Raw genomic sequence first — 72,089 nt, forward strand, 5'->3', positions numbered from 1 at the left:
CCTACATTTCATCGACATAACCTGACCTAGCCTGACCTGTCTCAACCTACCCTAACCTACCCTAACCTGGACTGACCTACCTCAACCTGACCCGATTTGGTTAATCAGAACCTAAAATGAAAAATTCAAAATGTGTAAGATTTAATGAAGATGTTACTCTTCATGTTCTGAATGATGCTGATGAAGATAGGAAAGGTTATTGGATAAGCGATAGAATGTGGTTTCAGAAACGAATTCGTGATGTAGAAATGATTCTTAAACCATTTCTTGAATTGAAAATTAACAACATGGAGAGAAAACAACAGAAGGGAATAAAAGAGGAAGGTGGTATAAGTATAAATACTCCTACTTCAAACGGTTGAGTTAGTAGTAGTTAAATTTTCTCCAATCTCTCAACATTGTTGTAGGTTAATAGAAATATTACGCATTCGTGGAAAGCAAAAAAAGTATAAATGTTTGAAAAAGAATCAAAACTTATCAGTCGTAATAGAGCTTTGAAAAGAAAGAAACGGTATCAAAGTGTGGCTGTTGGTTCAGGAATTGTAAATTCTATTATTAATAAATTACCATTTGAATTGCACATTCCTGGATATCGGTTTTGTGGTCCAGGAACCACTTACTTACTTTAAAAACGACTAGAGCGAGGAGATCGTGGTATTAACAAATTAGACGAAGCTTGCAGAGAACACGATATTGCTTATAACGAGCATCAAGATTTAGAAAACAGACATAAAGCTGACCGCATTCTACTCGAGCGAGCAAAAGAAAGAAGACTTGCTGCTGACGCTTCTTTTGGCGAGAAAGCTGCTGCTTTAGGTGTTTCAACAGCAATGAGTGCCAAATTAAAACTTGGAATAGAATGTTCTAATAATACTAAAATGAATGAAATACAAAAACGCCGACGACGAAGATCACGAATTGGTAAAGTGAAAAAATCAGGAAAAGGACTAATTAAATTTAGTGATTTAATAGGCAAAGCGAAAAACACTTTAAATTGTGGAAAATTTGATAATATGAACAGTGCTATAGGTGCAGCAATAAAAGCTGTAAAACAACTTCGAGGCAAAAAAAGTACATCCAAAGAGAGTGATCCCGGTACCGAGGACTGGTGGTGCACTGCCTCTTTTACCAATTTTTGCTGTTTTGGGGGTTCTAGGTTCTTTGGGTGGTGGTGCCGCAGCCGTTGCCAGAGCCGTCAACCAAGCGAAGGTTGCTAATGAGCAACTTAAAGAAAGTAAACGTCACAATCAGGCAATGGAAGCTGTTGCCATAGGAAAGAACAAAGATGGAAATGGACTTTATTTGAAACCATATAAAACAGGTCTCGGTCTTTTTTAGATCATTCAAAATTTCCAAAAAAATACCGATAAAGCTTCCCAAACGTCCTCTTACCGATATAGATCTATGTAAGTATTGTAAAATGTTAAAAATTCGGAATTTTAGAGGTATTTTTATGAGAGATTTGTTACCTAAAGGTGTACGAATCAATGAATGTGGAATACTAAATTTAGATGATGATAGTGGTAGTGGTACAAACGTGGACGTGGAGCTATCTATTTTGATAGTTATGGTAATCTTCAACCACCTAAAGAATTGGTTAAATATTTAGAAAGCAATGGATCATGTAAAATCTTATACAATCATGAGCAAATTCAAAAATATGGTACGGTTAATTGTGGACATTTATGTCTTCAATTCTTGTACAATAACAACAACTACAAATGCAAGTAAAAGAAGAGAGATTCTCGTATTACATTCGTTCTCATATTGCTCTGCAAGGTGAAACGTTATATAGCAACTTGCTATATAATCTAAAACCTTGCAACGCTCACAACGACCTTTCAAAAAATGTGCATATCAATGTAACAAACAGTCGTTGTAAAAGGAGTATTTAAAGACGTAAAATTATCAGAGGCACTCAGTGATAGTATTCATTTCCTTGTGGTAAGCAAGGTTGTTTAATACGTGTTACCTCTACTAACCTATATACCAATGAGATAAAATGTCAATGACATTTACTTTAACTGGAAACAGTTCAGTTTTAATGTCTGAGTATAGTCCATCAATAACGTTAGAAAATGATAGCAGTTATGTGATTGGATTAACTAACCTAGAAACTTATAATTCATTTCCGAATATTGATTACACAAATAATAAGTTCTTTTATATAAGTGAAGATAATGAAGAGGTATGTATAGAAATACCTGAAGGATCTTATGAAATTACTGATATTAATACATATCTTAATAAAGAAATTGTTAAAAAATATTATCATATCCAACAACAAGATGAAGAAAAAAAGAGTAAGAATGATGTTAATCCTATAATACTTGTTAGTAAAGATACTACAGAACTAGTTGATGATGCAAATAATAACAACATTCATGAAGGGAGGACACCTATTTTATCAATAAAATCAAACCCAAATACGTTAAAAGTAGAAATTAAATCAACCATAACAATTGATTTCACTAAAGAAAATACCATAGCTAGTAWATTAGGCTTTACATCAATTATGTTAAAACCTAATATAAAACATATTTCTCCTTTACCTGCTAAAATTCATAAAGTAAACGCTTTATGCGTACATTGCAATCTAGTATCATCTTCATATAGAAATGGAAAAGCAGTACATGTTTTACATGAGTTTTTCCCAACTGTAGCTCCCGGATATCGAATTGTAGAAGCGCCAACTAATGTTATCTATTTACCAATTAATCGAAATGAAATTCCTTTATTGGTTTTTAAAATAACGGATCAAGATGGAAATGTAGTCAATTTTCGTGGTGAAGCCATCACGGTAAGGTTGCATCTTAAAAAGCTCCTCTCATCATAAAACAAAAAATTATGGGATTAGTTTTTGATTCCTACCGTAAACGGTTTAATATCAATCAAAATTATATAAATACGTCAACAAACATTAAATTAGTCGACATCGTAGACTAAAACGATTAACATCGAAAAACAGGAACTTTCTTAAATCTCTCGGTTTAAGTGTATTAGTGTAAACTTCTCGTACGTGTGTGTGCGTGTATTTAAATAAGTATCCATAATGAACTTTGAAATATTAAATGTAAATGAAAAAGCTGTTTTTGATACATCAATAAGTTATGCTGAAAAACGTACGCATCAACCATAAATATTACATCAGGATCTAAAAATAATGGTGATGTCATGAACTAAAAATAGCGATGAAATCAGGGGATTCCCAATATTTGTCGTAGGGGATTTACCCTGTTGTAATATGAAACGAAAAAAAATATTCACATTTTTGGTATCGGATTACATTTTTTGCAAGATCAGCATTTTTTTTGTATCGAATTACATTTTTTGCTTGATCAGCAAAATTTTTGCATAATCAGCATTTTTGGGTATCGGATTACATTTTTTGCAAGATCAGCAAAATTTTTGCATAATCAGCATTTGTGGGTATCGGATTACATTTTTTGCTGCCATCAGCAAAAAATCTGCAAAATCAGCATTATTTTTTTTTTGGTGCGAAATCAGCAAAATTTTTGCAAGATCAGCACATTTTCCCACAAATTTCCCCACTCTGATTTACCCCCAAGATGGTGGATATGTTTTCTTTAAGATCTTATAAAAGCTTTAACGGCACTCAAAGTTATCATTTTATGAAGAAAGTCAGTTGGGTGAAGTGAACAATATAGTGAATAAAAATGGAAAAACTACGTACCTCAGCAAATAAAGTAAGTTTTATATTGATTTTAATTATTTTAAAAAAAATATCTATCAGAAAATATAATATATTTATCATTTTTTACTTGAGTTTAATATTTTTTTATATTTCTTACAGATAAAGAGACACTTTCGTTCTCATCTTTCGCTGAAGAAYCCTCCACAACCACAAGAAAATGTAAGTTTTTAAATTAGTTTTGGTTAATTTTGAAAAATATAATATAATATGAACATTTTATTTTTGTAATATAATTTTTCTTTTAACTTTAATGAATATTTTTTTTAATTTTTTTTTTTTTTTGCAGATCGTTATTGATCTCTTAACACCTGCCCCCGAAAAGACRCCAGCGGGTCAAAAAGAATTTGAAGAGATGCTATTGGGGGTAGGTGAAGATTTCACCATTTTGGGTGAGTGGGAAGAAATATTGGCAAATGTTGAGGAACAACCGAAAATTATAGTGCATCAGGATAAGGTTATCAAACCAGCTCCTGCTCCTGCTCTTGCTCCTGCGCCTGCTCCTGCTCCTGCTCCTGGGCAATCGACTAAGGGCCTAGGAGCAGGAAGAAAAAACCTCAACCTCATTAGGGTTGAGGTGGATGAGGAGGAGGAGACTGAAGAAGAACAACCCACTCAACCCGAAATGGAGTTTATGCAATTGGTTGAGGAGGAAGACTTTCGGGTGGAGCTTCGGGGAATTAAAAGAAAGTTAGAAGAAAAAGTCGAACGACTTAAACATCACCGAAGCTTCGCCCAAAAAATTCTGCAAAATTTGAATACAGAGGAAGAGGAGGTGATGGCTCGGATGAACCGAGAATTGTCTCAAATTAAAAAGAGGCGTCAAGCCATCAACTCTATCATCGAGAAACAGGTGGAAGAGGAACGAATCGGTGAAACCTTGATAAATAACATTAATTTTTAATTTTTTTATTGTAGGTAGTTAGTGTTTAGTGATAGTTAGTGTTTAATTTTTATTTTAGTGTTTATTTTTTATTTTTTATATTGTTAATTTTTTCTTTTATTTTATTTTAGTGTTAATTTATTCTTTTATAAATTTTAAGTTTTATAATAAATAGTGTTTACTAGTATATCTACCTTTTATTTTCCCATCAGAGGTTCATTGACTGAAAAGTGATATAGTTGAGAGGTAATCGAAACTCAGATCGTTGCATTCAGAAGCGTTTACAAACAGAGCCATTGTAGACATTTAAAAATAAAAAACCTCTACGTTACGCTTTAGTTGCTAGTTGTTCGTCATCATGCGAGTAATAAAACAAAAAATTAAACTTCCAATAAATATCAGTGATTTTGATATTTCTATGAACCAAAATCGAAGACATGGTGATTTATTACCTTCATCCATTCGATGTTTAATTGTAGGTCCAAGCAATTGTGGTAAAACTAACCTAATTATTAATCTTATTGAACAGATGAATAGTCTCAGATTTGAAAATTTATACATTTATTCAAAATCTTTATATCAACCCAAGTATCAGTATTTGGAAAAGCTTGTAAAACCCATAAAAGGTTTGAGCTATTTTGCATTCAGTGGTTTAGAAAACAATCTTCCGCAGCCGCATGAAGCAAAACCAAATTCTATATTTATATTTGATGATGTAGCCTGTGATAAACATTATGAAAGCATATTTTACTATGGGGCGACATAAAGATATTGATTCGTTTTACTTATGTCAAACTTATTCACATGTACCGAAGCATCTAATTCGTGATAATGCTAATTTAATCGTTCTTTTCAAGCAAGATAACCTAAACTTACGACATGTATATGATGATCATGTAAATACTGATGTATCATTCCATAGATTCAAAGAAATGTGTTCAATGTGTTGGAAGAATAATTATGGATTTTTAGGGATAGATAAAGATAGCGATATTAATAATGGAAGATACAGAATAGGATTTGATTTGTTTATTGATCCTCAAAACAAATAAAAGCTCAATACACGGTTTTACTACATTTTAGTTATAATTTGACGTTCTTATTGTAAAGTCATCATCTACACAATATCTTTTAGTGTGTGCATTTAGTAGGTAATTTATAAATAATATGAATACAGAGGCATTGCAAAATACAATCGAATTAAAAAAAAATACAAAAACGAAAACAGCTTCAACATAAATTAACCTTAGTTAAAACGAATGAGCTGAATCAACAACGTAATTTTTTACCGATTACAACCGAACTTAAAACAATTGCAAAGAAATTACATGTAGATGGAGTAAAAGAAAATTATAATTTAAAAACAGAAAGTTATTCTAAAGCGAAATTCTACCCTTTCATTGATATAAATGATTCTTTGCCATTTGCAATTGCAGAAGGTAAAGTTTCGAACCAGCAACATCAGCAAACATCAACACTCGAAAACAGTGATTTTGAAAATGTTTTTAATATGAATAATAAATCTGAAATTAGTAATCAGAAACAAGATACTGAATTGCAAGAACATTACATTGAAGATGTAAAGAAAATGCTCAATTCGACAATAGGTGCGGTGTAAGATATGATAAGCGTCAGGATAAGCTTTTTGTTGGATCAGAGCAAGTGAATTTTAAAGATGCAAATATTACTATAAAGAATAAAGTGTATGAAGCTACACCTGGATTATATGAATTGTTATTTAGAAAATATCCCAATAAGATATATACTGATAAGGACTTAAATAACTATAGTGATATATTACATAGAACTCACGCATATAAGAGAAACTTTAATCCGCAAGATCGAAATGTTGCTTCAAGATCTAAAAAATATAAACAAATTATTGCTCCATTATTACGTAAAAGCTATCATCATTCTCAACTTCAACGCTGAAAACGGGTCGAGGTATGTTTAAAGAAGTAAATAGAAATAAAATAGATTATGTGCATTGGGATGATCCTAATGAACTTGTTGAACGACTTCGTTTGTTAATAGCATCTCAAGCAGCTGGTCATACAAATCACTCAAATGAAATTGTTTCTATAATTGAGGAATTACGTGAATTCAATATTATAGCTTAATAAAACTTGTGATTCAAATTATAACATGTTTAGTTGTTAATGTACAATACGTGCAGCTGGTGCATATTGATTGATAAGCTTGGTAGTGTTTAAGAAATGAAACGTATGCAACGAGTATCTTATCAGCTTAAAGAATCTACAATTAAAAGTGATGTTGTCAATGAATTACACAAGCCTGCAAGACGTAATTTTAATAGACGTAGAGTCATAATAAAAGGTATTAATGACCTTTATCAAGCTGATCTTGTGGAAGTGATTCCTTTTGCTAATGAAAATCAAGGTTTCAAATACATACTTGTTGTTATTAATTGTTTTTCAAAATATGTATTCTGTGAAAAGGTAAAATCTAAAAATGCAACTGATGTTACTCGAGCAATGAAAAACATTTTGGAAAAATTATCAACACCACCAAAAAATTTAGAAACTGATCATGGAAAAGAATTTTATAATGCAGATTTTCAAAATTTAATGAAACAGTATGGAATTCATCACTACAGTGTTTTTAGTTCTAAAAAAGCCTCTATTGTTGAAAGAGTTAACCGTACTTTAAAAAATATAATGTGGAAACGATTCAGTCTTCAAGGTCATTACAAGTGGGTGCATCTATTAGATGATGTTGTAAAATTGTACAATAACACATTCCATCGCACCATTCAAATGAAACCTTCAGAAGTAAACGAGAACAATGAAAAAAAAGTTTTAAATCAAGCATTCATTCATATAAAATTAGCTCACAAAAAAATAAATTTAAAATTGGTGAACACGTAAGAATTAGTAAGTTTAGGAATGCTTTTGATAAAGGATATACTCCCAATTGGTCAAATGAAATTTTCATAATTAAGGAAATTAAATTAACCAATCCAACAACACATTTGTTGTGTGATGAGAAGGGGGAAGATATATCAGGAGGATTTTATGAAATGGAGCTTCAGAAAGTAAAACATCCCAATGTCTACTTGATTGAAAAAGTTATTAAGAAACGTGGTAATAAGTTTTATGTGAAGTGGTTAGGTTTTAGCGATAAACACAATAGTTGGATTGAAAAGAATAGTATTGCTTAAAACAACATGCATTTGTATGTGTGTGATATTCAAGGGTTTTGTATACCAGAATTTGTTGTTAAAGAATTAACTATAATGGATGCTCAATCAATTCAACATCATCTCTTTAAACCTTCGAAACCATATGAAGACATAGATTTATTTTATAGAAAACAGGTGAAATATCTGGAAAGATATCATCATTTACTAGGTTACAACGAAGGACTCGAAGAACAGAAGAATGTTGCGACAATTATTAGAAAATTTCTTCATTTAAATGAATTTAAAAACAGTGAAACTGATATCATCATCTACGTGAAGGGTCACGTAAAAGAAGATTTCCTACGAGAAATTTTACCCGACTCATGTGTACGAATAGTCAACTTAGAAAAAATCAACGAATCGCCCAAATTGTGTAAAACAAGAAGAAGATGTGGATTTCATATTGTAGATAATTATGATTTTATGTGTTCATTAAATAATGCTAAGTGTATTTATGAATGGTTATGTAAAAAACTTATTCCTCAATAATAAATTCTTTTAAAACATTTAATGACTTTTATTTYTTTAATCAGATTTCTCTCTTCTCTTTAAAACGTTCAGACATAACGTCAGCATTCTTGTTAATGCAGGTGTATCCAACACGTTGAGATTTGCGTGATAAGTCTGATTGCAAACTCCTACACAGTGCGGATATGAGTAAATACATAGTAGACACGTATAGTTTTGTTTATGGTTAGGGATTGAGATAGGTTAAGGAAAACGCATACATAAAAGTAAAAATTTATTTGAAATACATTGTTACATACGTGAGACAATGTTATACATTTATTAACAATTATTATAAATACATACAATAGTGCAAAACTATTCACATAAATTTATATGAAAAAAATTATTCTTCAATAAATTCAATTTTTGTTGTATTTCCAATTGCTCCTCTACTAATCATGAATAACTTTGCACCATTTTTAATTTTCGCATTTAAATCAGCAATTTCTGCATCAGCGAGACGTTCAATGAACCGATGCGGTAATATAGTAGTAGAAAACTCATCACAATCCACCATAACTTTCAGTCCATAAATTGTTGAAATTTTTCTAAATGAATTCACACTAAACTTTTCATCAACTTTAATACTTTTTATGCTAACAAATGATCCCATTTATAAATCTTTGTTCAAATTTTTAAATGCTGCACTGTTCATCTTGAATATTTACGTTTTTCTTGCACAATCACAAAATAGTAAATTTATATTATAACATTTAATTCGTACTGATGTGAATAGTACCGTAAATGAAGTAAAACTGAATTAAATATTAAGCGTGTTTCCTCGTTTATATAGAATAAATGTAGGGAAGCTAAGAGGTGAGGGGTACGGGGTTATTTTACTTAGAAATGTCATGATCTCAAAATAACTACAACGTCATCAGTCTAAAAATAGCTGTGATTCATCGAGTGGTGACTCATTGATCTAAAAATAGCATTCACAGTAGGGGAATCACATAATTTTCAATGTGGGATTCCCCAAAGTGACGCATGCGCAGACAAATTCAATGGGGATTCACATAATTTTCAATGTGGGATTCCCCAAAGTGACGCATGCGCAGACAAATTCAATGCATGACATCATGATCCAAAAATAGCACACAATTCTCAGAATTTGGAGTGGGGGATTCCCGGAATCCAGGAGTGGGATCCGGATTCCCGGAACCAGGATCCAGGAGTGGGGGTCTAAATTCCCGGAAATGGCGCATGCGCAGATGAAGTGATTTAGAATCGGCACAGCTTAACTACTATTGTTGCCAAATGCTCGTATGAAAACTTGGCAGCCAACAAACATCGAAGAAATAAAAAAAAATCTTAGGAATTATATTGTGGATAGGACTATGTAAATATCTAAAAATTCGAGATTATTGGTCCAAAAATGCTTTGTGTGATAACATAATAAAATATATTTTGTCTCGTAACCGATTTGAATTGTTGATGAGGATGTGGCATTTTTGCAATAACCAAGATCAGAGACCTGTTGACAACAGATTATATAAAATTTCCCGCTTGTAAATCATCTTGTAAATAAATATCAATATGCAATTATACCAGGGAGTAAAATACGCATTGACGAGACATTAGTACCTTTTCGTGGAAGGTTGCTATTCAAGCAGTTTACACAAAATAAAAGACACAAGTTTGGCATTAAATTGTACAAACTGTGTGAAGGGAGGTTACACCTACAATTTGAAAGTCTACTGTGGAAAAGATAAGTCATTAACGGCTTCAACCAAAACTGTGTTAGAACTTTACAGTTCTCTCCTGAATTCTGGTAGAATAATCTATACAGATAATTACTATACCAGCATTGAGCTTGCACACGAATTATTGAAGCGTAAAACATATTTAGTTGGAACGTTGAGATCAAATCGTAAAGGCAATCCCCCCGAAGTAATAAAAAAACATCTAAAAAAGGCAGGGGAAGTTAGCATGCAATGTAATACAGGAAGCGAGACGTTTTAGTCATCAGTACTAAACATGACGATAGTAGAGAAAAAGTCACAAGAAGAGGCGAAGAAGGTTTTGAAAAACCACAGATAATTGTCGAGTATAATAAATCAAAATCGTTAATCGACATTTCGGATCAACTAAAATCTTATTCAGCCTACTTACGCAAGGGTGTCAAGCGGTACCGTAAACTAGCCATCGAATTGCTGACTGGTACAACCCTGATAAATGCTTACAGAATTCATCAATATGTCACTAAACAACATATGTCTGTTATAAATTTCAAAGAAGAGATAGGGTTCAAATTATTGCAAGTAAACAATAAAAACGCAGAAGAATTTGACAGGAATCATGAAATAGTACAAGGTGACAAGAGGAGGCGTTGTAAATGGTGTTACGATAAACTATCGAACGAATACGAATCGAAACTTGCAAGAAGTAAAGCTACACAAACGACTTACATGTGTTCAGAGTGCAATAAAAATTACTGTATACCATGCTTTTTCAAAGTTCACAAGTATAACAAAAAATAATTTTAATTTTTTTTTTCAGTAAACCACAGTTGTACCAAAAAATTTAATTTAATTTCTTTTTTCTAATTATTTATTCACTTTACAATGTTTTAACAATATTTGTTTAGTTTTATATCACGTTATTGAAAGAATAAAGACTAAATTTTGAATAATATCTCATTTTGTATTTAAGCTACTTATTACCACCTACAGGTTCGAAAAAAACGTAATTCTTCTTGACCATCAACATTTTCTGGCGTGCTGGGCCACCAAGCATCAAGTAGTGGTGCACTTACACGCTAAGTATGCATTAGGTAGGTTACACACAGCCGAAAGTAAAATATGAGTTGTGCATCATATCTGATTCACTGGCCCATTTGACAACTACCATCGTGCATCATTTTCAATGCACATGGCGCTTAACGTGTTATTCCTATTAAAACAGCTGTAATAAGCAATTGCGTTTAGTCTGTGCAACTAGTAAATATACACGCTTTTACGAAAAGATGGCAACACCCTGGACCAAGAGTACTTCAATATAAAGAGTGTGCACTCATGTCGGCACATTTGATCTTTTTGTTCCAGTTCTTGTGACTTTGAGCGTTCTGTCCCTTTAAATCGGGCGAGACTTCTGGCGCCAAACTCAAATGTCCGTGTGATTTTGCTTAAATATTCACCCTTCAAACTAATTTTTCAATTCGTAATTCCCTTTAATATTAGTACTAATATCTTTATAGTCTGCGCGTTACATGAAATAGTTATTTATTCTAGGAGTTTGAGTGTAAACTGGACGTATTATTTAACCGAGTGGATTTGTAAACCATGAGTGCAACGAGTAGTTTATCATCCACGAGTAATCAATGAATTTTTCTTCACTGGTACATTTCCTGAATCATTAAAAACATCAAAGATTATACCAACCTACAAGAACAAAGGTTCGAAAAATGATGTTAAATGTTATAGATCAATAACCGTTCAGAATCAATTTCACAAAATTTTTGAATCAGCATTTTCAAAACGTCTAACTAAATTTTTAGAGTATTCCAATTTGATTTCCTCGAGCCAGAATGGTTTTAGGAAAGGACGTTCTACTATGACGACAATAAATGAAGTAGTAAGATCAATATATCAATCTCTAAATAACTAAGAGCAACCTGTGGGCCTTTTCTATGATCTTTCTCGGGCTTTTGATTCAGTAAATCATAGCATACTTTTACAAAAACTGAATGATAATGGAGTATGTGGTATTCCAAATAATTGGATAAAAACATTTTTATGTAATAGAAAACAGGTAGTAACAATAAATAACCATATTTCTAGTCCTACCCTCAAGGGTCTGTTTTAGGACCAATTGTTTTTATAATATTTATTAATAGTTTACCTTCATCCGTAACAACATTATCATCAGAAAAAATTCTCATTTATGCCGACGATACTAATGCTTTAATCACCAATAAAGTTTTTGAAAAAACTATCAAAAGTGCAAAAAATATCTCTGCAAATATAAATAACTGGTGCGTCACAAATTGTCTCATAGTCAACGTAAATAAAACATACATGGTTACATTTTTGCCAACTAACTTGTTAAGTTATGTCAAATATCTATTCAACATGTAGCAGAAATAATTTTTTTTGTTTATCCACAATCACTCTATAAAGAAACTTTATTCCACACTTTAGATGCGTATAAAGTACCACTTTATCCACTAGTGGAATAAAGTAACTTTAATTCACTGTTAGTAACCAGCGCACCGCGTAACAGCTTACTACGTGTAACCGAAAGCACATATGGCGTGACGTTTAAATGTCAGTTTAATTTTTAATTAAGTTTGGAATAATTTGGGCCTGTGATTGTGGATAAAACGTTATATTGCAGTCGTGTGTTAGTCGCGTTTTATCCACTTAAGAAAATTAACCATTCTTGCGTGGATAAAACGCTATCTAACACACTCTTACAAAAAAAAACTATTATTCGATAACTATTATTCATTACTAAAACCTCTATTATAGACATCTTATGGAGAGAGACAAGAGAAGAAGAAGAAGAATGAATACGATAAGGAGGGTGAAGGTGTCAACCGGGATCATGACAAAGAAAAGAATCGAATCCTTTGTGACAGACTTAAGAAAAATTGCTCAAAACTGCAAAACTGGGCCTAGCACGTGCAGTGGAAATTTGCAAAGCAGCCAAAGAATGCAATAACATTCTGGAGACTTATAATGAATTTAAAAATATTGACACTGTTGTGGGAGCAGTTGCAGTGCGGAAAATCCCATGGTAATACAACGAGTTTCAATGGAAGACAACGACAACAATCCTGGCGAGAAAGAGGCAGCGCTTTGCGGGAACAGCAAGTGGCCAACCCTAAGCTTTTCAAAAGAAATTACTACAGCAGCTAGTCGATTTCCAAAGAGAGTTTAAGCACTCAAGAATCTTATAAGATACGAATTATCTGATGATAGCGAAGATAATGAAGCCGTAGAGGAGCATGAAACTGCAATTGATCACAAGAAGTTGTCGATGAATTGCAGCAAATTGGAATTCCAGATGATGTAGAAGTTGTAACACCCGCACCCGACCGTCAAACAGTCCGTTTTCGTACAAAAAAAATATGTTTAAAAAATAATACTCTGCAATATTTACAAGAAAGAAAGAAACAAGAACATCAATTAAAACAACGCGAGTAGCAATAGAAGAAAGAAAGCTTTCATTAGAAGAAAGGAAAATGATTTTGGAGGAAGGCGATTTGAATGTAAGAAAGAACAACGGGCAGAAAGATTGAAAGTTGAAATTTTTTTATGTTCTTTCAATATCCTAAAGCATCAATTTTTGATTTTTTTTAATCCAGAAAAGCAACTTCACTTATCACTTTCCCGAAGCCCCATTCTACAGACCGCCTTACACGTTTCATTGATTGAATTATTGAAATTTTCTTGTTCTGGGGTTAGAATTCTTCGTGTGTATGGACGAAGAATTAAATCCTTCCGAGGATATACGCTGTCCCCATAGATTTTAAATCGTTGTCCGTTTGTAAAAATGGCTAATTTGGCATTACAATCCTGATTCTCTAAATATGCCTGCATCATTTTCCGGTACATATCCATGCAAATTTAATATAATTCTATCCGGACACAACAAAGATTGATATTTGACGCAGTGTTGCCTTTGTGACCTGAGTAATATTCTTCCTGATTTCAGTTGGTTTGCATATAGGTCTAGCGGTACCATCTAGAAGTACCCAACAATTCGCTAAAGCCGCGCCTTTTTTAAATACAGAGTGATTCACATAAGTTTACGACCCTGACGAACTTTAAATGCAACACATTATACATTATTCATCTATAACTTGATACCCTTAGTTATGTTTAATTAGCATGAAATCCGGACACCCCTAACATCAATGACAATTGACAACTCCTTTTTGTAACATTTCAAAAAATTTTGTTGATTAAGAATGTATTCTAATGACGAAAGGGTCGACATGATATTGATTTATGTATAGTGAGTGAGTGTGAAGAATGCAGTAGCAGCCGAAAATTTATACCGGCGCGGCGGCGGCGGCGTTATCCGACAGATAAAATTTTTAGACAACTGGAAGTTGAACTACGCCTAAATTGGCCAAAACAAAAACGCCATAGACGTCGGACCGCAACGAATCCTGATAACGAAATAACAGTTATCAAAACTGTGGACAATAACCCACATGTTAGCCAGAGGCAAATTTCCAGAGAAATTTGGATTAGCCAGTCGTCGGTAGTGAAACACATGGCCACTACGTAGTATCGATTGTTGTCCCTCAGACTACTTTTTATGGGGAGCCCTCAAGAACAAAGTTTACGAAACTCCGTTTGCAGATATGAAAACTCTGAAAAATATAATTCGTACAGCATGCCGAGAAGTTACACCAGACATTTTAGTGAGAGTTCGATAGTCTTTTGTGACGCGCATTCAAGCATGTTTACAAAATAATGAACATCAGTTTGAAAATTTGTTGCATTAATTTCTCTAGTTCTTGTTTAGTTTTTTGAGTTATTTTACTGTTTTTTACTATTTCACACATTTCACTGATTCTTTACTAAAATAAAAGTGTGTTGTTACACCATTGTAGTCATTTATTTATTGATTGGCGTTATTAGAATTTTATGAGAGATGTCCAAATCTCAAAAAAGTTTATAATTATTAGTCTTTTTGTATCAAGTTATAATTGTTTTTTGTTATGATAATTTTTACTCTTTGCATTATTTCTATTTTTGTAAAGTATTACTGGTTGCATTTAAAGTTCGTCAGGGTCGTAAAGTTATGTGAATCACCCTGTATAGCGTTAGCGTAATACCTGTATAGCTTACCTTGTTTTCAGTTAACCAAAGTATCAAGCGTAAATCATTTATCAAAAAAGATTTGTTTTCAAATGTTAAATTCATTTCTTTGGAACATATTGCAGATATATACGGCCCCGATAAGCCAAATATTCTTTCTAGGTCTATCAGCCTGTTAGGATAAGCAAGTCGCCTTAAAAGAATACACAGACCTTCTGTTCCAGAGGTTTTATACCTTGTTTAAGTTTCAATATTAAATGGTATACTTAATACATTGCGAAGCCGATCTTGCAGTCTAAATCTTTAAAAAAATATTGAATACAAAATGTACTAAATTAAAATATTTATTAATACCTAAAGTGACCTTCTGTTCCAGAGGTTTTATACCTTGTTTAAGTTTCAATATTAAATGGTATACTTAATACATTGCGAAGCCGATCTTGTAGTCTAAATCTTTAAAAAAATATTGAATACAAAATGTACTAAATTAAAATATTAATATCTTTCAACATAGCCAGCCATGACATTAAACAGAAATCGTTTGTTACTGTCACTGTTATTTATCGAAAATAATGGAAGAAGACATTTAGTGCACGCCGCCTGAAATTCAGAAGAAGTCGTTAGAGACGTCTTTCGAAATTCTACCACAAAAATCATTCAAAAAATACAATCGCCGGTATGACATATTCATAGAGTGGTGCCCATGCTATGGTTTCTTAGATTGGTGAATTCAGTCTATCTATTTAATGTAGCGTCCAAACACCAGAGGCGTTCGCATCAAAATTTTAAAATTTTAGCGGTTGMCTGTGACACCTCTGATAGAAAAAATTAAATTTTGACGGTGACATCGTTCAAAGTGCTTATGTGTAGTTACGATTTTTAGATTTTTATTCAGTTATTGTGTACAGATGTGTGGCTGTGTGTACAAGTAAAGGAAGTTTTACTAACAATTTGTGAATTTTGTTGATGAAAATGTGGACATTGATGGGAAAAATATGAAGATTTGTTCCGGCCGACACCCTTTTGTGACAAGAACTCAACAACTCAGACTGTTTATGCTTCCTTCTCGAACATAATTGTTCTAATATAATCCATATAAGTATGAAACCACCTATGTTAACTAATTTGATTCAATATCTTTAATAAATCACTTTAAAAGAATAAACTTATATTTTCTTTGTTTAATCTTTAATAAGATATCAGTAGCACTTATCTCCCTGTACTAAATACTCAATTAACATTATTTTTACCATTTAAAAAAGGCACATTTTGTTGTATAGTTCAGCGTCCAAACTACAGAGGCGCTGCTGAATACGAGTTCAAAAGGTTGTACATGAGTACGCCATCTATAGACCCTATATAAGTATTCATCTATGCTGGTGCCAAAAACATGGAATTAAAAATTATAGCGAAAACGTTTTACTGGCATATTTTTCCGATTTATCGAAAAAGTATTCCCCTTCTTCGATGTGGTCGTATTATTCTATGGTGAAAGCAACCCTTTTAGCAAAAAATGACATTGACATTGGTAAATATAAAAACTTACGGCCTTTTTAAAGCAAAAAGGAAGAAATCATGTTCCAAAAAAGTCCAAAACGCTTTCACAAGAAGAAATGCTCAAATTTTTACTAAATGCACCGGATGAAATCTACTTGATTATATATATATATAATACATAATAATAAAATGTGATAAATTATAATATCTCAATTTTTTTTAATCATAAAATTTTGTGGTTGGCGATAAAATTTTGTATGCACCACGTCAGTAAAGTGTCTTTATCGAACTCGTCTGTTACTCACCTCGCTCGCTTCGCTGCTCACTCGGCTCATAATCTCAGACTCGTTCGATAAAGAATCACTTTACTGACTTGGTACATAAATAACTATATTAATACCTAAAGTGGGCAGTAAATTCTTCTGGTGATATTTAGTCTTGAATAAGTGTTTGACCTTCTGCTAACACTCTGACGCTCACTGAGAATATTTTGTAGAATTCCGTTTTCAATTTCATCATCGTTAAAGTCTCCTAAAGAAAGTAAACTCAGTAGATCATCCATTTAAATTTAACTTTTAAATTGGACACTATGATTTGACAGTATAGTAGGTTCGGTAACCTATAATAACAATAATAAATAAATTAACGTTAACGCTTTATTAATGCAAACGGTTTGCAAAAAGACTTCATAAAGAAGTTCCGACATTTGTTCTACGATAATTATATGACGTTGTCGTTAAGGGTAACGGATAAAACTAAACGATTTGCTAAAACTCTCTAATAATTTTGCTAACAATCTCCTCGTTAGTGACAAGGCAAAGTTTAGCAATAACGAAGGAGTAAATAGACATAATTGTCATTATCACGCCACAGAAAATACACAATGAATCAGGAAATCACATTTTCAGAATGTTCTGTAAATGTGCGTTGTGGATTATTGGATAACAGAGTTATTGGGCTCTATTTTTGAGCACAAACTTTAAAGAATTACATTTTTTTTTGAAAACATAGTCACGTTTGTCTTTGGAACCAGAGAAGTCAGAGACGATTTTTACGGATTTATAACTATAATCAGGTACAGTTAAATCGTTTTGCTAAGACCTACTAAAAATTTTATTACTTTTAAGTTAAATGCGGTATTGTTGAGAGTAAACCAGAGGGTAAACATTTTGTTGTTATTTGATGTAATTGTTATTGAAGTCAAGTAATTTTTTTAAGAAATTTGAAAAGGCCAGGGTTAATGACAAGTTCGTATTAAAATGGGGCAAGTAATCTGGGAATTTTAGGAAAAACAAACACTTTTAAGCAGGTAATTTTGCAAAACTTTAAAACTTTCTTTTCATTTTGTTTTGAACTTTCGTGAGTGACTATTCATTTTCTTCTGAGCCTCCGTAAGTGATTGTCGCTTTGCAAAATTTTTTGAAATATTTGAAATGGCTATGTGGGGTCTCGTCGATTTTGACAACATCAAGTCATTAGAATTGGTGAAAAAAAAATGAGGACATTGTAATAATAGTTCCGTATCAGATGAAGAAGGCCTCTCTAATCGAAAAGGTTATACTTATGTGGCCATATATTTATTTCAATTGTTTTTTCTATATTTGTAATAAAATTAACAGTAATTTATTGTTATTATTATTATATCTTATGACAATGTGGTAAGGTAACTGATAAGAAAGGGCGCCGTAATAGTATATTATGATACGAGTTTTATAAGAAGCATTTTGTCGCACGCACTTGTTTAGGACACGACGAGCGTAGCGAGGAGTGTCATAAAGCAGTAAGTGCGACAAAATGCCTTATAAACGAGATATCAAACAGTATTTTTTCTACTTTGCACTTTTTTAAACAAAAAAAATTAAAATTTTGGAATGTAGGGGATTTTGCGACATTGCGCGGTGGCTAGGTGGCTATAGGTGGCTATGAAATAAATTAATTTGAAACGTAAAAATGAATTCCGATGGTTTCGAAGACGTTTAGCAATGTACGGCTCTAGAAATACGGATCTTGGCGGCAAATACGATGAACAATTTACTCCCTGTGAGATCACGCCAAAATTGTTCAGTTGTGACGACAAAACCCCAAGTAGCAGTAAGCACCTTTTATTTTACTTTGTCCCATGACCTAAAGGTATGCGTAAGCACTACTATAATCATAATGTTAATTCTGAATATTTTTTGTGATGATTAATTAAACCAAACAGTAAAAATTTCGTATTTGAATAATTTCATTCGCGTTAGGCCGATTGACACTGACATGACAGTTCGATAGAGAAACGGTAAGGTCGCCAACATTATAGGACTAAATTTCCCTCTTTTTAGTATAATTTTTATAGTACTGTTTTTGCTCATTACGAAACCCAAAACAGTTTCGTAATGGACCTTAGTACGAACGCAAAGTAGAAAAAATTAATTACAAAACTGATCTATCATTTTATTACATAGAAGAGGAGCTAATAAGGCAAGTTCATGCATATTTTGCCGATCAACAACATTTCACCATTGACGACCTTCATCGGTTTGTTAAAAACAATTGCGACTACACTGCCAGTAAGTCTAAATTACATAAAATTATTAAATCTATGGACTATAAATAAAATAAAAATAACAAAAAAAATTTAATCCAAACAACCACACAAAATTGCTAAAAGAATTAAATTTTTGCGGAAGTATTTACAATATCTCCAATCCGGTAATTATATATTTGTATTCTTGGACGAGATCTGGATTTACGAAAACGAAAGTCCAGTAAAAAACCTGGGTTAATAAATCGGATCCATTACGCGTTCCGCAACAACTCAGAAAACAATTTAAATTTTTTATTTTTATAGCAAATTTTGCAACGTAAGCAGACTTTACTTGTCAAGGTATTCATGCAAAAAGCAATATGCTTGGATACCGTTTAATTGTTACTATGACAAAGCCTAATTTGTTAATAAATCTTATTGAGATCTTTAATAATGGATGATATTAATTACGACGAATTGGTAAATCAGCTTGAAATGTTTTTTAAGTGCAATAAAAATAGAGCGGAAGCTGAAAGACAGTATAGAGAAAAATACTCAAATAGAGTTCACCCGAATCGTTGAAAATTTAGTCGATTTGAAAAACCACTGAGACGAATAGATTCGCTTCTTAAAAATAAAAAAACCTGTGGTTCTTTGTGAAAAACAAGAAAATAGAAACCTGAATGTTCTGTTATCAGTCGAAGAAAATCCAAGAAAACTCGCTCATCAACTGGCAAATTATATTTGTCAAACCAACAATTTAACTGTATACAATAAGCATTTTTTTTTATTCACACCTTTCCTTTAAAATGAAAAATCGGGCTACGCGACCAATTTCCTTATAAAATTCTAGATTTAAGATGTTACTTGATAGCATTGTGTTACGCAAAATATAATAAATAATGGTTTACAGTATTTTTCATGTCAATTATTATTGTTTGGAGGAAAAAAACATAGGTGTTCCATATGAAAAACTAAATTTGGTAGCATTTCCGGCAACACCGGATGTGCTAAAAAAAATTGATACATTTATTAAGAAAGCCAAGAATTTACGTTTAACGTGGTAATTTCCATTAAAAGATAAAACAGACTTTGCTTTATTTAGTATTTTTTGTCTCTCAAAATATTTTCCTATTTTGTATCCCAAAACTTGCCTTCGTTACTTTTCTTTTTTGCTTTCACTCCTATTTTACAAACTGATCCAAATCAAATCAGTCACGACCTTTTGCAATAGCCCAATACATTTTTAACAATAATTTATTTTATTTCGTTCCTTAACACGTTAAGCGCCGCCGTACTAAAAAAAAGGTTCTTTTGGGCCCTGCCATTATTTACTCTGAAGTCACTTTAAATTGCATTAAATTATCGTAACAAATAAACAAAACATATCTAGATTTTATTTGGAGGATGTAATTTAACTGTATCCGTTAGGATACAGATGGCCGATAAGACAAAAGTAAATCTGTTCAAAGTCAAAACGTGCATTTATTTATTTATACTCAAGTATTGGCTGACCTCAGGTGATGCAGCATCGTTTTGTACATTATGTCTTATGAAGATGTTTTTTCCGACGAAGACGCATCGGATTCATTTAGTAGTTCAGAATATAAAGAAGAGTCTGAATCAGAGACTGAAGAATCAGATTTCTCCCCTCCGAGAAAAGTCAGAAAAACTTTTATTCTTGACAATTCAAAAAAACCTTCGACTTCACGTCAAGATAAAGAAATTTTTTCTCCAATTTCAAATCAACATAATACCCAAACTTTACCTGCTACCAATATTGACAATACGATAGAAGAAGTAATTTCTAACTTTAAAGATAGTGATAGTGAAAGCGATGATGAAGTTGACAATGAAAATCTTGTGTGGGGTCCAGTGGATATCAATAAACTAAAACAATTCGATTTTACTGAAGAAAATTCGGGTATTAATCCAGAAATTTTAGAAAATTACGCAACTAAGAACAACCTTTTGCCTAATGCACGTATAAAAAAATGGCATGATACAAATAGCAACGAAATGAAACAATTTATCGGTATTACCTTATGGATGGATCTTGTACGACTTCCACAGTTACGAGATTATTGGTCACAAAGGAACATATACACCAACAAAGTAAAAACAACTAACTATGTCTCGAAATCGATTTGAATTACTTGTTAGAACTTGGCATTTTTGCGACAATGCATCCGCACCTACTAATGACAGACTGTACAAAATTACGCTTTTGATAAAATCCTTAGTGAAAACATTTCAATATGCCGTTACGCCTACCGCAGAAATTTGTATAGACGAAACGTTGGTGCCATTTAGAGGAAAACTAAGCTACAGGCAGTATATACCTAGCAAACGGCACAAATTTGGAATAAAGCTTTATAAACTTTGTTTGTCAGGAGGTTACACATACAGGGTTATTCACGGGAGGGTTATTTCTGAAAAAAAAAAATTGCCGCAACCAACAATACCAATATCACTAACTGCTAAATTAAATATGTTATTTTTTTTAAATTACAAATCAAAGTAAGTTGGATAGATTTGCCAGAAATGTCAGATTGGCAGGTAACCTATATTTAATCAAAATTCAACAAATAAATTAACAAGTTAAGTTAATGTAAAAGATGTTTGAGGTGTCTACCATCGACTTCAAAACATGCGCCTAGTCGGTTGCTAAACGATAGCAAAACATGTCGCCTTGTTTGAGAGATGATTTTCTTGCTTTAATGTCAAAGAGATAAGACTAATAACAGCTATTGTGGATTCAGTTATAATTATTTTCAAAATTTGAAATCAAAAAATTCTTGCAATATGTATAACGGGTCGCGGCAAAAACAAATTCAGAAATAACCCTCTCGTGACTAACCCTGTACAATGTTGAAGTTTACTGTGGAAAAGACAAATCCGATAACCGAAATATTTCCGGAGCCACTAAAACTGTGTTGTCACTAATGCACAACTTATGTCATAAAGGTAGAATTCTTTACACAGATAATTTCTACACCAGTGTATCATTAGCACATGAACTTTTAAAGCGGCGTACACATCTGGTGGGAACGTTGCGTTCAAACCGAAAATATAAAACGAAAAATGTAACGCAAAAGAAGTTGAAAAAAGGAGAAGTATTTAGTGCGCAAAGCGATACAGATTGCATTCATTTGTATGGCAGATTCTTTTCTTTGTATTGAAGGAATTTTTGAATTAATAGCCCAACCCAATGAAATAGCAGGAGAATGCAAGTTAACAAATAATGCAGGTGTATATTTATTTGAATCAATATGTTATGAGTTTAATGGGAAAGAAATTGAGAAAGTGCGAGATCCTGGGACTTTATCATCAATTCGAGGATATATTTGTTATAACGAAGATGAATGTAAAGGTTTGGTGTTGGCAGGATGGAACCCATCTGGAAATTCTATACTAACAATGGATAATAATAATAAAAACTTTTGGTTTAGAATACCATTAAGTTTTTGTTTGGAATTTTTCGTGATTATAAACACGTCATGATTGGACGTCATAAGATAAGACTCGTTCGTAGTCGTAGTGATAACAACTGTTATGTGGTTACGAATGGAGATAAGAAAGCAGCTGTAAAAATTAAAAACATTAATTTAAAAGTAAAACATATTTTTCCAAATGATAAACTGAAACTTCAATTACTTCAACAGATGAAATCAGATAAATCCATAAGTATTGGTTTTCGTAAATGGGAATTGTTTGAATTACCTGCATTAAGTACAGGTACTAACAAAGAAGTTTGGAGTATTAAAACATCGACAAATATCGAAAGCCCTAGATATGTTATTTTGGCTTTCCAAACAGACATTAAAGATAATGAAAAAAAGGATAACTCAAAATTTAACCATATTAACTTGAGAAATTATCGTGTTTGGTTGGGTTCACAGATGTACCCACATGAAGCATATAATCTTAATTTTGAGCAAAATCAATATCTTGATGCATATCAAGCATATGTTGACCTTTCTAAAATCTTAAGCCAACATAATCTTTCTAATGTTATAAATAGTTATACAGTATTTGCAAGTAGAGCATTATTTATTACCGATTGTTCAAAACATGATGAGTTACTTAAATCATCAACAATCGACGTTAAAATTGAATTTGAAAGTAATGAAAATTTTCCCGAAAAAACTCGTGCTATTTGTATAATTGTTCAAGATAAAGTTATTGATTATACACCTTTAAGTGGACTTGTTAGAGAGATAATTTAAAAAAATAAACGTTTTATCTTTCTAACGACCATCGACATCCGTTTAAATAGGTTATCTCCAAAACAAACTCTGCATTATTATTATTATTTTTTTTATTACATATCTATTTTTACTTTATATTAGTTGTTCACTTGATTAATAAGTTATTTAGTTATGTGGATTACTCAAAAAAAAATCTTATTGTTAATGTAGGTAAATTATTATTTAGATATTAAACTATTATATAAAAGTTTCAAATTAGTGTAGTGAATAGTAGGAATATTTTTTTTATTAAATACAGTTACTAGTCTTCAATTCAAATTAGTCTGTATACATCCTCATACGCAAGAGGTTGTGTATTAATTAGGTGATTCTATAATTTTAACTATTAATTATGTTGTTTTTTAGATTATTCACATTTATTGTTTTATCGTTGAAGTGAATAGTCATACATTCATYTTTAAGTGCGATCAGTGTTGCAAAGAATTCACGCGAAAATACAGCTTAAATAGACATTTGCTTCATTCATGTAGTGGATTGTCTACAACTGAATTACACCCTGAAGTAGAAGCTATTAYTATAAAAAAAAGTACTCATAGTAAGGAATCACACACTGATCTTACTCTTTTAACAATTRCAAACGAAACGGAAGTTAAATTTGTTATCAGTATTGTTAGAAAAGTGTAAGGATCCGGATGATGGATGACAGATTACCAACGCCGTTTAATTTAAAATCTGCTGTACAAAGATTGCAACAATTATTAGAAGATGTTATTTTTGATATTAGTCACTCCTATGTATATACTGCTGATGATATCGGATTTGGAGAAGATTTACAGCAACGGTATCAGAAAGGAATCACCGCTTGTAAACGTTTTCTAACAAACAATATTGATATTAACACGTTATGCCAATTATTAGAAGAATGTGGAATSGATGGATTTATAGAAGAGTTGATACCATATCTACCACAAGAGTTGAAAGAGAAATTTGGTGTTAATAATACACAATATGATTTAAATGTAGTTTAAATTAAATAAATTATTAAATAAAAATATATGTATTATTTCTCAAATTGCGTTTTTATTGCAAGCGGAAATTACATCATCCTTTATAGATATACAAATTCCTTATCTATCACCAAAAAAAAATCCTCTGATTAGTTAAACCGCAAACTTTAGTATTACATTAGTCATTAGTTAGTCAGTCTGCTATCTAACGTCGTGCTAACAAGTCGTGTGTGCTTCGCGGTCTTTTATTTCAAAGATTTCAAAAAACTATGGAGCTTTCTCTGGATACCCTAAATAAAATTGCTGCTTGCGAGTATCCCCCTGAATATCAGTTTATACATCCTACTGATTTGGAAGTTGGTAAACCTTACAAAATCATCAATATTTCTCAATCGCATACGAAGAATGGATTATTGTCTGTCGCACATTTAGAAGGGATGGGTAAATTATTTTTACCACAACGTTTGACACCTATCCTTACTCAAGACATCATTAGTTCATTATTAGATGGGGAAGGAACTACATTAATTTATAAAGGTCTAAAAAACCTTTCTCCTAATGATTTTACCGCACATATTTATGATTTTAAACGTATTACTCCTAATGAAAGGAATAATAAGTAGGTATGTGTTTTTTCTTTATTGTAATATTTTTCTCAAAATTTTCTTTTTTTCAGATTAACTCAGATCTAACTTGAAGGACTTTCCATTTCTTTCAATTTTCTTTTAATTATAGTTCTACTATAATGTATTATTGAATATAATAATTGATTTTTTGAATGTAATACTAATACTACAATACCTAAGTTTTAAAAATAAATGTTTTATGTATATAAAATGTATTATTTTTTTTCCTGCATTCATACATGATTCATTCATAAGAAAAAAGAAATTCCCGCTATTTGAATTTATCGCTCATTGACCCATTTTATGAAATTTTTACCGCTATTTTTTGAAATTTTGTATTTTTCGAATTTTTCTCGCTACTTTTGAAATTTTTGAATTTGCCGCCATCTAGAAATTTTGCCGCCATTTTGTAAATTTGAATTTTCCGCCATTTTGATTTTTTTGCCGCCATTTTGAAAATTTGAATTTCCCACCATTTTTGAAAGTTTGTCACCATATTGAAAATTTGAATTTCCCGCCATTATACTTCTAATATTACTAGGCAACCAACATTACACACCTCATAGTCACGTGACATTGGTAGTGGGGGAAACGAATGACCTTGAACGCTAATTTGAACCTTCATAAGAAAATACATGGGATTTTGGGCTAGCACGCCCATAGCTTATCTACTTACAGCTCTAAAATGGAAGGAGAAACGGGTCGTTCTTGTACTTTCCACAAAACATGACACTTCCATGAAAACTGTGACAAGACGAGGAGAAAACATTGAAAAACCAGCAATTATTGTAGATTACAATAATTCAAAATCTTTTATCGACTTGTCCGACCAACTGAAGGCGTATGCAACTTGCTTGCGGAAAGGAGACAAGTGGTACCGAAAGTTGGCAGTAGAGCTTCTTACCGGAAGAAAATGTCTGTTATAAAGTTCAAGGAACTAGTAGTGGCAAAATTTTTAGGTGTGAGTGCTTCAAAGTCATTGAATCAAGTAGCAAATATTGACGACGTTCACGTATTAGAAGTTGTTTCGAAAAAACCCGGTGTTCACAGTGCTACGATAAACTTAGTAAGGAAAAAGACTGGCGTTACGCTCAATCGAAAGCTTCACAAACACACCATAAATTCTTCTTCTTGGATCTTCTTGGTATGGAAACGATGAACAAAAACACGAAACACGAATCGTGTTTTTGTACACCATAAATGTCAAATATGTGAAAAATCTTACTGCCTGAAATGTTTCTTTGAATTGCTTTAATCTGTTTTGAAATAAGTTTTTTACCACATATTTTTAGTTGCGTTTCATTTCAAATATTATGTGTTTACGTTAAATAAACAATGGAACAAAACTTTTTAATTTTTATCCACGTACAAGAAAAAAAAATTGCGGGCCACCAACACTTTTCGTATCACTGGGCCACCCGTAAACAGTTTTCCATGCAACATATACGTGTGCGTGTAGCTGGACGAATCCAGTCGGCTTCGAACGAATGTGTATGTTGTTGTATCCGCTCGGATACAGGTGGCGAAATGTTGCAACACTGCTTGTACAGTGCGATCAAAAAGTATTTTTGTCAAGTAGGCGTCCTAGTTGAGGACGTATGTTGCATGGCAGTTCGTATGTTATCTAGATGTCAAAAAATTATTTTATTAAAATAAAAACATTGAGCTAATTAAATTGAATTATTCTATAAAACGTCTCAAAACAAACTAAAATAAGATTTTGTTGATGTTTATTCATAAAAATCGTTCACCACGGTTTCCTGTCATAATTTAGATAAAAATTATTTTGACATTTCTCATTTGTCTTTGTAACATTTTATCTTCCACAAACATACATTTTAAATTTCTACGCTTGCTTGATAGACAGACTTTTTGATCGCACTGTATCTTCGCGGATACTTAATAAATAATTAATAAATAATTTCTGATACCATCTTTTCTCTTTCCTGGCAAGATAGCTCTAAACCTCCTCGTACTTCTTGCTGGGTAAATTAATTTTTTGTAATACATATAACACAATAACGATAAACATAATATGTGTCTCACCACAAATACCTAGAATCGTTTTTAACATAAAATTAATTTGGCTAATTAGAGCTGTCCGTAAAGACCAACCTATATTTATATAATAATTCATAAGCACAAACCGTCCTCAGTGAAATTAATATAAACATTATGTTTTATTTTTTTTATTTTTTAGGTTTACGTAGTGGGCTTAGTGCCTTTATACAAGGTGATTCACGAGGAATAATGAGCCTGACCAAATTCTCGATGCAACCACCATTACTCTTCGCAAGTTATTTTGCGACAACTATAATGTTGGTTGCATCGAAAATTTGGTCAGGCTCATTATTCCTCGTGAATCACACTGTATAAAACCTATCTATTTTTTTAATTTATTTAATGAACGAACAATTCTCTTCTTGAGGGGTGCAGATCCATATCTTTGCATTGAACAAACGCAATAAAACGATCATGTTGTGGGTTACACCCTGCGGTGCAGCTCGGCTGGCTGTAAATCTTATTCTAGGTTGTACCTCGGATCTTGAAAATAGATGTGTTAAAAGTTGCCTACTTTCAATTTAATTTTGTCTTTATATCAAAGAATCATGAACAGTTATTAAATTCGAATTATAACAGGGAACTGTATTTTTAAATTACCTATAAAATATTTTTTTTTATTCAATACGGTAAACCGTTATCAAAAAAAATTAATAATTAAGATTTTCACATTTTATTCAATAGAAAAATATCTATTAATTTATTTAAAGCGGGAATATTATCCTGGTCTCTATTTACCTTTAAAGAAACATTACAAACATCAAGAAACTCTTCAAGTCTAAATTTGCGGCTAAAAACCTGTGAAATAAATGTACATTTATTATAATAGGTATACGCCAGCTTTCATGGGGTCTGGAGCCTTAACGCAGGGGTATCTGAGAATGTATTTTGGATTGTGTCTAAAAATTGGTTAGGGTCTTTATTACACAGGGTTATTCACGAGAGGATTATTTCAGAATTTTTTTGCCGCGACCCGTTAGACATATTGCAAGAATTTCTTGATTTCAAATTTTAAAATAATTATAACTGAATCCACAATAGCTGTTATTAGTCTTATCTCTTTGACATTAAAGCAAGAAAATCATCTCTCAAACAAGGCGACATGTTTTGTTATCGTTTACCAACCGACTAGGTGAATGTTTAGAAGCCGCTGGTAGACACTTCAAACACCTTTTACATTAACTTAACTTGTTAATTTATTTGTTGAATTTTAATTAAATATAGGTTATCGTCAATCTGACGTTTCTGGCAAATCTATCCAACTGATTTTGATTTCTAATATAAAAGAAATAACATATTTAATTTAGCAGTTAGTGATATTGTTATTGTTGGTAGCGGCAAAAAAAATTCAGAAATAACCCTCTCGTGAATAACTCTGTAGATGACTCACCCTGTACTCCGTAACATATACAAAAAAATTACATTAATATAATATCCTCAACTAATGTTTTTGAAGTAAAATGAAAAGTATTTTCAATATTTCAAATATTTATAATTATATAAATATTACTATTAAAATTCATCGCTGATATAATAAAGCGTAGTACAAAGTGTCCGTAAATGTGACATGTGACAGTGACAAATTTCAGATTTACTGCATTTTTTAATTGACTGCTTTTATTGCAGCTCTAGATTGAGAACAAAAACTACACCGTGACAAGAAGAACAAATAAGCACCTCGCAAAATTCTATTTTATTAAAATCCTAACAATTTTAGTGTCTACTTAGCCTATTATTAACACTGATTATCACAAAAAGGTTAACACGAGTAATCAGGTTCAAATCATATTGGATTCGCCACTTTTCTTTTATTCACAAAATGTTCTCTTCCACACTATTCAAATGTAATTACGAAGTGATGGTCAAATGGGTGCTCATTAAGAAACGGTGCGTTATCAGTAGTTAACCTGTTTAACTTCTTACATCCTCTCCAAATGTAAATGAAAATCATTTGGGCCCTAAACAACACTTTGTGATTGATTACATACCAAATTTGATTCATTAAATATCTTTTTTAAACAGCGGGTTCCCGCTCCACGCACACCATCCACCTAATTCCAAAAACTAAAAATTTTTGCTTTCTTTTACAACACGCTTTCACTTAAGTATCCCTTTTCACCTGGGACCGTTTATTATAGTTTTTCCACCGTTTTATTTTCTAAGAGATACAATTTTGAAACCTATAATTGTCACATGACAAATATATTTTGTGTTATCAGTATTCAGCATCATATAAAACGGCACATTCAGAGGTTGACATAATTTCAAAGCCAACTTGATCATTCAATCATTTACGGACACTTTGTATTTTATATATTTCATGTTACGTTCTTGTTTACGGATACGATACATACCAGATACCTCCAAAATCGCGGTCATAGGAAAGTACGTGGATATATAAAAATAACATACAAATAATATATCCGTCAATGTCTATATTTTTCTACTTACTAAAACCTGATAGCTTCAACTCTCTCAACCCGTGTTCGATTTTAATTTAATTTAACCATCTTTCTCGAACAAGGGGGTAAAGGGAGATCTCGGAGCAATATATAGAACTAATGCATAATTTGGTCACTTGGGCGTTGTTATGGACAACACTTCATATCATTCCGTAACAATTTATAAACCAGTCAATTCTAACTCGTCAAAAGCCGACATACAAAGCTGGCTAGAAGCGCGCAATATCTGCTTTAATGCTGGAAAAATGACTGGAAAACCCAAATTGAAACCTTGGAAAAATATTCTATTAAATTTCATAAATACACTTTTAGAGATTATAAAAATATTGTAAAAATAACCACCAATTATTTGGAAATTAAAACTAAGGGAGAAATTCCAAATGATCTACTAAAAGCTTTCTCGCGAAACTGTATATTCATACGCATAAAATTTTTAAATTTTAAGAGAAGTAAAGTTTTCTTATAAACAGAGAAAGCGAAAACCACCTATTATTGATGTTTGATTAACAACAAAATTGAAAAAGATTGTAAATTAAAATATTGTTTTAGCAAAATAAATTTATATTTGTTATCTATGTATATGTTTTATTTATTTTACCCTTAATAATAGTTATTTAGTCGACGAGTTTGGACGCTTTCACGAGTGGTTTATCATCCAAGAGATGGAATAAAGCGTCCGATTTACACTCAAACGAGTTGAATACAACATTTTATTCTTCGAATTAAACTCAACAAGGCTTACACTTGCTTTAAATCTGTTAAAAATAATCTAACGTTTCGTATTGAGAAATGCCAAACAGGTGTCAAAACTGCCTTACACGGGAGAAAAACCGTAACCGTAACCGTTGACAGTATCGAAGAATAAAAAATATTTTATCAGTATTTATTTTATGGAATTCTAATTTTTGAAGTTGTATTTAATATGGTTGCATATCCTATTTTTGAACAAAACCTCCAGTGACGTCAATTCGCGCGAATAATGCGCACACGTGATTGGTGCAAGGTTACGAGGCAATCTTCTGACTTTATAAATCTTGATTTTTTCAAGCGGCTATTTACTCCATTCCGCGAATGGAAGAGAATTATATAAAAAAGTGGACGGAGTTAGCAAGCCGCTTAAATTGTTTGGGATTTGGAGAAAGATCTTTGGACAAGTGGCAAAAGGTAAGTGCTGATTATTAATTAAAATGATCAAACATTAAAAGATATGTCTGTACAACGATTATTTACTCATCATTGTACACATTTTTAAAGTGATATGTTTTTTTTCAGACTTGGGCAGATTATAAGTCAAACCTAAAAAAAAAAAGTTGTCTAAATAAACCAAGCCAGGTCCCAAACTGGAGGAGGGCCTCCTTTAGAAGCAAGATTGACAGCCAATGAAATGCGAGTACTAAATATAATGAGCCATACATCATATGAAGGATCTGGTGTTAAAAAGATTGTGGTAATTTTTTTAAACAAATTGAATTTACAGTCATTAATTTTTCATATGATTTATAGCTTGAACCAATCAATAGCAATCAGAAATCCAGTAATGTTGAAAAAAGAAAAGCTGATGACCACGGCTATTTGTCTCTGACACCAACAAATGGAGAAAAAAGATAAGCTGATAATCACGATTATTTGTATCAGACACCAAAAAAAAAAAAAAAAAATGGATGATATACAGGTGCGTTAGAACTCGCGCCCCAGAGAAAATTTTCAAGTCAGGTAAGATACCAGAAACATAAAAAAAATGTTTAAAAAATTCTATCTGTCAAAAATTTTTGACATTTGACATTTTTTTACATCTATTTAATGATACCGATAATCTTGTATACGTTTTTTTACAATTATTAGGTAAAGGGACAAAAATTTTGCCAATAAAAGCCACAAATAACATTGAACGGAGTTACAATTTAGGATATAGCTTCCTTGTTTCCTCTTTTAATAGCCTATAGCAAAAAAACTTGGAAAATTATTTTTACAACAGAAATAAATAGAGTCCAAGTGCAAATTTTAAACCTTTGTATTTTTGTATTTTTAGAGAGATCGTACAAAAGAAAATTGTAATACGAAATAATGCAAATATTAGTATATTTAAAGTAATACCAATAAATTTAAATACGTAGTGCATAATCGTCACTATATGCCTCGTAGATGGTATGCTGTATAATGTTAATTAATTAATTAAATTACTTCGTTCGTCCGTCATGACTAACACACATGTTTCGTGCGCTCTCTGTAATTCTGATATCCAAGACACAAAAGTGATAGTTACGTGCACTGTTTGTGATCATAGCTTTCATGCGAAATGTGTGAATGTTGATCTGCGTGGTTTCCACATGAAAAGAAATATGTACATGGAAGTGCAATACGGAACTTTGTGAAGAAAGCAGTCCTGACAAGGACGTTGCTGATAATTTTATACAAGAAATTGACACCTTCTGGGACGCAGAAGATAAGAAAAGCGACGTAAAGTACCTTCACTACATCTTAAAACAAAACGATGTGTTAATTGGTGAGCTACGAAGCAAAAATAATTTATCACACGACTTCGTAAATCTCCTGCAGCAGAAAAAAGGTGATAACCAATACTTTTTTTTACTGCATTTCATTTTCATTTAAGCAAAGCAGTGAGCGTCAAATGTAGAATGGGACGGGGTTAATTATACATTAGCGAATTTCAAATTTTTATCATTGCCCAAAGTTTACATTACTTCTTCAAATATCATACAAAAAATTACGAAAAGTATATATCAAAATTACCCTGAGTAACGTGTCAGTGACTCAAAATTTGGAAAGTAAAAAAAATACGAATAAAAAGTGCTTTGAGGTTAAATTCAGCAAGATATGGATAAGTTGCTTTTTCAAAGAATTCTTCATTTCACTAACTAAGCGTTGCAATTAGAATGAGATATACCCAAGTTTTTACGAAAAGGAACATATTATAGACGAAAGCCGGGAGACCCAAGACTGCTGAAATCATCAAAGAGGTCTTAGGGCATACTCTGCGTTACCCAGGCCAAACAAAGTGGAATTCATATTTCGACTCGGTTCCTCAGATTATAAGCGAAAAACAAAACTGCCATCTCTTTTTCAGCGGCTCAATATGAAGAACTTAACCCTCCATTGGTCGCGCTATGAGCGATTCCCTCACGTTGTGTTTTCCACATCAGTTTTTCGCAAAATTGGTCTATCAAATACGCTGAACTAATTAGTAGCTGACTTTTATTCATTTTTGATTAAGATTTTGTCAATAGTTTACATCTACATTGAAAAGTTTTTTTTACGATTTATTTTGTTTAGTATTTTCGATGTGAGCGTCACTCAAAGCAACACAACTGTTTTGCAAACTATTGTTTCGCATTTTAAAAGATCCTCCCTCCATAGCAACGGCACAATTAATAAATTTTCAAAAAAAATCCGGGTGTGAAACACCTAAAAAACTTTTGCAAGACGTTGTAACTCGATGGAACACTACTTATTTTATGATCGACAGATTTATTGAGTTAGAAAATACCATGCGATCTACCGTCGCTGTGTTAAATGTAAGCCTACCTCAACTATCAATTGAAGAGTGGCAAGACTTAAAAGACTTGAAGAAAATTTTAGAACCTTTTGAAGGAGCTACTCGGACAATTAGCGGACAAAAGTATATGACAGGTTCAGTGGTAATACCGATAACCAGATTATTATATGTTTGTGATAAATTATCGGAAATAAATTTACAAAAAAACTGCAAACGTGTGTTGCAAAAATTTTTAAGTAATTTTAAGGACAGATTTTCTGATATAGAAAATAATAGTGTCTTAAGCATGTGCACAATGTTGGTTACTCGCTTTAAAATATATGCATTTACAGACAACGACGCAATTGACAAAGCAAGAAAAAATTTAATTTCAGAACTCGTCAAAAGTATGACTACCGAAATTGAAGCAAAAATAAGTGACGAACAAACAGAATTTAAAAACGATAATTGTCCTTTTAATATATGAACATCATTTGACAACACTGTTTTTGAAAAAAGTAAAAAATTCTCCGAAGATACCTCTTCTTCAAAGGCAGTTTTGGAGGTTCACAGATACCTTGAAGATGATATACTAGACTGGAAAAAAGATCCATTGAGGTGGTGGGATGAACATAAATATGTTTATCCCAACTTAAGTAAATTTGCAAAAGTAATATCTTGCGCGTTAGCAACGTCGGTGCCTTGTGAAAGTTTATTTTCCAAAGCTGGAAATATTTTAAATTAGCGGTGAACGCGCTTAAGTGCAAAAAATGTGCAACAATTGTTGTTTTTAAATATGAATCATAAATATGCAAATATGTAATGTACTCGTAGTACTTAGTACAAATTAAGTAACTATTTATGTTACACTCTTGTTTTTCTATTATTTAATACATATATTTTAAACAAATATGTTATCGATTTTTCTATGTTTATGTTATAGTTTTACCAAGCTTTACTGAATAATTGTAACTTTAAATTTTATTTAGATTTATCAACATTACGTAATCAATATTTAATTAAAATACCAATAGACGTTGCGATTGTAAACGTGGCCCGTGAAACACCTTTTACAACCGCCCCATGGATCCGGGAAAACAGTGGCGTAAATGTAAGCTTCACTACAATTAGGAGACGACTTAAAGAAGCGGATTTCTGATGTCGCGTTCCTGCTCAAAATCTAGTTATCACACCGGCAATAGCGAAGGCTCGGCTACAATTTTGCCAAGAAAATCTCAATCAGAATTGGCATAATGTCATTCAGTGACGAAAAAACATTTCAAACGTCACAAGATATAATAAAAACAAAATTGTGGCGTGTTGACGGGACACGCTTTGAATTAAGTAACATTTTGCCTAACCGAAGAAGCGGCAGAGTCAGGGGTTTGGGGATGGATGAGCGATGCTGGTCCTGGAGAAATTGTGCAGGTGACACCAGCAAATTTCACAGCTCGGCAGTATGTCCAAGTTTTGGACAAAGTGTTGCTGCCTTCTGTAAACAACCTGTATCCTGTATTGGTTTCAAGAACATCCCAAAATAACTTTATTACGTTGGCCCGCTCGCTCTCCTGACTTAAATCCGATCGAAAACTTGTGGGGTTGTATGGTCAGGGAGTGGAATACGGTTGTTGCCGACATTCCCCACAATGTTGAGGCATTAATGCATAATGTGGACCAAGTGTGGAATAATTTAAGAGGTTTCAATTTGTGCCACCAATTGGTTGACAGCATGCCACGGAGATTGCAGGAAGCCATCATTAATACCAAATACTGATATTTAATTGTATTCTTCTAAATAAATATTTTCTGTAAATATTCTTTCTTTATTATAGTTTTTTGGTATAGATTTTCAATAACTCGTTTATTTATTTTTCGATAATAATTTTTGTGATATTTTTGTTTTAATAATAACAGATACCTAACAAAATATTTTTTATTAAACAATTTCTAAATAAAATGAATTTTAATAATTGCAATAAAATTTTTATTTCACATTTTACAATACGAAGTAAATAAAAGAAGTGAAGTAAATCTAAATAAAAGTCTTAAATAACAGTGTGGTATCCCATATCTATCTGCATAATTGACAGAAATTCGTCATTCTAATCCTTTTATTTTTCACTCATTCGAGGGTGCACGAACCACCCGATATTCGGTTGAAACAATTTTACTGATAGTTATTATAATAATAAAACAGGATGAAGAAAAGTGCAAGCACCGAGGGCGTTTAGCTTTTGAAAATAATCCGATGTCGATGACGTTACTATTTTTTTAATTATAAAATAAAACCCTTATAGAACTCGTTTACACAACATTTATAATTGCAATCAAATATTAATTTGTTACTAATTTCAACAACTATTCAAATTATTAAATTTTAATTCGCCTTCTGTAAATCAACTCACACAATAATTACTTTGTTGCGTTGGAAATCTATAGAAAGTGTGTATATTAATTAGAAAATTAAAATTTTACTTTACCTAAAAAGTTGACACATCAAATAATTCCTAGTCTAATTTACGTAATACAGTTTTAAACATTTTGAGTAAATAGTGAATTAACACATTTTACTGGATTGCAAAGATAATAGCACGAAATCATGCTTCCCAGCCGATGAAACTTTCGAACGAATGTTTGTTGATGTTTATGACCGAAAAGATTTATTGCTGTGGTTTTAAAGCTTCACAAAAAGTAGAAAGTAATGAGGAAACATTAGTTTTGGAATCAGATAGGACTGTAGTCGATGATGATGAAATCCTCGATTTTATACGAGAAAAAGAAAACTTTATGTTACTCGAAAAAGATCAGTATTGGTGTCCAAAGGAAACGTTAAATTTGTCTTTGTCGCTTCCATGTACAGAGACTCTGACATCATCATCATTTGCTAGTAAATTAAATAACACTCCCACTAACGATGAGTCTGATCCCGCAGTCATACATAATGACATAGAGCTGGACGAAACTATTCTCCAGTTTCTAGAAGAAGACGCCATTAGAAAACCCACGAAACGTGGCCACCTTCAAACCGAAGTAAGCAAAATTGGTCCTCCATTTTATTAGAAGGTCTGGCCCCACACGAGCGTGAAAATCTTTTTAACACAGATCCAACTGCGGAAAATTGTAAAGCGCTTAGAGCCCCTCCGATTAACTTGTCCGCACGTGTCCAAGATGGCATTGGAAAAAAACTGGAACTCGGCTCAAACCAAAACCTAAGGACTGGAAGGCTCAAACACCCAGGAAAGACTTTAAAGGAAGCAGGCAACTGTTCCTCCCGAACAGTTCAATGAACACCAGAGGAACACAAACAGCAGGCAGTGCTCTAGGAAATAGAGGTAGGTCCAGTTAGTCATGCAGGCCACTTAAAAGCCTTCTACGACAATTGGCAGGATATTACTCAGAACCGGCTACTTTTGAGCTGGATAAAACGGTACAAGATACCTTTCGTAAAAATCCCAAACGAACATACTTGCCCAAACCCTGTGAAAAATGGCCGCTGCGCTACTCAAATTCGCAACGAATTGCAAACCTTACTTAAACAAAACGCAATCAGTGAATACAAACATCAAATAGGTGAATTTATGTCGTCATATTTTTTGGCGCAAAAACGCAACGGTAAGTACAGGCTTATCTTAAACCTAAAAAACCTAAATAAATTTACATTTTAAATTAGATGATACTAGAACCACCACAAAATTGATATCAAAAAACTGCTCTATGGCAACTGTTGACCTGAAAGATGCATATTTTGTAATACCTATAGCCGATCGGTATAAAAAATTTCTTAGATTTCAATTTAACAATACACTATACCAGTTTAAATGTCTATCTTTCGGTTTTCTGTCGCACCATATATCTTCACAAAAATTACTCCATTATCTTAGATCACAGCACGCCGTGAACTGTGTCATATACTTAGACGATTTTCTTATCATGGGGCATTCTCGCCAAGAATGTGCCAAAAATGTACACATTACCAATGACCCTTTTACAACATCTGGGGTTTGTAATAAATTCTGAAAAACGACAAACATAATTACGATTGAACTTCACAGGTAAGTTCGTTTAATCGTTCAATTCATGTTACTGGAATCATGATATTAATCCAAACAATGTCGACAACGAAGAAGTTAAATTGACTGATATTTCAAATTTAGAAGAAGAAGAATTTTTCGAAACTCTAAAAGATACTATCCTCTGCAGCAAAAACTTTTAAATAATGTAGAATCACCAGCTTCTGTAGAAAAAATAAAAGAAAAATTGTTTATTATATTTAATAAAAAGGCAATTGTTTGGCATTTCAACAAATTAACAGACTCTAATTTTAATATTTTGCAAGAAATGATTAATCGAAAAGTTAAAAATAGTGGACTTTGGAATGCATAAAAAATTAATTAATAACAGAAAGGATGATAAATTATCAATCACTGGATGTGTTGGCACTTTATTTTAAAGCAAAACTCACCGACCTTTACTTCAACTTTGATGTAAGTAACAAAAATAGTGTGAAGACGACGAACTGGTGAACCTAAAAGAAGCGTTAAAAACAACAGCACCATGCATCGTTCAAATAGGTAATCCTAATCTTATGTTATCGTTAAGGCTCGGATTATACAGGGTGATTCTTAAATAAACCGACAAAATTTTATTACAGCTTCCCAAGGATAAATGAAGACAAACTGTACCCTTTTTACGTTTATATCTTTTAGGGGCATAACCCCCTTGATCCGTGCCGCTTACGGCGTTTATGAATTGTTGCAATGTTCAAGTACATTATCAGCAAATTAATACCATGGTTTCCACTACCTGTGCTAATACTATTTACGAAAACATCAGTGGCGTACGTTTTACCTCAAAAATAACTTTAATATAATTTATTTGGAGAACGGTTAAACAAAGAATTTTTTTAATATTTCTTCCAGCATGTACTCATTTAATACTACTAAGGATAAAATTTTGTCGGTCTATTTAAGAATCACCCTGTATGCACTAAAAATTCGTAAAATATGCGCATATGTATACAGGTGTCCTAGAAAAAGTGTAGGAACCGAGGATTGCAGATTCTTCTGCGAAGTATAATGGCGGATTTGAAAGAAAATAATTTCGATCTCAAATAGAATTTAAATGATTAACATTTTAAATTGGCTAATCGTGAGGGATTTTCTAATTATTCTTAGGTATGTTACGTTGCCAAGTTAAATGCAAAAATTGAAAGTTTGGGTTTCTTTGAAAAAATATCTGGTCAACTAGTCAAGGGTCAGTGTCACATAAATTGTCACGAGAAACGTCACTTGTATTTGTCCGTTATTTTTTTCATTCTCGTGGTCTAAATAGTGTTGGTGAAAATGTTTGCTCCTAATGAATACCTTGAAATGGTAATTATGTACGGCGAATGCAATAGAAAGGCCAATGAGGCAACGAGGCAGTGTGCCATACGATTTCCCCAACGGAATCACCCTTCGTCAAATGCATTTCTGCGTTTGATCGCACGTGCTGGAACAACTGGGTCCCTAAGTCCGCAAAAAAAGGTCTTGTTGGCGTGCCACGTACAGCAAGAACACCTGAAGTGAAAGAAATGGTGCTAGATGCTTTTTTACAAGAACCCACAACCAGTATTCGCACGATTTCGAGACTTTATGGCGAATCCAAAAGTTTAGTTCAAAGGGTACTGAAGGAAAACCATCAACACCCATATCATTATACACAGGTACAATACTTGCAACCACAAGATTATCCTGCAAGAGTGGAATTTTGCCAGTGGTTATTGCGTCAACATGCTGACAACCCAAACTTTTTAGACAGAGTAATTTTTACTGTCGAATCATGTTTTACGCGCGATGGAGTTTTCAGCAGTCGTAACTATCATGTGTGGGCTGGGGAAAACCCTAATGCTACGAGGCCAAGGGCTTTTCAACATAGGTTTAGCATAAATTTATGGGCTGGCATCTTAGGAGATCGTATAGTAAGGATAAGTTGTAAGAATGTCATTTACATTATGGAAAAATAAATTGATTTCTAGATAGGACCTGTGGAACTGCCACGTATACTTAATGCGGAAAATTATGCTAAATTACTATTACATAATTTGGAAGATCTGCTAGATAATGTCCCCCTTCAGCATTTGCCACAGTGGTTCCAACACGATAGTGCTCCGGCACATTTTCCAAGAAATGTGAGAGATATTTTACATCACATGTACCCCAATCAATGGAAGGACGAGGAGGTCCTATTCATTGGCTCATTGGCCAGCGAGATCTCCGGACTTAAAGCCTCTTGATTTCTTTTTATGGGGTCATATGCAAAATAACACTTATTCCGAGCCAATCGCAACTTTAGAAGAACTTGACGGGAAGATAATAGAGGCTATAGCCACGATTACACCAGAAATGTTACAAAATACAAGAAGGAGTTTAATTAGAAGAGCCAATCTTTGTATAGAAATGTATGGTGGTCATTTTGAACAACTTCTTTAACGTTTATTTATTGTTCAGTTGGTTTTATTTTATTTGTTTTCAGTTCTCTTTTTTTTATTTATTCGAGCTATTAATAAAAAGTTCTTAGTTGCTTATGTTAAAAAATATTGTTAGTTTATTTGCCCAAAAGACACTAAATTCGTCCTCATTGCTTTAAAATTTTCCACATAACATTGTTACAATTAGAGTTATTGTGATGTAACTTCGGAAGTAATCTTCTCATTGTTATTTTTATTGGGGGCCATAACCTTACCAATCTGGGAAAACTATACCATCGTGTCATTAAGACATAATAACTACACTATAGGTACTACATACATTGAAAGGGCCATTAGGTCTAATAAAGAACTCAAATAGTTTCATAAGATTCTTCTCCAAGATGCAAACCTACTTCTTCACCCTCTTTCGTTTCAATTTTCAATAGTTATTAAAGCCATTTTCCACAAGTTGTGTCCAAACTTTCCAACATTTTGCATTACTTTTAAATGTGTTCCAAGAGATTAAACGAGATTAAAATTTCCAAGAGATCAACGAAGACAGCAGCTTTGGAGAACAATTTGTAACATCGAGCCTGGCGTTCGATGTGAAAATTTTCGTATATGCGAAGATCACTTTCAAGTTTCAGATTTTTTAGGTAGTCGTTCACTTTGTCCTTTTGCCGTTCCAAAAGCTGGTGTCTTCAATGACCGGGTTAATAAAGAACATTCTTATTGTAGAGCTGATGAAGGAATTTCAGAAGTAGAAAATGAAATCTTAGAACATTCCTCTTGTGATGCTACAAAAAGTTCAAACGTTCTTGAATGTCATGTGAGTGAAGAACGTCCTTCATTAGCGAAGCCAGATATAGCCGTGAATGAACAATGTCAAAATTTTGATTTAGTTAAAGGAAATTTGTCAACTACTATTGAGCATAATCAGTCAAATAGTTCATTCGCAGTTACTGATGGTGATACTATTTGTACATCAGTTCAGAAGGGGTCGTATTCTTTTCTCTCAGAGACATTTCAAAATTCTTTAGATATATGTAAACAAAAAGGATCTCTTTCAAAAATTGGCTTAAAAGAGAAGGAACTAACGCCCACTAAACGACTGATGTACAAAATTCATCGTGGCACCTTGGCGAGGATTTCGAAACTGAAAACTGTTTTGTCGAAAGAACGCGATCATTTAAAGAAATTGAAATTTTTATATGAAAACGATAAATTTGAGGTAATTTGTGATTCGTTAAATTTGATAAACAAGGAATTTATTAATTGTCAGTTTCGAAATCATAAACTGAAACCATCAGCAAAACGTCACACAAATGAAATGAAATGGTTTGCGTTATCAATGTACAAAACAAGTCCAAAATTGTACAGATATCTTTAAGTACATTTTGAACTTCCCTCGCCTCGTGTTATGAAACGTTTGCTCAATTCGGTTCATTTTGATCCTGGCTTTAATAACAATTTGTTGAACAGTCTACAGTCTCAAGTAAAGAGCATGGATCCTTTAGATCGTCATTGCACATTGTTGTTTGACGAGATGAAGTTGAGCACTGCTCTTTACTATGACAAAAGTAGACAAGTCATTTTCTGATTTGAAGATTTGGGTCATTTGGGTTGCTCCCTGAACTTTGCGGAACATGCTCTTGTTTTAATGGCAAGAAGTATCCGCAAAAGATGGAAGCAGCCCACCGCGTATTATTTTATCGCGTCCACAATTTCAGCAGTTGCATTGAAAGAAATTATTATTAAAGCCATAGAAAAATTAAAATCATTAGGATTGATTGTTGTTGGTACAGTCTGTGACCAAGGTGCCACCAATAGATCATCGGTGTGCCAGTTGTGTTCTTGGATAAGTGACACCCCTTCAGGTTATCATTTTGAAGTAGACGGCTTCAAAATTAATGTATTTTCGACCCGGTTCATTTATTCAAGAACACTAGAAATGCGCTTATTGAAAATTTTATTGAATTTGCGCCAGGCAAGCGAGCTTATTTTGACCACATTTTAATGGTTTTCGAATCAGATCAGAAAAATAAATTTAAATCTTTACACAAATTAACCCGCCAAGATTTCAATTTTAAAAATTCTTATACGAAAATGAAAGTTTCTTCTGTTGCCACGCGCCAGTTGAGTTATAGTGTTGCCTGTGAGTTAGAAACGTATGTGTCACATAATCAATTACCAGCAAATGCAGTTCACACCGCGGAATTTGTTAATTTAATTGATCAGCTTTTTGATTCTTGTAATGGCAACACAAAATATTTCAAACGCAAGAGCAAACCATTACGATGTGCGATTACATATTGAGTTTTGGTCGGATCTTTTGGCAAAAATAAATAGTTGGAAAATCATAAATAAAGCAACTGGTAAGAATGTTACTAACCAATTTCATTTTATTAATGGATGGAAAGTATAACAATTCGCTCCATAATTGCAATTTGGCAAAATCTTCAAAATTTGGGATTGGAGTATTTGTGTGGTCGTGTTTTGAACCAAGACACGGTAGAAAATTTATTCTGCTGTGTTCGACAACACGGTATCGCAAATACCAATCCCACGTGTTTTCAATTTATGTCTGCTTTGAAAACGTGTGTTCTTAACAACCTAGTTATGCCACACAACTCTTAAAGCAACTGTAAAGATGATGGGGATTCTTTACTTGATAACCTGACTGATCTTTTAAAGGAAGATGTTGAAGATGACTCTGTTTCAGCTACGGATGTAGTGTTTGAAGATAATTCGCTTGAACACCAAGACTTTTTACTAATGTAAACGTGGAAGACATTCAAGGATTGGCCTATGTGTCAGGTTACATTGTCAAAAAAAAAGGCTGTCCCTGATTGTGCTCCATGTAAGAACGCTGTCCATTCCCCAGACGTGACTCCTTCACATATGACTGTAATGTTCTGTGACGATGGTAAACGTCTTGTTTATGCATCTGAGAGTTTTATTAATTTTGTTAACGACACTAATGAACTTTTGTGTTTATTTTTGAAAACATGTGCGAACAAGAATTCTTTGGAAGATCAATTTAAAGGTTTTTGTTTGTCGAAAGACACTTTTCAAAAAAAATTTACGTGTCCAGTTCACAGCACTCACATGTTGAATGAGTTTTTTAAAATTACAATTCCGTTTTTAATTTTTAAATATGTTAATAAAATTAACAAAGGATCGCAACATGCTGCGACTCGCGCTTTGAAAAAACATGTTTCAAAGATCCAGAAGTTCAATAGTTAATTTTGCTTTCGATATTTTATTTTATTTTGTTTTATTGTTATTTGTATATTTTATTAGAATATTTTTTTTATCAGAATTTATGTTTTGTTGAGAAAATGTTTTGTTAAATTTGTTTTTATTTTGTTGTTTTTAGGATCGTTTTTGTGTTTTATTTTTTTCAGAATCTACTTTTATTTTACTTTTTTTTGGGTGTACGGGAAATGTAGGAGAAGTACCAAAATTTCTATTGGACGATCACGTTTTATATTATAAAAGAGCTTCAACAGATAGGGCTTTTCTACGTATTTCCAACTCTCACCTATGACTCCAAGAAGTTATCTTTTAAGATGGCGGTCACACTCCGGTAAACTGTGTTGATCCACAGGCTGAACTAGGTGAGGGGATTTCTACTTATTGTGAAAAAAGCAAAGGTACGTTTTCTTTTTTTTTTCTTCTAATTGTTAACGTTATATTATTTTCGGTTTCTGAATGGCGAGAACAATTTATGGAAAATTCATCAGCTTTTCACAACTATCTTCTACTTATCATTAAAATTTCGATTAGATGAAGAAAATCACGTTTGTGCCTTCGTAAACTATCCTATGAAACTGGAAAGTATTTTTTTAAACGGAAAATGTGTTTAAACGACTATTGAAATTAAGTTGTACATGTAAGAATTACGTATTACGTAAGTATTTTATGTATTAGTAATAAAATTGGAATTTTATAAAATAGTGTGTCACTTCCTTAATCCCAATATAAATATATTGATTTTAGTTTTTTATACAAACTTTGATTATACTTACTCAATTTTTGTATAAAATTAATAATGCAAACTATAATAAGTACAGAAAATACCCAGATATTCAAATTACGCGGGGCATTCCAATATGGCGCTTAGTTACACACCCGACCACAAGAGGCGCAATCAGCATAATTTGTTTCCTTAAATTAACACGGCGCTGTCGCTTCTTTATCTATCTGTTCTGTGATCTAAATTAAAAACATTGCCACTTTCGCTTGCCGTTCGAGTTGTTCTCCGTCTCCTTCCGTATAGTTTCGTTCAATCTTTAAAAAATCTGTCTTTTTCAAGACAACTTGGTTTATTTTTGTGTTTTATAAGGTGAGGAACTTTATTTAATTTTTTCATTATTGTCTTTTTACTTTGACCTACTTAGCGTAACAAATTCTCGGCATACTTCTTATGGAAATGTTAATGTTAGGACCACTCAAATTGGATAATTTTTATATGATTACGCCAAACGTGTGCTTTGTCCGCTGTTGGAGTAAAATTTGTAAAACATTTTTTTTTGCAGAATTGCATTATGAGTAAACTCTCGAATAAAATTATTCATAGTCAGGCTCGTGAAATAATTTACAATGTCTTTCGACTTATAAAAAGAGAGAAAGAAGCAAAGGACTTTCTAATAAGCCCAAATTGCTTATTTGAGCGGTTATCACAAGCAACCGGTACTTAAGTTAGTTCTGCGAAACGAATTGTAAAAGAAGGCGATTCAAAACCTGAAGGAGCGATGTTTCCCTCTCCCGGGAAAAATTAACAAAAACCACATCCGAAAACTACCGTCGATCATTTTGACGAAGAGATGATTCGTAACGTAATTTATAATTTAACTACAATTCACAAACGAAGACCATCTATGGAAACGGTTTTTGCAGCTGTTAAAAAAGAGGGTGATAATTTGTCCGGAAAATTATCCTCATTCAACTATTGTGAAAAAACTTAGATTTGTTTGAAAAAAAATCAAATCACAATAGGAAAGTTTTAATGGAAAAGCGCGAAATTAGAGCCAAACGAACCAGGTATTTGCGTCAAATAAAAAAATACCGCGAAGAAGGAAGAAACATTGTATATAATGATGAATCATATTTACATAGTAATCACACCAGTCAGTATAGATGGTATGACAGAAGTGACACCGGTTTAAAGCCTCCAATTGGAAAAGGACAACGTTTTGCCTAGAATCCAAGCTTATAATGTCATCGCTCTGGTAGATTTAACTTGGACAGCACTCGAACAGTACTACAAAAATAGACTAAGAGAATTTTCTAATAGAAGGAATAATTCTGGACGTCTTTTTCTACAAAAGTTGATGAAGAGAACAGTATATTTGGAAAAAGACCAGATAATTCAAAAAATGTTTTGCGAATATCTAGTACCAAGTGAAAACAATAATTCTGAATTATATTTTGTTCATGCACTTGCGGACGGCTTGGAAAATTTTGCAAGCACCAATGCGCCATTTTCAAATTCTTTGATATACACACACAAAACTTTCCACTGGTGACTATTGATGATAAGTACGAAATAGCAATCTCTCGACTTTAATGCAACCGAAAAGTTTTTAGAAATTCGGGGTTTACCATATTTTCTAAAAATATTTGGGGACAAAAGAAGCGTTAAGATCCAGCTCTATCAAGAAATCGCCACAGGGATGGAGAAGGCAGGTTTCAAAATAGGAAATTCAGCGGCCGAGGAATTGAGACTAAAATTCCAAAATTTGCAAAAAACTTACATAAAGTTTGTAAGGTTGTCGAATTCCACAGGTGTTTTTTTGTTCATTTACTTTTTTAATTCATTTATTTATTTTTATTAATTTTTTTATGGTTTATTAACTTCCACAGGGGAAAAAGACGTTTTCTGCCGGCGCATTATGATAAACTCCATGCGAGTTTAAGGAGAGAAAACAAAATTACGCTTCCCCATATCAGGGATAGTCTCACAGCCCCCTTGACCGCATTTGCGCCGGTACAGAGGGGTGCCTCCATGACAGCAGTTTCACCAGCATCTGAAAATTCACAACAGACCACCATGACAGTATTTGCACCAGTACCTGATGATTCACAAGAGTTCACAATGGCAGCATTTTCACCTGATAATTCACAAGACACCCCCATGACCTCATTTTCAGCGATAGCTGGTACTTCACGAGATACCCACCCTATGACCTCATTTTCAGCGATACCTGGTACTTCTCCTTCTCGAGATATCCGCCCCATGACAGCATTTTTAACGTCACCACGTTTGACATAGATGAGCACCCCAACAGCAGCACCCCGACGTACACCAGAATCGACACGCCACAATCATGTCAGAGCGCGAGTACGGCCTACTCAACAATCTATGATAGCCGCGATGTTGGAAAGGTTGTTTAAGCAGCAAAGGCGAGATTTGGATAACCATTTTGCAACGATGAGGACGTTGTTGAACCGGCAAAATGAGTTGTTGGATCGGCAAAACCAACAACGGGATGAACTCATTGGCGTGCGGCGGGAATTGGCTGCACCAGCGTAACTGCACATTCAGCCTCTGTAGGCCATGTTATATACCGGGGTAAACAGCGTGTTAATTAATTTAGCATTAGGGTGCAGCTACCCCACACACATGAGAGCGACACATTAAAACGGTCGCTCATTGAAATAAATGTGTCCCTTTTTGCCAAATACCACAAACAGATTAATAGCTGGTTCCCCATTAAAATAAAACTGACGCTTAAGCTCATTACTTTCTGGGTCTTGATAAGAACCTAAACTTTGCATTTCGAAATTGAGATGACTTATCTCTCATGACGTCTAATCATAATCACGACTAAACAAATTTTGTTCTACCTCAGCGGATGTGTGATATGAAAATAAAAGCTGAACGTATTAAATACTATTAATTTATTAATAAAAAAACTAAATAGAAATATTAACAGTTAAAAATTAAAGATATAAAAAATAAACTAAAATATATACAAAAATAATACAAATAATACAATCACTAAACTAATATAACACTAATACTAATCTAACATAAAATCTAAAAATCTACACCCTAATACTTAAAAAAAATTGTTTACATCTATTTCCTCCTCTAGTTGCGCCTGTAGGATAGAGGTGGTATCTTTACGTTTTTTTTTTTAATTTTTTGAGCCTGGATTTAATCAGTAAACTTCCTCTCCAACTCATCTTATTGTTTGAAGAGTTTGTTTATTGTTTTCCGCTAAAATTCGGGTTTTCTTTAAAACGTCACCTCTTTCTTCCAGGCGTCGTTTTAATCCTCTCACCTCTTCATCCACAGAAGAGGATAGGTGGTATTCGTTTCTTCAAGCTGCTCCCTGAACCTTTTTTCAGATTGAGGGAACTGATTAGCGTCTTCATTAGTTTCTTCATCTCCAGCAGAAGATGAAGAAGAAATTGCCTCATAAATCTCTTCTCTTATTTATTGTTACATAAGGGCGAGGTCCTTGACTCCTCGCCCTTTTGCTGACTTCACCCACACATTTGATAAAACATTCATTTTTGGTTCTCTCGGTCGTGTCCAACAGCCTCCTGAGAAGCGAAAGAAAATTCTCGATTTCCGAAGCCATCACCTCTGACTTCGAAGACAACCTCTCATCAGGGACCATCACCAACTTTTCGGTGCATTCCTTCGCACACATTTTGTCTCACTCCGCACCCCCCATCGGACAGCGACATGGAGACGGAGCGCTTCAGCCCAGCCAAAACTGGYAAGAAGCGTCCAGCTCCATCCCCCAGCCCCCTTGAGAACGAGATCTCCATCAAACACAGGTTTTCGAGCCTGCCTGAGGAAGAAATCGAATCCCCGCCTGTTTCGGACGATGAAAACATCGCCGAAAAGAAGAAGAGAAGGAGGAGGAAGAAGAAGAGGTCTTCGCCCGCTCCCCCTCCCTCAAGTCGCCCCCACGACAGCCACCACATGGTCGGCAGTTGTGGCGGGCTCAGCCCCGAAAGTCCCCCAGACCTCCGCCCCGATGGCCCCCTCGGGCCCTGCCCCAGTCCCGGCAGCCCCCCAGCCAAAGACCCTCAGAATCCCGCCCATATTTCTGCGGGGCGCGACAAAATGGCTGCGGGTCTCCAAGGTCGCCAACTTCACAAAGGCGAGGAGCGTAAGCGACCAAATCCGAATTCAACCAACTACCGTGTCTGATTTCAGGTCGTTCACACGTTTTATGGAATCTGAAAAGATTCCATACCACACTTACACCCTCCCAGAGGAAAGAACCTTGAGGATTGTCCTGCGGGGAATCCCACCCGTGGTTTCCGTCACGGAAGTCGCCGAGGACTTGAAGAGACAGGGCTTCAACCCTCTTTAAGTGCACCGGATGCACGCCGGAAAGCGCCAACTCCCGTTGGTGCTCGTTGAGTCACCACTCAACCAGGCGAAGGACATCTAGAAGGTGAAGACCGTCTGCGGCTTGGTAATCAAGGCTGAAAAGCTGAGAAAATCAAGCAAAGCAGCCCACCAGACCAAGGTGTGCACAAAGGAGCGCGAGCTCGAAGAACTCGTTGACAAGATGCAACTGGACATCGTACTTGTGTGCGAAACAAAGTTGCAGCCCCCCGTCGCGGATTCAAAAATTCGGGGATTCACCCTTCACAGGGCGGACAGAGGAACCGGTCCAGGAGGAGGAACGGCAATCTTTGTAAGTAACAGAATTAATTAAACTCTGTTCTGCTGCTGTATTTCCTGACGTTGCTAAAGCATTCTATGCGGTCTGGCATGACGGACTTGTTTACAAGCTCTGTCAAACAGTCATACCGCTTGCAATGGTGCAAATGATCAGATCGTTTCTCAGTAGACGACGTTTCCAGGTGAGAATTTCTAACTCTCTTTCAGATTCCCAGGACTTGGAGTCCGGGGTCCCCCAGGGCTCCGTTCTTTCTTTCACCCCATCCCCCCACCCCCCTTAACCAACGACATCCCAAAAATTGATCGTACGACACTGGCAATATACGCCGACGACACCGCAATTCTCACCGGATCGAAGCAACCGCACATGGCCACCCGCTACCTGCAGGAGGCCGCGGGGCTCATCGAAAACTGGTGCAGAGACTGGTTGATCAACGTCAATCCCGAGAAAAGCAAAGCGGTTTTAGTAGCACGACGTAGAATCAGCCCCGTTGGATCTGTTCAAATGTTCAACGAGAATATTCCTTGGTGCGACCAAGTAAAATATCTCGGAGTCATTTTGGACAAAAAGTTAACCTTTGGCCCCCATCTTGACTACGCTATTGCGCAGGGTAAGATGTCCTCTGGTTTACTTCGATCACTCGTATGTCGGCGAAGCAAGTTGTCAATCGACAACAAGCTTCTGTTGTACAGGGTGCTGCATTTTGGATGCCCGAATAGGGAATCTCCGAAACTAATATGTTTAGCCAAAAACGAGTGATACATTCTGGGGCTCATTTTTTGAGAAAATAATATTGGTTAAAACCGCAAAAAGTGCCTGTATAATGTCTTTATTTCAAATCCGTATCTTCTATAATAACGAAGATATGAATTTTTTTTAGATTTCGCCAAAATGTCAACTGTTGTCGAAAACAAAAGACGATAGCGGGATGAGGTTTTAACCCATATTATTTTCTCAAAAAATGAGCCTCAGAATGTATTACTCGTTTTTGGCTAAACCTCTTAATTTCGGAGATTCCCTATTCGGACATCCAAAATGCAGCACCCTGTACAGATCAGTTATCCGTCCAACCGTAACCTATGAGTCTGCAGCTTGGGCGTTCGCGCCTTCTAAGACTCGGATGCAAAAGTTACAAACTTTCCAAAACAAATTTCTCCGCATGGCATTCGACGCACCGTGGTTTGTTCGAAACAACCAATAGCACCGGGAGGCCAAGATGCCATCCAAGGAGGAATTTCTTCATATCGCTCAGCGCACCTTCGCAAAGGCGGAAACACATCTGCAACCGTTGGTCCGGGAAGCCGTGGACTAGGACGAAAATGCTCCATCCAGATGCAAAAGACCAAGAATGGCCTCTATTGTAGGCAAAGATGTCATCTCTATTCAGACTTCTCCATCCTGTAAGTCTCAAATGTCAGCGCTACATTTACCAGGCGCAGCCCTGTTTCAGATCCCATCAAATGGTCATCACTTCGAGGGAAATCCCACCGAAGCGTCTTCTTTTTCCTGGCGACACGCTACCTTGCGTGACCGCCCATCATCCGTTCAGGGAATAAAGGTCAACAACTTCTAATCCCTTAGGTTAGCGCGAGGGGTTTTAGTGGGTATGGCCTTATGGCGAGTCCCACATAATCAGTCTGGTTTGACCAGATTTCCCCTCTCAAAAAAAAAGATGAGTCCTTGTGGTCAACGCGGAGGCTTTGCCATCCAGCCTTGCACAATTTCATAACTGTATTTTTGAAGTTGTGAATAAACGATCAATCCATAAATCTGTTTAAAATTCCACGAAGCAACCCCCCTCGCGTTTTTCAACGCGGACGCAGCAAAAAAGGTTTTCGCACTTTGAGTTTTGCTAACCAAAAAACCCTCGCGTTTGTCGACGCGCTGTGAAGAAGGGTTTCGCACTTTGGGAACAAGAAAACAACCCCATACAACACTTGGCGCCCAACGTATTGGCTTTCCTGACATGGCTGTCAGGCGAACTTGAATCAATGGAAACTCGTCTTCAGAAGGAACTAAGACTGAGAAGAGAAATGGCAGATATCGGAAACACTTTGACACCACCCCAGGCCAACGCACCGACCTCGGTCGACACGCCGCCCCCGGTCAACACGCCGCCTCCATCTCGTACACCCCTCAACCAACCACCGTGGCTTCAGGGACTCTGAAGTAGCTGAATTAGTGAAGGTAATAACCTCATTATTAGACAGAGTCCCCAGCGTCGGGTACCCACCCACAACAGCCGTACCCGCGCCTGTGTTCCGGACGAAAGAGTACCTCCGCACATTTTCCGGGGAACCAGAAGAAGACCTGGAAACCTTCATTGCGAAAGTGGAGCGTTATTTCAGTGCGCTGGACCCGGACCAGCTTACCGAGCGCCACCAAGTGCACGTGGAGTACCGTCAACTTCGAGGGGCTGCTGCGAGACAAAACAAGTTCTACGCCGGCAGCGTAGGGGTTTGGTGCTGAAGAAAATTTCACAGAACTACTGTCTACGTTTACTCGACGACGTTACGACAGGAAGGAGCCGCTGGATGTGTATATTGATAAACAGGCTCGTTTATACCAGCGGCTGTTTCCAAATTTCCCGAAAAATCGCCTCATCAAAGAGTTGATACGGCAAAGGCCCCCATCGGTCCGGTCGACGCTTGCTGTCGGTAAGTACTCCGACATAAAAGACTTTCAGCAGGTGGCTCAAGAGGTCGCACGAAGGATGAACAAGCCGTAAAGAAATCGTCGGAAAACTAGCGTCGGGCTGAGGGAACGTCTCCACCTCAGCCCGATGCTTCGGCCTAAACCATGAGGATGCTCTGTTGCCACAAATCCCTGTTGAATTCCTCAGTGACACCATCCAGAGAGCTCTCGACACTCGGGCTTCCGCCAACTTCATCCGAGGAAACCGGGCGCCACCACCACAAAACAAACGGGTCGACAGCTACAGCCACTGGGACCGTGGATATCACCCGGCCGTACCTTGAGGATCGCGAGTTTACTCTGCGCACGGACAATAAAGCGTTACTGTGGCTCAACACAGGACTCCAACGCCAAATTAACACGATGGGCTCTGCGGCTCCAGGACGCCAAATTAACACGATGGGCCCTGCGGCTCCAGGAGTTTAAATTCCGTGTAGAACACTGCCCTGGAAAATCTAATCAGGTACCCGATTTATTGTCTCGGAATCATAACTGTATTTTTGACGTTGTGAATAAACGATCAATCCATAAATCTGTTTAAAATTCCACGAAGCAACCCTCCTCGCGTTTTTCAACGCGGACCAAGCACTTTGAGTTTTGCTAACCAACAAACCCTCGCGTTTGTCAGCGCGCTGTGAAGAAGGGTTTCGCACTTTGGGAACAAGAAAACAATCCCATATATTGTTTTGACCTTGGGAAATTTTCCGTTTATTTCGCCCTTCAGGCTTATAATTTTTGATTAATTATTACTAAATATTAGTAGTTCCTGTAAACCGAACACAGCTGTGTGACGGTACCGTCAGTTACGTGTTAATTTTATTTTTTTTTGATAGTAATATTTACCGTAGCATTTGTTTTTCGTTCAATTTTACTTCGGTTATAATAAATTATTTATTTTTATTAAAATTTTGCGTTGGCAGTACCTCTCTCCCAGGCAAGAGGTACCAGTGCTTTATTTTTGACTGAGGTGGCGCCCTAAACCTTACCGATCCAGAACCACTCCTACGACAGGGAGCAGCCAGAGATAACAAGTGTTACAATAGAAGTAATATAAAAAAATTAAATAAACAATTTTACAAAAAATATTCAACCCGAACCGCAACCAGGGCCGTCAGGACTAGGCCGTCAGCAAGCAGGTTCTCGCCCTGAAATTGAAGCTGGGTCTTCTCAGTTTTCGAGTAAGTTTGATACAATTGCAGTGCCATTAACATGCGTGTTCATAAGTCACCATTACTTTAGTATACATAAAAAAGTCACTGAGACTTCTGTTTACTATACATGTTTATCTGAATAGAAAGTGAGATGCAAGTACATACTGCAAACATTTTACACTGCATAGGAAACAAATTAATTACAAACTTTTTAGGCCGTGGTGACAAAAGCCTAGAGGCTCAGAGGCAACCCACAAGGGTCAAAGAACGTAAGTTAGAATAATGTTATTATAGTTTCAATTATTGTATTGTTGTGTTTTGTTGCAGAATGTTTACCTCCTAGAATGTAAGTTTTAGTGTTAATTAATTCGTAATCGATTTATAATATATATTTTTGTAGCGATCAAAACTCAACTTGAGATCACCAAAAAGAAAAGTCTTTTTACGACCGACGAAGCAAAATTGTATAATTTGGCCAGGTCATTGAGGGACAGAGTTAAAAGGCTGGAAAGACAGAAGAATCATTCATAGGCGGCAAAGACTTTGGCAAATGATGAAAAAGTACGCCATTTGATTGAAGGACTTACTCCAGTTCAACAAAGGTTTTTTGAAAGTCAGTTGAGGAATTACAAGTGTTAACCTCAGGCAAGAAGTTTTACGTTTGAGGACAAGGCTGACGCTATTGCAATTCACAAAAGCAGTCCTCGAACGTATAGACCTCTTTCCAAGATGTTTGTACTACCGTCAGAAAGCACACTGAAGGCAACTCTTGCTAAAGTTTCTATGCGACCGGGCATTTCAAATCATATGTTCTCAGTTCTCAGTCGGAAAGTAGGCCCAGAAAATCGGGATCGAATTTGTACTCTCATCTTTGATGAGATTCAAATTCAGCCCCATTTGGACTATTTGCCGCATGAGGATAGAGTCATAGGATTTGAGGATGACGGTACGACAAGGTCTGGAGAGGTTGCTGACCATGTTGCTGTCTTTATGATTTATGGAGTTTTCAGAAGGTGGAAGCAACCTGTAGCTTTTGCCTTTTGTAAATCTGCGATGAAAGTCAGCAGTATTGTTAATTTCTACAAACAAATCGTTGCTGCAGCTACTGCGGTAGGGTTGAATATTGTTGCCTCCGTTTGTGACCATGAGCAGCAATAACGTTAAGACAATTAAGGATCTATTAGATCATTCTAAACGCGTGAGCACTTCAGAAGATGATGTGGTACCAAACAATGTGATACCGATTCCGCTTCCTGATAACACATATCAGGAAGTGATTCCATTGTTTGACCCATCTCATCTTTTGAGGGCATTCCGGAATGGTCTTTTAAAACGGGATTGCCAGTTTAGTGTCAATGTTGCAAGGGGGCAACACAAGAGGGTGGTTGCCAAATTGGAACACATTCAAAGGGTGATGCTGCCATCAATAAGGAAAAGAACATGGTTTTCCGCCTGTTGCCAAAGATTTAGACTCAACATTTGGACGAATTCAAAATTACAAAAATGAAAGTTTCATTAGCGGCACAGGTGGTAAGCCAGCGAGTAGCTACAGTAATGCATGAGTTTGCCAGGCCAGAAAACGGGTCGTTACCACCTGATGCCTGTTACACCGCAAACCTTATGACGAAGATTGAGAAAATCTTTGACAGTGTCAACGGTGGCTTTGGAGGAAAATCCGAAAAAAAAAAAGAACTGCGCAGAAAGGTATCCCGAAAAAGTTCTCATTACAGGAAATGAGTAGAAGGGAAACAATTGTTTAGCATTATGGTATTCCTCCCAAACAATGCCGCAGATCGTCCAAGACCAAAGTGTTTGATGGGATAGCAGCGCACTCTTGAAGGGTTTTGTTTGATCAAAAACACTTTGCTAAAGCTTGGCTTTACGCACTTTCCAGCCAAGGCGTTTAATCAAGATCCTCTGGAGAACTTTTTTGGTCATATACGACAATATGGAGTGCGTTACACGAATCCAAATTGACAAGCATTAGTTCCTTTTTATAAGTCCTTGTTAAATAGAAATTTTTCAGCATATCATTCGCGTGGCTCTAATTGTGAAAGTGACACTTGGTATATCAATACGCCAACTACAAATTATCTCGTATTAGCCTTTCTATTGCTTTTTTGCGCACAACCATTGTTTTACCACGCTCCGACGTCTGAACCAGATACTTGTTAGTGTTGTATCGTTTGATGTATCGTATGCACCAATATGGCGCGAAAAAGAGGTCTTACCGAAGATGAATTAGAACATTTTGCAAATTTAAGTGAAACGGAGTGAGAAGAATTTCTGGAGGATAATTCAAAAGACGACAAAAATTATGAGCTCTCATCAGATGCAAGTGACTGTAGTAGTTCGGAAAACGAGTATGTCAAAAATGAAGAGAATGACGAACCCAGTGATGACAACATAAGACATTCAGGAGCAATATTCAGCTACCAACCAACACATTTCATGGTGTGAGACTGAGCAAGAACCACCCCAGTTCAATTTCTTACAAAATTACGGCTTGCAATTCGACTCCCAAAATTTGACAATAGAAAATCTTATTGTTCTTCGCTAAAGAATTGCAATGCAGACTAATGTCTATGCTAATCAGGAAATTGGAAAGGTGGGTGCAATCAGAAGGTCTTCCCGATTTACTCACTGGAAAGAAGTTGACGCTGTAGAAATGAAAATTTTTCTTTGTATGTTACTACAAATTTGGCCTGGCACACTACCAAGTTTTAAGCATTACTGGAATACCAATCCTCTTTACAAGACCACCTTCTGGAGTTCAATTATGAGCCGCAACCGATTTCAACTGATTTTACGTGTCCTCCACTTTGCTGATAATTCTCTAGACAGCGATGATCGACTCTACAAAATAAGGCCAGTGTTGAACCATTTTAACAAAACCATGCGGGAAAATTATATTCCGGAGAGAAGTCTATATGTAGACGAATCCATGGTATTATGGCGTGGAAGATTGTTCTTCCGTCAATACATAAAAAATAAAAAGCACAAGAATGGTGTAAAATTTTACGAGTTGTGTGAATCAAACGGGATGATTCTCAGAATCAAAATATATTGCGGCAAGTCCGAAGCATTAACAGAAATGGGCCATGGAGCAGATGTAGTTTTCGAATTAATGGAAGACTACTTGGATAAAGGATACATACTTTCTACAGATAACTTTTATAACTCTGTCACGCTGACTAAGACATTCACGACTAGGAAAACGTATTTTTGTGGAACTCTGAGATCTAATAGAAAAGGAAACTCGAAAGATCTGATAAAAAAAGAAACTGAAAAAAGGTGAAGTAGCATGGTGCCGAAATAGATCTGTTGTTCTTTGTAAGTCGAGGGATAAAAGAAAAGTTCTGACTATACCTAACATGCACAAGGCAGAATCTGTTGCAGTAAGAAACAGAAATAGAAAAGTAAGAATGAAGCCGAACATTATTAGGGACTATAATAATGGTATGTGCGGGGTTGACGGATCTGATCAAATGCTGTCGTATTATTCTGCTCTGCGAAAAACAATTAGATAGCCTAAGAAAATAGTTCTACATGTTTTAGAAATGTTTATTCATAACGACTGTTTGTTATTTCGAAAAGCTAAGAATTCAGATATGTATAAGAACAATGAAATTTAGGAAAGCCTTTATTACTGCCCTAATCGGAGAGAAAATGCCTAAGAAAAGCAATGTACGCAGGAGTCGTGAAACATTTCATTACCTAGAAGCCATACCACCTACAGAAAAAAAATTGCGCCCGACTAAACCTGGCCACGTTTGCACGGCCGAAAAAATTCGCCAAGAAACAAGGTATTTTTGTCCAGTGTGTGAAGTAAAACCTGCTTTATGTGTGGAACAATGTTTCAAAAAATATCACGAATAAACCTATATTATATATTAGATGTTTTGCGGAAATACACATGTTTAGTTAAAAAAATGTTTCTCCTTATTTTGATTTTGAATAAATAGTTATTTATGTAATAAGGGCATAACGAGGATGTTTATGTTCGAGGGCAACAAGATTGCAAGGTCGGGGGCCTCCGGCCCGAGATTTTGTAAGTTGCCCGAGGTACATTAACATCAAGCTATGCCCGTGGTACATACAACGTTTTATTTTTCACTTTTAAATCGATTTTTAGTAAAATCTTCAATAATTCAGTGCTATGAATCAAAAAGAGCAGTTGCTTTGTCATGTACGATTATTATTTATTTGGACATTTGAAAAAGGACCTTCGTGGGCGACGTTTTAGTGACGAATTTGAGTTGTGCTGGATCATTTTGAATATTTTTTAAAGGAATTGAATTGTCAATTAAACGATGTAATAAGTTCATTGAAGTTAAGGGAGACTACATTGAAAAATAAAAAACATGTCACTGTACTTTGAATCTTTAATAGTCAGGCCGAGTTATTCTGGATTTGTCCTCGTATCTATGGCAAAATTTGTCTTGGCAACCGAATTGTTTGAAAATTTTCTCGAACGTTTTTGCGTGTTGAGTGATCTGTGTTCGTGATAGAAGAGGATATTCCACAAGAAATAGTTGAAAGGGCCTTAAAAGCTAATGCAGAGTTACTCCCAAAGACATCCAAAGCGTTATACGAAAAAGAATTACAGAAATTTGAAGACTGGAGAAACAAAAACTTGGTACAAATTGTCAATGAGACAATTCTGATGGGTATTTTCAAGAATTGGTAGGTTTTATGTGATCTTGTATTTAGTGGCTCCTTTTCTAATTGTGTTTTCAAGTTTAAATATTAAAAATAACATAAAATTGTATTTCTGTTGAATAAATTTCACTAAATGATTCCAGTTTTTATCTGATTATTAAAAATTAATCGATGAAATAGGCGGGCCGTAAAGAGCGGGCATAATGATTACGCCCGCTTTTTATTATCCCGGGTGTAAAGACCTTCATTATACAGAGTGCGCCAGAACTCGCGCCCCAGAGAAAAATTTCAAGTAAGATAAGACACCAGGAACATGAAAAAAATGTTTAAAAAATTCTATCTGTCAAAAAATTTTGACATATATTTTTTCATATTTGACATTTTTTTATGTCTATCTAATGATATTGATGATCCTCTATATGTTTTTTAACAATTATTTAATAAAGGTACAAAAATTTTGCCAATAAAAGCCACAAATAACATTGAACAGAGTTACAATTTAGGATACAGCTTACTTGTTTGCTCTTCTAATAGCCTGTAGCAAAAAAAACTTAGGAAATTCTTTCTCCAATAAATAAAAATAAATAGAGTCGAAGTGCAAACTTTAAACTCTCATACATCGAAATTTTTATAGTCAACAGTCAACGTGTTAAGTCCCCAAGTCCCCGACGCATCCTCTAGTTGTCCGAGTACCCGAAAAAGAAAGCATTACAAATTACACAGATTCAACTACTAATATTAGAGAATGGTATCAAGAAAATGTAGTTAACGTAATATTAAATAAATTAGAATCATTTGCTGAAAAAGATAGTGGGTGGGCATTATATGAAATTTTAGGATTAAAAGTAAATATTAATCAATATGATCCGATAAAATTCGGAAATAATTCAAGTTTTGTGGAGGTACCGAACTTTATAAAAAAAAAACGTTGTATAATAAATGTACAGAATAATGATCAATTTTGCTTTCTTTGGTCAATTGTGTCGGCACTGTTTTCTACAAAAAATAATCCACACAGAACATCTTCTTATCCAAATTTTAAAAATGTTTCAAAGTATAATATTAATTTTCCAATAACAATTAGATTTACTGAGCAATTTAAAATAATGAATAATTTATCTATTAAAATTATAATGCATTGAGAAAAAAAATTATATTTCCAGTACGTTTAAGCAATTATAATAAGAATAATGAATAATATTTCTACAGTCAATTTACTTATGCTACCAATTAGTATTTTATGTATCAAGTACGCAAAATGTTGTTTTAGGGGACGAATCGTAATTAATGACGAGGCGACGTAGGAGCCGAGTCTTTAATGAGATGAGTCCCCTAAAACATTATGCGTACGTGGTGCATACATAATTTTTTGGAAACAGCTCTGCAAAATATCTTCTGAAAATGTGAATTATTTGAATTCTGAATCGTAAAATGTGGAAACTGTGTGAAATCGTAGTAGGTGTCATGACGTTATTATGGCAACCAGTTGTTTATCGAAAAAACGGTTGTGTTGAAAATATGTGACGTTTCGGCGTTCATTTCCGAAAAAGCAAAAATAATTGTTTCGGAATAACTTCCGGCGAAGTCTAAAGCCCAATTTGAAAAAGAATATGCTTCGTTTCGTGATTGGAAGCAGGCAAATGGCGTGACTCTCGTGAATGAAGATGTGATGTTGGCCTATCTGGACGAAAAGGTATACACTACGGTGTTTGCATCCTGCAGTAAAGAAAGTGGCAGCTTTGATCATGGGACAAAAAGAATCAGGTGCATCAATTTCATCTGTGGCGAATTCTGTTGACGTGGTTGCATCAACATCGACGTCAGTAGAATCTTCAAACAAATCCATCACTTCAAATCTGAACAACCTAACTGAAAAAGGTCTTTCTTTTTCTGAAAATAGTCTTAAAAATGCCAAAAACTGTAATTTTCATTTCCATTTCTCAATGTAAATTTATTGTTAATTTTGCAATAAAATCATGTTTCTAATGTGTTGCTAAGTTAGTTACCGTTCAGTCCGCTAAAATGGACAAAAAGTACTAGGCCGCTAAAATAGCATTTTGCGGACCCAAATGAGTTCGCTAAAGTATCATTTTGCGGAGCGTGTACCAAAAAAAAAAAAATATACTACCACTTTGTATGGATTAAACATTTATGACGTCTTTTATCAAATCAATTATCTACTCATTGACATAAAACATTTATTTGTGAACGTTGTTTAAATTATTTTATGTCAGAAAATATTCTAACCAAACATAAAATTTAAAAATAATTACGCATGGAAAAGCTATGATTAAGAACGTTTATATAAAAAGTGCAATATTTGTCACATTTGTAATAAAACTATTGAATCAGATAAAATTAAAGTTCGAGATCATTATCATTTAACGGGAAAATTTAGAGGACCGGCTCATCAACGATGTAATTTAAATTATCAAGATTCAAATATCATACCTGTTGTATTTCATAATACGAGTGGATATGATACTCATTTTATTATTAAAAAACTGTCAGCAGCTTTTGCGGGTAGTATTAAATTACTACCAATAAATAAAGAAAAATATATATCATTTTCCAAATCTGTGGCAGGAACTAATGTCACTTTCCGATTTATAGATTCGTTTCGTTTTATGTCTAAAGGTCTTCATCAACTGTCATCAAATTTAAAGACTGAACAAAAAGTAATAACACAAAAATATTGTAATACAGAAAAAGAATTCAATTTATTAATTAAAAAAGGTGTTTTTCCATACAATTATCTTGATAGCTGGGATAAACTTGAAGAAATAAAATTAACAACACAAAAAGTTATTTATTATACAAGACGATAAAGAAATTGTTTATCTACGAGTTAAGAGGTTAACCCTCGAGCGAGCCGCTATCGTAAAATTTACGACAAATGTTCTTAATGGTGGCTGCTACTTTTATTAATTAGTTGTCCAGGTTTACTTCCTACCTATTCTTCCTCCATAGCTAATTATAGACAATTTGTCTTAAGACATCTCACGTACTGGCTCGAAGGCCGCGTACGCAAAAAAAGCTACAAAAAATTATGGAAAATTTTTTGTAGTCATGAGACTTATTTATCCTCAAGTGACAGCAAATTTTCAGAAGAAGAAAACTGTTCATAAGACTCTGAAGAAAAGGAGTTAGCCACTGAAGAATATTTTGTTGGCAAAGATAAATCGACAAAATGGCGTAAGTCTAAATGCGGTGAATCTTCAAAAACCAAGGGAATCAATGTAGTCAAAGTACCCACCGGTGTCACCCAACAAGCTCGTAGTAGAATGTGAAAGATAGAATGTAATTTAAAATATCCATTTTCTTTACATGATATACATAGTGATCTACCTTTATCACATTTACCACCAAATTCCAAATCCAAATTACAAAAATTGCTATTAACATTGTTTCCAAAAACTAACTACACAATCCACTTTTGCAATTTAAAAATGTATTTAAGACTTGGCTTAAAAATTACTAAAGTACATCGCGTTCTAACATTCAAGCAGAGTCCATGGCTTAAACAATATATAGATCTAAATACTCGTTTAAGACAGCAATCACAAAATGAATTTGAAAAAGATTTTTTTTAATTAATGATTAACGCCATCTGTGATAAATGTATGGAAAATGTACGTAAACATAAAGATATTCGAATAGTAACGAGATGGGATGGTAGGTACGACATGCGAGTTTTCATTTCAAAACCAAATTATCATAGTTCAGTTATATTCGATGAAAACATGGCAATTGTTGAAATGAATAAATTAAAAGTTGTATTAAATAAGTCGATTTACGTTCGTTTTTGTATTTTAGATATTTCAAAAGTATTTCTTTATGAATTTCATTATGATTATATTAAACATGAATTTGGCGGTAATGCAAAATTGCTTTACACAGACACAGATAGTTTAATTTATCATTTTAGAGCTGTAGATATCTATAAACATACCTATTAAAGAAGATATTCATCGCTTTGATACTCCTGATTATAAGCCTGATAACCAATACGGTATTAAACTTAAAAATAGGAAATGGCCAAGACTTATGACAGATGAAAATCATAGAAAATTATGCTTGAATTTTTTGGTCTTCGATCTAAAATGTATTCATATATTCAGACATTTAAAATGAAGAAGATAACGATGAAAATAATATCCATGAAATAGCTCCAACTATGAAACGCAAAAAAATTGTACAAAAAAAAACCAAAACGATGTACAAAATATTCTATTAAACAAATTACGTTTGATAATTATACAAAAACGTTTGTTTGATATAGATATCTTCCATAGTACACAAAGTCTTATTATATCCAAAAAATATACTCTATATTCTATAAGACAAGAAAAAGTAGTGTTAAGTCCATATGACGATAAACGAATATTATTAAGAGATAGTACAAATACACGACCTTGAGTTATAATATTAATCCAACTTAAAGTGTGGAAAAGGGGAAGGGTTATTTAAAGAAGTAACCTAGTTGTAATGATTTAGTTGCAATCAAAAATATTTCATCACCAGTTGCAAGAATCTAAAGCAGAAGAAACTTTACTCGTGACTCGAAGTTTACAAATTGAATATAAAATATTTATGCACTTTTAACCTAAGTAACTTTTTAATCATAAATAATAATGAAAGAGGATCCGCATTTCCCGGAAGTCTTGAGACATGCCAAGACGGCCTGGTACCAGTGGCCTGGTAGCAGTGCAACTAGATACATCGAAGGCGTTCGACACGATCTCACACGACGCCATCGAGCCAGCACTGCACAGAAAGGGTATTCCGCCCCTTACCTCTAAAATGATTATGAAAAGATGAGAATATGCTAACGAAAATACATAGTGGTGGCGAAACATTTGAAATCTCTCTAAAAAAAGGAGTCAAACAAGGAGACCCTTTATCTCCCTTTATTTTTAACGCGGTCTTAGAGCCGTTACTCCAAAAATTAGAGAACATGCCAGGATATAAAATCAACGAGTGCAATATATCCTGGCTGGCGTTTGTTGATGACCTGATTCTAACGGCAAACAGCCCCAACGACACTCAGGAACTCTTGCACGTAGTCGAAACATCTCCCCCTGGTACGGCATAGATGTCAAGGAGATGAGGAGAGAAGTGCGAAGCATGTTGAAGCGGGTCAAAAGCCTAGCACTAAAGCCACACCAGAAAATTGAATTGCTCTCAGGATACCTAGTCCCGCACTATTTATTTAGAATAGTGCATGGAGGCCGGGCACCTACTTCGACGATAAGAGGTCTCGACGACGATTTCCGGGTCGCCGTTAAAGAGATACTCCATTTGCCGTTGTCGACCGTTGATGGTATGATTTATACGAGGAAAAGAGACGGTGGACTAGGTTTTCCAAGACTAGAGGTGACAGCAGCGATAGCCTCTAGTCTCAAGTCAGGGATGCGCTTTCTAGAAAGCCCTGACCCTGCCATTCGAACTCTTGCTGCTGGAACAGAGCTGCGGGAACGGCTTAGGCGACAAGCCTGTGTGAACCGCATAAAGTGGCCCATCCTCGATACAAAAACCATAGATCGCTGGAAAATCGAGGCTAAAAGGCAAGATCTCCGAAGCTGGGGGGCCAGCAAAACCCAGGGAAAGGCGGCTAAATCGCTGGCTGACGATCCCATTGGCAAATGCTGGTTGTAAAATCCAAATCTGCTCAAACCATGCCGATATCTCACGGCACTAAAAATGAGAAGCAACACTTGTGCAAGCAGTTCCTCAGCACGACCTGATGTGCCGTAAATGTCGTCTGCTGCCCGAGACGCTAGCCCACGTACTTGGTCAGTGTGAATACACTAAACCTCAAGGAATAAAAAGGCACAATGACATAGTCAAACAGGTCGAAAAAAGAATCGTTGAGATTGACAATGCTGCGGTATTATTGGAAGAACCTTACAGACAGGGGAGTAGTTCTCAAACCTGACCTGGTCGTCCAAACCAGGGACAGGGTCCTTGTGGTCGATGTAACTGTCCGCCACGAGGATAGGGACTACTTAGAAAACGGTAGGCAGGAAAAAATCAACAAATATACCAGATTATTACCGCAGCTGAAAGAAAGATTTGGTGCATCCGAGGATAAAGTGGTTCCAATAGCCATTAGGTCTCGGCGGGGAATGCCCAAATCTACAATGGGGGACCTAAAATCTTTAGGAATTAAAGACAGAAAAACAGCGCTCACCCTGTTGCTGATAGCCGTCCGGTCCTCCATCGAACTGTACCACACCTTCATGGAGTTAGGGTAGGTGACGTACCATTCCAGGAGGCCGGGGTTTTATAATTTATGTTTTTTTAAAGTGTGCATGTACTTCCAACTGCGACTTGTGTGTCGTGAAGTCCCTTTTTACTAGGTATGTCTTTTTGCATACATATTTTAACTAGAGTTTATTTATATAATTTTAAAGTTTTAACTATTTATTTATTTTATTGACTCCCCCTTTCCCTGGAAAGGGGGTTTTGGTCGTAGTTGGATAATTTTTCCAAGCGGCAGCGATCCGTTTGAGGTCACGGGAGTCAACTCCACGTGGTTCCTCGCGGGCAACGTCGGCGGTCCTCGTCCCATTACTAGCAGGGAACAAAGAATGGCAACTAAGTGCTCAACTGTGACCTCAACTTTGGTAGTGGCGTCGATGGATGGTGGGGAGATTGGCCGTCCTTTCATGCGTGGAGCTAGTTGGAAGACGCTACTAGGCAGTCACCAGTGGGTGCTGACCTGAAGGACGGGAATGGGAGCACAGTATTGACACTTACTACACATTCAACATGCACTCGTCCTCACGCATACATTGTCCTTCACGACTTACAAAGCAAAATTTATTTTAATTATTTAGATTTTTTTTATTATTTTTAGTTTAACATTTGTTGGGCGGAGTGTTTGCGCAGTATTTCTGACATAAATATATATTAGCATTAAGCACACTCCGCCATTATTACATAGCCGACGTCTTACGTCGTAAGTCCGGGGCTCAAACCCCCGCAGTACGTAGGTAGTAAAACATTAAAATACAATTTAATGGCTTATTCTCACTATCTAGATACTCTACCAGTGAGTTTGCCCTGTGCTAGCTGGCAACTCAAAGTTGTTGCTTATGCCTAAACAGCATTAGAACAAATTTGTCCGGTAAGGTTTGTTGTTGAAAACGTGACGGCACTACCTTCAAACTAATCAGTTGGGTGGTATTCACGAATCAGAAGCGCTTCAATAAATTCCAACTTTGGAGTACAATTGTCAAACGTTTTAATAGACAAATTAGAGGTAAGATTGCGAAAGGGCCAAATCCTGGATCGAATATGTAAAGAAGCAGTATTTTAAGATGTAGCAAAATTGGTGGCAGTCGCTCAGAAAAAAGAATCAATTCTTGAGACAGAGGTGCATAAAGTGTCCAGCAAAGGCGGCATCAACAACGAGAATAAATGGCTAAAAAAAACAAGAACAGAGAGTGTCACAAGCACAAGAGAAGGCAACATAACCAGAGGGTGCAGACAATGAAGAAAAAAACATCAGGGTAAATGTAAGTACGAGTACAGCAGTTACAACTGGTGTTTTTTTTTAATTTTGACGTCAAAGCTATCTATGAAAGTTCGAGTGTAAACAAACCATCGCCATCGTAGGGAAAGTTATTAATCTAACATTGGACACCTCGCTGGGCGTATTAGAAATTGTGCTTCGTTCACAACTTACTCATATCACTACAAGCTCTGACGCCAAATTTAAATAAACACCGGATATCTGCAATACGTACAATAAACAAGGGCATTTAGCTAAAGTATATCGTAATCACCAAAAGTAGAATAATTTATAGAGGTAGAAGAGGAATAGTACTCAATAAGTTTAAATGTAAATCAAACTAGCAATCCATTTATCGTTAGCGTAGTAATAGATGATAAGGAGGCTAATAATAACAACAGCTCCCAGATAGGAGACAACGTACCTAATTAACTTCCTGAAACATATCAAATTTGCCCAAACCTTTTCATTTTTATAACATGCAAAACTACAAACGCAAGACACAGAGAGGTACAACCTTGAACGAACTGTTGAAGCGAGCAGTAGACGCAATTATGAAAGAAGACAAAAAAAATAAAACAGAGAACTGGAAATTTACCTATGACGTTATCCCTTTTTATAAAAAAAAATTAAGAGCTGGTGAGGTTCCTAAAAACAAGTGCTCAGTTTAAAACGAGAACAAGAGTTGTTGGAACGTGGAATGGAACAGTATTAATTCGCTGATGAATCCCGTTTTGGGTTACACAGCGATAGTAGGCGAATACGCGTGGAAAAAGGTACAGGCAACATTTTATTCAGCCTGCAGTGCCTTTTCGAAGAGGCACTGTTATGGTTTGAGCCGACATTTGTTTAGATGGCGGTATGGAGCTAAACATTTGTCGAGGGACCATGACTGGACAGATGCCTCATCGCATTCAAAGCGTGCTACATACACTAGAAAACAATGGGATTTTTCATGATCTACTTCCTCCACGTTCTCCCGACTTAAATCCCATAGAACACGTGTGGGATTTAATGGGACGAGCTTTGCAAAACCATCTGCCAGCTCCCAATAACGTCCAAGAGCTTACGCAGCTTTTACTGATTTTATGGGCAGAAATTCCTCAAGATGAAATTGATTCATTAATACGCAGTATACCAAGACGGATAGCAGAAGTTATTATTGTTAGCGGCCAAAATATGCGATATTAATGTCTCTGTTTTGTACCTACCTTTCTAAATAAATTCTCTCCTTTTTAAAAATTTCTTGTTTTTTTCATAATTTTACTTTAAAACATGAAAGACGTTAATAAAAAGCTTATCTTACAGAACATGACCCCAATATGCAAACAAAACTTGAAGCACAATTAGACAAAACCCAAAGAGATTTAGATAAGCACAGTTTTAAGATAGATAAATATGACAGAAACGTAAGATTTTACGAAGGTATCAATACAACTGATAATGAAGCAGGAAAACCCTTGATCTTAAAAGGTGGGGGTAGGAAAGTAGGTTTGGCAGAAACTGTAATGTTATGCTGTTGTTTATTGATAACTCCAAGCTTTGCTTGTTCAAAGATTGATACAATGTTGGTTGATAATTCACAATGTACTTTTTTTTTATTTATCATTTCTTATATTTTTAAAATTTCAATGAATGTATTCGTATTAGATTTAAGTTGACACTGATGGACCAGTGTCTTTTTCCGGAGGAGGGAAGGTGTCACATTAGTAAATTCTAGTTCACAGACTTATTTTTTTCCATACTAAAATTTTAAACCATCACCCGCGGATAAACGTTCAGCAAAAACTTGATCATCAAAATGATGTAATACATTAGTGTAATAACTGAGGGAATTTTTGTTGAAGGTTCAAAAAAGGGTGATGGGACGCAAAAAGAGAAAAGAAGAAGTCAGTCGATGAACCGAGATCGTAAAGACAAGTTAACAAAGAAGTGTAACACCGCCTTGCGACTGAGGACTGAGATAGATAATGTAATGTAAGTAATTTTATTTTATTTTATTGTTAGTTTTTGTTGCGGCTTTGGTTGGAAATAAATGTTAATATTTAATTCAAATTAATTTTGATTTCTCGTAACATTTGATCACTAATTTAAGTCCGACCGCAGTGTAATAACGTACAAAAAAAGACTCCACAGAACTAGGTTATAATTTAATTATAACTAATAAGTTATAACATATTTGTTTGTTTACATTTTGTGGATAACAAAAATATTCAACAAAACTCGAAGCTCCAAAAGATACAGCATACAAATGAACGCGACTCTTATGGAGAATATCCAAAACTTGTACCAGCTTGGAGAAGTTTATGTTATTGATGAGACAATGCTTCCCTTTAGGCCTGTAATTCAGGCAATATAATCCTTTAAAGTCCCAAGCATATGGCATTAATACATTTACAAAGTGTGTGATCCGATGGGATTTACTTGGAAAAATGGATGCTTAAGTTAATCACCTAGATGTTCTCGGTTCTACAGTTGTAAACTTGACAAAAGAACTATTGAATGCAGGAAGATTGTTTGTCACTGACAACTGGTATACAAGTATTGATCTTGCGAGATATTTGTACGAGAGGCAAACAAATCTTTTAGGAATGGTAAAGAAGAATCGAATAGGCCTTCCAGAAGACGTGATCGAACACGTGTTAGCAAAAAAAACATTATTGGGAGACAGATATCAAGTGAAAGGATGTTCGCGATGTTATGCTTTTAAGCACTTGCATGGAAACGATGGGAAAAAAATCGAGCTGGAAATGACAAAATAAAACCAAAGTCGGTGGTGGAATACAATAAAAGAAAGCAAGGAGTTGATATTTCAGACCATCTATCTAGCTACTATGCCTCTTTGAGAAAGTCACTCATCTGGTATAAAAAATTGTCGTTAAACTTTTGTGTTATACAGCCAAATCATATATAACAACGCTAATCTTGGTATGGTAAATGGTACCTGTAGTAAACACTATCCAAAAAGTTTTGTGACAACACTATTTTACTGGGCGATAATCCCCTACGACAACCTGATTATCAAAGACCAAACAATAGTAGAACTATCGATTTTGAGGGTATGGCAATCGATAACAGACGGATTGTACCCCACAGTAAATATTTGTCAGGTCGTTATAATTATCACATAAACGTCGCGTGTTGCGGGTCTATTTAAACTACTGTATGCCTACACAAATACATTGAAAAAGGTGCTGATTATATTACGGTGCAAGCACAAAACCAGAGTGCGAATGAAGAAGATGCAATTGATTGGGATGAGGTACGTCAGTATAAAGACTATCGGTACGTAAGCTCTATCGAAGCAGCATGGAGGTTATTCCAATTTGTACTTAGCGATAGATCGCATTCTGTTGTCGTTCTGTCAGTTTATTTGCCTAATGAACAAGACATCATGTTTGAAGAGAATGACGATCTTGACAGGATTGAAGAACTGGATAGAAAACTGTCCACGTTGATGGCATGGTTCGAGCTTAATCGTACACTTGGCAAAATAAAAATTCAGAAAAAAAACAGAAGAAAGACACAAGAATGCAAAACCATTGGCGCTTTAGTCGAAGTTAGCTACTAAGAAAAAGAGCGCTATTATCTCAGATTATTGTTAAAGGTTATTCCAGGAGCACCTTCCTTTAAACATTTAAAAACTGTCAATGGTCGTATTATGAATACCTTTGAATCTGCACGTAGAGAACTTGATCTGCTAGACGATGCCAATATATACGATAAAGCATAAACGAAACAGTTCATGCCAAACGTGCCTTTGAAAGAAGAGAATATGTATATGAACTACAAAGACGATTTTCAACGACGATAGAGAGATAGTATAGAAGTTGCAGAACGGAAAGCACTTTATCATATAAAAATGTAGAACGTAATCTAGATCGAAACAATTTGCCAACAATTCCATCTATGCAAGATTTAGGATTGTCTGAAATTACGTTAGAAGAAAATCTTTTGCGATCAGTGCCACTTACATTTGCAGATTTGAAAGAAAATACTGGAAGAAATACAGTTGCACAAGACAACAGGGCTTACACACCTTGTTGGCAAAAATTAACAGAAGATAAAAAAATGCTTTAATGTTTTTAATGTTTTGATTTTCCTATCACTGATAAATACAAAATCGTTTTCCTAGCTTGTGAGGGGTGGTCCTTGGGGCAAATTGCAGAAAGGTTGCGTTTACACAAAAGTACAGTTACATACCAGGTGAATAAAAAGTATGGAACCAAGCGTTTTTTTCGTAAACTAAGCACTTTACGAAAAAAATAATTAGTGTAGCGTAAAGTACAATTAAAATGTGACCATTTATCAAGAATAACATTTTTCGAAATTTCTTTCAGTTTTCGAGTTCTGGAAATTTTTTTTTTTTAATGGCAACCCACCATGGTAATTTTTTTAATTAAAGATTATGATCTAAAAATGACCTCTAATTAAATAAAATTGTTTTTTAGCCAGTACTTTTTTTTAATTAAATGTTAAAGTTGCTTTCCGAGCTCATCACGAAGATTTTCCGAACTTAACCGAAGTGGTTGTTTCATGCTCTTCATCATGGGAGAGCTCTGATTTCTATGCAGGTGCTTTGGGGTGGTTTCGAATCGACTAAAAATAGAAGAAAATGATTTGTTTTTACATTTTTTTTATCCATCCGGAACCACCCCAAAGCACCTGCACCAAAAACCGGACTCTCCAACGACCAAAGTCATGAAACGACTCTCTCGTTCAAGTTCGGAAAATCTTCGTGATGGGCTCGGTACGCAACTTTAACAATTTATTTAAAAAAAGTACTGAGTAGAAAACAATTCTGTTTAATTAGAGGTCATTTTTAGATCATAATCTTTAATTAAAAAAATTATCATAATGGGTTGCCATTAAAAAAAAAAAAATTTCCAGAAGTAATTAGTTTACGAAAAAAACGCTTGGTTCCATACTTTTTATTCACCTGGTATATCGTTAATAAATGGAGAAGAACGGGCTTGGTAGAAAGCCGACGACCAGGAGCTGGCAGACACAGAGTATCCATACTCGTTAAAGATGTAGCTTTGACTGAGGTAGTGCAAAATAATCCTTTTGCAACAGCTGTTCAAGCTAGAAATTTAACGCACTTTCCTGGTTGCCAAAAAACAGCGCAGCGACGCATAAAAAGTAGCGGACTTCGTGTTGCTGGGAATAAACCGGGGTTAACCCAACACAAGGAAGCAAAAAGAAATTTTGCCCAGAAATACTTGTTAACCCTTTGCTGCCCAACGGTACTTTAAACTACCGGTGAATTCCAAGCATTATAAATTGCCTATACCTCTCTTCACCTAGTTTCTTCTGACAGTTCTTTGGAGTCCAATATTTCAGCCAACGACTGCGTTTCGCGCTTGCTCAATGGCGCTCATTTTATTACCTCGATGACCATTTCGTTGAACTAGTGCACGTGCGATGGTTATGTGCGGTATTATGGAAAATGTACTGATTGTCCCTGGGACTTCCAGTCAACCATCTGGTAGCTGTTCTTATAACAGAAATCGATCAAGAACTGCCCAAGAACACCAATGAGAACACCCCTCCTAACGCTATTAACATTTTGGAAAACGCACTGATTGTCCCTGAGACTTCCAGTCAACCTTCTGGTAGCTGTTCTGATAACACAAATACGCCTACTAAGGTACGGCCGAACAGGTGTCTGCAATCTACTGTCGTTGATGAAGTTGAAAAACAGGCTAGTAGACGTCAAAATGTACCAAACCGTAAATAGGTGAAATGTCAAATTATAATAAATATAAGCTGCTTATTTGGCTAATTATAAAGCATTAAAACGATTTATGGAAATTTAAACTCTGACGGATTTATCATACAAATTCAATTCACTGGAGAATCGAAAGCATCGAGAACTTTTAAAATGGTTAAGATAAACATTGCAAAAGAAGAAGAAGATCCCGAAGCACATTTAGCTTGGACCACTAGAGAGGATTCAGAACGATATCTAAGTGACAATTTGTGCCCGAAAGAGCATATACTCTTCAAGATTAAGCCACGACGACCTTATTATGAATCAATATAATATCTCCAAAAACACACAAGTATAGTCTGAAAACTTCTCATTCCAATAAAAGCAACACCAATTTGCAACCGTCACAAAGAACCTCTTTCTCAAAATATCTTCCATTTCCAAAAAAAAAAAAAAAAAAAAAAAAAACAAATTGACAAAATGCCGTTTACAATAACATATTTAGAAACTTATTTTTTGATCTAAAAATACTAATAAATTTTATCAATAACCCAAAAAACATAGTTAAACTTGGATAAATACGCACAAGCATGATTTTAAACACAGATAAATTCCGTAACCAAAAAAAAAACACGAAATCAAAATATTTCCTTCTAAACTAGTTTAATTTTGTATGTCAATACAAACATTTGAATGCTAATTAGGCACAAACATAATTACAAACGCAGATAAATAAGTTCCATAGCACGGATACGGAATCAAAAAATATTTCCTCTAAACTAGTTTAAGTTATTCGGGTTCAAAAAAATAAGAAAATAGTCACCTTAAACTAGATTAATTTTGTTTTTGCTTCTTGATGAAAGAGTATAATATTTTAACAGATAAATTATATAAAATTCATCAGTTAACCAAACATCTGTGAAGTGTCTACATCAGTTCTTGTGAGTGTTGTCACATCTCAAAGCAGAAAAGAAAACTTAGACACAACAGATTGTAAATAATTTACATTATCTTTTTGGCGAACAGAGGGCAATTATAAATACAGCTGGCATACGACGCAGCTCGTAATAAAACAATGTGAGATGACTAATCACAACATCCTTTTGGCTCATTAAATTGGAGAGACAAACTCTAAGTACGTGTCTCACACTCATGAGCGGGGTAGGGGCCCATGAGATACTTAATTAATTATATTTACAGATGAAAACCAATGCACAAAATCTGCTGCTTCACCACGATTACTGTCGGCGTTCAATGCAGTACCATATCCGAGCGCAGCTTATATTCGAGGTCTATGCGCATGACAAACTCAACAGCAAAATAGTATAAATTCAGAAAATAAACTTAGAAAACAAAAATAAATACTATTTACGTTGAAATGTTAGAAATGTTTAATTATATAATAAAAAAAACGCCGCCAAAATCCTTGACAAGTCTCAATGTTTAATGCCTATTTATTATTTGTCAATTCCTATATGTAACTTCAAGTAGCAGCTAAAACAATTACTGCTTTTCCTTTCGGAAATAAACTTAAAGAAATGCAGTCGCAACAACAGCTTTATCTAAATTCTTCTCGGACGTTTTCGTATGAGTGTTTTCAATTGGTAAGTATTTTTTTAATGCAGCTGGAAGTGCAGTAACAGTAAATAGTGAAGGTTATCGTGAGATGAAAACAAACCTTTTATAGAATAAACTGCATCCCAGTGATTGGGAAATATGTGGTTTTAACAGGAAAGCGTACTTGCTAATGGCAAATAACCGAAGGCCGTCGATAGTTTCTGATTCGATTTGCTGTGTTGCACCGGAAAGTCTCCGTGTACCGTTTTTCCTGTTCACTTGTCGAAGGAGTGATATTTTCCAGCATCAGCCCTCAGCAAAAATCGACTAAGTCGTCGAACAACTGTCATACAATCCATTTTAGTTTCGTATTTCATTGTAAAAAATTCGCGATAATAAATTCATAGTTCAAAATCTTCATTAAAAGGACCATTATTTCACCCTCCCTTAATGTGGGTTAAAAAGAAGGTAAAAGATTATACAGACAATATAAAAAAGTGCTTACGATGAACTGGTCAACTGCTGCAAAATCTATTTTACGAATATAGATCGTAGTTTTATGAAAAACAAAACATGAGATCTTCTTTCCGAAAGAAGGCAAATAAAGTGAAAGCATCTAAATAAAAGAAAAGGCATCGCTTACGAAGAGTGTAATCTTCGCAAGTAATTAGTCTGGATGTGTGCACAAACAAAACAATGTATAAATTGTTTTTTATGGGTATGAGTTACTCTTATCTAC

General features: G+C 34.8%; 4 protein-coding genes and 2 pseudogenes across 4 annotated transcripts; all 6 read left to right on the forward strand.

Moving 5' to 3' along the window:
- Positions 1–3,545: 3,545 nt before the first annotated feature.
- On the forward strand, positions 3,546–4,616 carry LOC123009103 (rRNA-processing protein CGR1-like). The gene is made up of 2 exons (XM_044405228.1): positions 3,546–3,874; positions 4,002–4,616. The coding sequence occupies exon 2, from the start codon at positions 4,068–4,070 to the stop codon at positions 4,614–4,616; it is 549 nt and encodes a 182-aa protein (XP_044261163.1). The 5' UTR covers positions 3,546–3,874; positions 4,002–4,067.
- A 19,899-nt stretch (positions 4,617–24,515) lies between these two features.
- LOC123008972 lies at positions 24,516–25,130 on the forward strand. The gene is made up of 2 exons (XM_044405055.1): positions 24,516–24,923; positions 24,981–25,130. The coding sequence occupies exons 1-2, from the start codon at positions 24,574–24,576 to the stop codon at positions 24,994–24,996; spliced, it is 366 nt and encodes a 121-aa protein (XP_044260990.1). The 5' UTR covers positions 24,516–24,573; the 3' UTR covers positions 24,997–25,130.
- Positions 25,131–38,370: 13,240 nt separating this feature from the next.
- LOC123008968 lies at positions 38,371–39,421 on the forward strand. Its single transcript, XM_044405051.1, has 2 exons — positions 38,371–38,905; positions 38,963–39,421. Exons 1-2 carry the CDS (start codon positions 38,519–38,521, stop codon positions 39,218–39,220), a joined length of 645 nt encoding a protein of 214 aa, XP_044260986.1. The 5' UTR covers positions 38,371–38,518; the 3' UTR covers positions 39,221–39,421.
- A 1,936-nt stretch (positions 39,422–41,357) lies between these two features.
- On the forward strand, positions 41,358–42,640 carry LOC123008976 (annotated as a pseudogene).
- A 9,866-nt stretch (positions 42,641–52,506) lies between these two features.
- On the forward strand, positions 52,507–54,074 carry LOC123009104 (annotated as a pseudogene).
- Positions 54,075–62,443: 8,369 nt separating this feature from the next.
- On the forward strand, positions 62,444–62,923 carry LOC123009105. The gene is made up of 2 exons (XM_044405229.1): positions 62,444–62,814; positions 62,871–62,923. Exons 1-2 carry the CDS (start codon positions 62,444–62,446, stop codon positions 62,905–62,907), a joined length of 408 nt encoding a protein of 135 aa, XP_044261164.1. The 3' UTR covers positions 62,908–62,923.
- The last annotated feature ends 9,166 nt before the right edge of the window (positions 62,924–72,089 follow it).

This window comes from Tribolium madens, unplaced genomic scaffold, assembly GCF_015345945.1.
Source record: "Tribolium madens isolate multiple individuals breed KSU strain unplaced genomic scaffold, Tmad_KSU_1.1 Scaffold_71;HRSCAF=194;Tcas5.2_LG6, whole genome shotgun sequence".
Lineage (NCBI taxonomy): Eukaryota > Metazoa > Arthropoda > Insecta > Coleoptera > Tenebrionidae > Tribolium > Tribolium madens.

Excerpts from the sequence above, each read along its gene's own strand:
- LOC123009103 (XM_044405228.1), top strand. The coding sequence starts at position 4,068 with ATGCTATTGGGGGTAGGTGAAGATTTCACCATTTTGGGTGAGTGGGAA.
- LOC123008972 (XM_044405055.1), top strand. The coding sequence starts at position 24,574 with ATGGAGCTTTCTCTGGATACCCTAAATAAAATTGCTGCTTGCGAGTAT.
- LOC123008968 (XM_044405051.1), top strand. The coding sequence starts at position 38,519 with ATGGTGCTAGATGCTTTTTTACAAGAACCCACAACCAGTATTCGCACG. Across the intron at positions 38,906-38,962 it reads GCATCTTAGGAGATCGTATA|ATAGGACCTGTGGAACTGCC; the intron begins GTAAGGATAAGT and ends ATTGATTTCTAG.
- LOC123009105 (XM_044405229.1), top strand. The coding sequence starts at position 62,444 with ATGCTGCGGTATTATTGGAAGAACCTTACAGACAGGGGAGTAGTTCTC. Across the intron at positions 62,815-62,870 it reads CACACCTTCATGGAGTTAGG|TGTGCATGTACTTCCAACTG; the intron begins GTAGGTGACGTA and ends GTTTTTTTAAAG.